Here is a 72,089-nt window from a genome sequence, read left to right on the forward strand (position 1 = left end):
GTAAGACAGGTTAGGTTTTATTTTACAGGTAAATTTGTATTTATTTTAGCTAGGTAGTAAAAAATAGTTAATAACTATTTAGTAACTTGGCTACACAGTTAAAATAAATACAAACTTGCCTGTAAAATAAAAATAAACCCTAAGCTAGCTACAATGTAAATATTAGTTATATTGTAGCTAGCTTAGGGTTTATTTTACAGGTAAGTATTTAGTTTTAAATAGGAATTATTTTGGTAATGATAGTAATTTTTATTTAGATTTATTTTAATTATATTTAATTTAGGGGGTGTTAGGGTTAGGGTTAGACTTAGGTTTAGGGGTTTATAACTTTAGTATAGTGGCGGCGACATTGGTAGCGGAAGATTAGGCGTTAATAAATGTAGGTAGGTGGCGGCAATGTTAGGGACGGCAGATAAGGGGTTAAAAATATTTAACAAGTGTTTGCGATGTGGGAGTTTAGGGGTTAATATGTTTATTCTTGTGGCGGTGATGTCCAGAGCGGCAGATTAGGGGTTAATAAATTTATTTTAGTGTTTGCGATGCGGGAGGGCCTCGGTTTAGGGGTTAATAGGTAGTTTATGGGTGTTAGTGTACTTTTTAACATTTAGTTATTAGTTTTATGCTACAGCTTTATAGCGTAAAACTCATAACTACTGACTTTAGATTGCACTACGAATCTTGCGGGATAGGCTGTACAGCTCACTTTTTGGCCTCCCAGAAAAAGCTTGTAATATTGGCGCTATGGAAGTCCCATAAAAAAAGACTTTACGCAAATTGTGTAAGTACATTTGCCTTAAGGCAAAAAAAATGTGCGGTGCCCCTAAACCTGCAAGACTCGTAATACCAGCGGTAGTGAAAAAGCAGCGTTATGAGCCTTAACGCTGCTTTTTCACTCATACCGCAAAACTCGTAATATAGCCGTTAGTGAGCAATAGTATAATGTGCACTACAATAATCATGTTGGATGGTGCAGGTGCCTTCTCTCACTCAGTTTTTTTCAAAAGCACTAAGGTATTGGGTGTGATAGAAATATTTCATTTAAATAAATCATATTCGTCTAGATTTAGAGTTCTGCGGCCATTTAGAGTTCACAGAAGGGCTGCGTTAGGCTCCAAAAAGGAAGCGTACAGGCATATTTACCGCCACTGCAACTCTAAATACCAGCGGTGCTTACGGACGCGGCCAGCTTCAAAAACGTGCTCGTGCACGATTCCCCCATAGGAAACAATAGGGCAGTTTGGGCTGAAAAAAACCCTAACGCCTGCAAAAAAGCAGCTTTCAGCTCCAAACGCAGCCCCATTGTTTCCTATGGGAAAACACTTCCTATGTCTGCACCTAACACCCTAACATGTACCCCGAGTCTAAACACCCCTAACCTTACACTTATTAACCCCTAATCTGCCGCCCCCGCTATTGCTGACCCCTGCATATTATTTTTAACCCCTAATCTGCCACTCCGTACACCGCCGCAATCTACATTATAGCTATGTTCCCCTAATCTGCTGCCCCTAACATCGCCGAGCCCTATATTATATTTATTAACCCCTAATCTGCCCCCCCCAACGTCGCCGCTACCTTACCTACACTTATTAACCCCTAATCTGCCGACCGGACCTCACCGCTACTCTAATAAATGTATTAACCCCTAAAGCTAAGTCTAACCCTAACACTAACACCCCCCTAAGTTCAATATAATTTTAATCTAACAAAATAAAGTAAATCTTATTAAATAAATTAATCCTATTTAAAGCTAAATACTTACCTGTAAAATAAACCCTAATATAGCTACAATATAAATAATAATTATATTGTAGCTATTTTAGGATTAATATTTATTTTACAGGCAAATTTGTATTTATTTTAACCAGGTACAATAGCTATTAAATAGTTAATAACTATTTAATAGCTACCTAGTTAAAATAATTACAAAATTACCTGTAAAATAAATCCTAACCTAAGTTACAATTAAACCTAACACTACACTATCAATAAATTAATTAAATAAACTATCTACAATTATCTACAATTAAATCAACTAAACTAAAATACAAAAAAACCCCACTAAATTACAAAAAAAAAAAAACACTAAATTACAAAAAATAAAAAAAGATTACAAGAATTTTAAACTAATTACACCTACTCTAAGCCCCCTAAAAAAATAACAAAGCCCCCCAAAATAAAAAAATGCCCTACCCTATTCTAAAATAAAAATTGTAAAGCTCTTTTACCTTACCAACCCTTAAAAGGGCCTTTTGTGGGGCATGCCCCAAAGAATTCTGCTCTTTTGCCTGTAAAAAAAAACATACAATACCACCCCAACATTACAACCCACCACCCACATACCTCTAATCTATCCGAAACCCCCCTTAAATAAACCTAACACTAAGCCCCTGAAGATCTCCCTACCTTGTCTTCACCACACCGGGTATCACCGATCCGTCCAGAAGAGGGTCCAAAGTCTTCTTCCTATCCGGCAAGAAGAGCTCCTCCAGAGGGTCCAAAGTCTTCATCCTATCCGGGCAGAAGAGGAGATCCAGACCGGCAGACATCTTCATCCAAGCGGCATCTTCTAACTTCTTCCATCCGGCGCGGAGCGAAACCATCTTCAAGCAGCCGACACGGAGCCATCCTTCTTCCCCGACGGACTAACGACGAATGAAGGTTCCTTTAAGGGACATCATCCAAGATGGCGTCCCTCGAATTCTAATTGGCTGATAGGATTCTATCAGCCAATCGGAATTAAGCTAGGAAAAATCTGATTGGCTGATTGAATCAGCCAATCAGATTCAAGTTCAATCGGATTGGCTGATTGGATCAGCCAATCAGATTGAGCTCGCATTCTATTGGCTGTTCCGATCAGCCAATAGAATGCGAGCTCAATCTGATTGAGCCAATCGGAATTCGAGGGACGCCATCTTGGATGACGTCCCTTAAAGGAACCTTCATTCGTTGTTAGTCCGTCGGTGAAGATGGATGGCTCCACGTCGGCTGCTTGAAGATGGTCCCGCTCCGCGCCGGATGGAAGAAGATAGAAGATGCCGCTTGGATGAAGATGTCTGCCGGTCCGGATCTCCTCTTATGCCCGGATAGGATGAAGACTTTGGACCCTCTGGAGGAGCTCTTCTTGCCGGATAGGAGGAAGACTTCGGACCCTCTTCTGGACGGATCGGTGATACCCGGCGTGGTGAAGAAAAGGTAGGGAGATCTTCAGGGGCTTAGTGTTAGGATTATTTAAGGGGGGTTTGGGTTAGATTAGGGGTATGTGGGTGGTGGGTTGTAATGTTGGGGTGGGGGTATTGTATGTTTTTTTTTTACAGGTAAAAGAGCAGAATTATTCGGGGCATGCCCCGCAAAAGGCCCTTTTAAGGGCTGGTAAGGTAAAAGAGCTTTACCATTTTTATTTTAGAATAGGGTAGGGCATTTTTTTATTTTGGGGGGCTTTGTTATTTTTTTAGGGGGCTTAGAGTAGGTGTAATTAGTTTAAAATTCTTGTAATCTTTTTTTATTTTTTGTAATTTAGTGGGGGTTTTTTTTGTAATTTAGTGGGGGGGTTTTTGTAATTTAGTTTAGTTGATTTAATTGTAGATAATTGTAGATAGTTTAGTTAATTAATTAATTTATTGATAGTGTAGTGTTAGGTTTAATTGTAACTTAGGTTAGGATTTATTTTACAGGTAATTTTGTAATTATTTTATCTAGGTAGCTATTAAATAGTTATTAACTATTTAATAGCTATTGTACCTGGTTAAAATAAATACAAATTTGCCAGTAAAATAAATATTAATCCTAAAATAGCTACAATATAATTATTATTTATATTGTAGCTATATTAGGGTTTATTTTACAGGTAAGTATTTAGCTTTAAATAGGAATAATTTATGTAATAAGAAATAATTTATTTCGTTAGATAAAAATTATATTTAACTTAGGGGTGTGTTAGTGTTAGGGTTAGACTTAGCTTTAGGGGTTAATAAATTTATTAGAGTAGCGGTGAGGTCCGGTCGGCAGATTAGGGGTTAATACTTGAAGTTAGGTGTTGGTGATGTTAGGGAGGGCAGATTAGGGGTTAATACTATTTATTATAGGGTTATTGAGGCGGGAGTGAGGCGGATTAGGGGTTAATAACTTTATTATAGTAGCGGTGAGGTCCGGTCGGCAGATTAGGGGTTAATAATTGTAGGTAGGTGGCGGCGATGTTGGAGGTGGCAGATTAGGGGTTAATAAATATAATATAGGGTTTGGCGGTTTTAGGGGCAGCAGATTAGGGGTTCATAGGGATAACGTAGGTTGCGGCAGATTTGGGGTTAATAATAAAATGCAGGGGTCAGCGATAGCGGGGTCGGCAGATTAGGGGTTAATAAGTGTAAGTTTAGGGGTGTTTAGACTCGGGGTACATGTTAGGGTGTTAGGTGCAGACTTAGGAAGTTAATACTATTTATTATAGGGTTTTTGAGGCAGGAGTGAGGCGGATTAGGGGTTAATAACTTTATTATAGTAGCGGTGAGGTCCGGACGGCAGATTAGGGGTTAAAAATTGTAGGTAGGTAGCGGCGACGTTGGGGGGGGGGGCAGATTAGGGGTTAATAAATATTATATAGCGGTCGGCAATGTTAGGGGCAGCAGATTAGGGGTACATAGAGATAATGTAGGTGGCGGCGGTGTGCGGTCAGCAGATTAGGGGGTTAAAAATATTTAATAGAGTGGCGGCGATGTGGGGGGGCCTCGGTTTAGGGGTACATAGGTAGTTTATGGGTGTTAGTGTACTTTAGAGCACAGTAGTTAAGAGCTTTATGAACCGGCGTTAGCCGAGAAAGCTCTTAACTCCTTGCTTTTCTCTGCGGCTGGAGTCTTGTCGTTAGATTTCTAATGCTCACTTCAGCCAAGACTCTAAATACCAGCATTAGAAAGATCCCATTGAAAAGATAGGATACGCAATTGGCGTAGGGGGATTTGCGGTATGGAAAAGTTGCGGCTGGAAAGTGAGCGTTAGACCCTTTCCTGACTGACTCTAAATACCAGCGCGCGGTAAAAACCAGCGTTAGGACCCCCTAACGCTGGTTTGGACAGCTAACGCAGAACTCTAAATCTAGGCGACAGGTTGATATATTTAACCAAAATATTTCTACCACACTCAATACCTTAGCGCATTTTATATATTTAACTGAAATATTTCTATCACACCCAATACCTTAGCGCTTTTGAAAAACAGCTATCAGATAGTATTTCTTGCTATTGTGCAGGAAAAACATGGAAGATGTAGAGCTGAGAATTTAATAAAAAACATTACTTAAGCAGAATTTTTGGGATTCATCTGCTTAGCACTCAGTCATAATCCAACATGAATTTTAGTGAATTCTGATCATGTGGTCTCCTACCTTCCTCTTCCTTCCTACCCTAGACAGAATCTTCCTCTCTCTCCCTTGTCTATATGTTCTTGTATATACAGGATCTCCACCCAACATCTCTCTATCGCTACGTTAGCACATACACTGTGAGGGAATACAAATTCTACCTCTAATCATTTCCTTTCCCCTTTCACCCCCTATTCCTCCCTCCCCACTAAGCCTATCACTTTCCTTACTTAAGCCCTTCCTAACCCCCTTTTGCCAAACCTAATCTATCATATTTTTAATTATCATCCCTACTCTTTAAATCTAAAATTTGCCAAAGTGATCAAGAAAAACAGCCTTAACTTCAGTCGCATTACTTAAATTAAACATTCCTTAGTAAAAATTAGACTTTCATGATTTAGATAGAGCAAGCAATTTTAAACTTTCCAATTTACTTCCATTAACAAAATGTGCACAATCTTTTTTATATTCACACTTTTTGAGTCACAAGTTCCTACTTGAGCAAGAATTCACAGAATATATACATATATGCATTTGTGATTGGCTGATGGCTGTCACAGATACAGGGAGACAGGAAATAGACATAATTTTGAAATATATCAGAAAAAATCTACTACTCATTTGAAGTTCAGACTAAGGGGGATATTTATCAAAGTGTCAATCTCAGTACATTCGCCGTCGTCAATACGCTCGCCAGACATCGCTGACGTGGATCAACATACGATGCCTTTATTTATTTAAAAAAACATCAAAAACATGCATGTTTCAAGTACGGCACGATGAGCAACGGACTGGTTGTTAACTAACAGTCATCAATGTCGCAGTTAGATAGAAAGTTCATTTTATATGTATATGTTAAGCAAAGAAAATCTGTTATTTGATACTTTCACATAAATGAATGTGTATTTGTATTTCTAGAAGTTATGATATGCTTTTATCTCATTTTTTTTAATTTTTTTATAAATGATTATTAATGCTATAATTTGTACATATATCATTGCACATACTTGTATATGTACACTTGTTTTTTCACAGGAGTCTGAGGACGGGGGTTGTTCCCCGAAAATGTTAACTCCATAATTAAACACTTTAAATATATATATATATATATATATATATATATATATATATACACACAGTATGTGTGTGTGTGTTATGTCAGAAATCTTTTGCACATATTTACATGTCCTTAAGTTCCTTTTCTTTGTTCTAAACAATGTTGTCTGTCATATCTTTGTGTTTATTTATTCCACTATATGTATATAGTGTAAATTTATTATTATTCTGAGCAGGAATAATTGTGAATATAGCATGTAATCAGGTTATCATATGTATTTATTTGCAATCAATGAATATTTTAAGAGCTGGGCCAGTTTTCTCTCTGTACCTGTGTAACCCCTCCTGATTGCAATCTAGTTTTTAAAACCACTACTACACAAGTGTTATAAAATGGGCTGGCATATAAGATGACATTTCTTACTGAAATAGAAATTCAGGAGAAGGAAGAAAAACACTAAAAATATCATGACAGTAAAGAGGTGATTTTAATTTCTGCTGTATCTGAATCATGACAGTTTAATGTTAAGTGGGCTATCCCTTTGAGCTATCAGCTTAAAAGGATAGTCTAGTCAAAATGTAACTTTCATGATTCAGATAGAACATGCAATTTTAAGCAACTTTCTAATTTACTCTTATTATCAATTTTTCTTTGTTCTCTTTGTATCTTTGTTTTAAAAAGCAGGAATAAAACTTAGAAGCTGGCCCATTTTTGGTTCAGCACCTGGGTAGCACTTTCTGATTGGTGTCTAAATATAGCCATCCAATCAGCAAGCACTACCCAAGTGCTAAACCAAAAATGGGATGGCTCCTAAGCTTACTTTCCAACTTTTTTAAGTAAAGATACCAAGAGAACGAAGAAAATGTGATAATAGGAGTAAATTAGAAAGTTGCTTAAAATCGCATGCTCTATCTGAATCATGAAACTTTATTTTTGACTAGACTATCCCTTTAAGATTATATTAAATCAAACATCAATTCATATTTTAAAATAATTGTCTAAAATATTACACTGTGTGTCCTAATGTCAGCATCAATGTTTATCTTTAATACTAATTTCACATATACATACTTTCAAAGTATAATACACAATGTAACAAATGGCACTTACAAGTTCTGATGAGTGATCAATGACAAAAGTATAATTTGATTTGTTAGTGATAGTTTAAAATGTATATTTGAATCAGATTGGCTGTTGTCATAAATCATGTGATTATGTATATTCCAATCAAAAGTGGTTGAAAAATTTACTAGTGTGTGGGTTGTTTAGGAGTTGTCACTCGTGTGAAAAGTGTTACTTCAAACATGGTGCAAAGTGGAGAATGGGACTTCTATTACATGGCTTAAACAATGTGCAAATAGATTTTTTTTTAAATAAAATAAAAAGGAAGTTAGTTATATTATGTTGTGTATTTATTTCATTTTAATCTCTATATTTATTAGTGCGACAAGTTTGGGGCAAAACTTTGCAACAAATTTGGAGAAATAATATTGTGTCCTTACTTTGTACTGAGAGACAAAGTTGTAACACAATCCATAAGTAGTAATGTATTTTTCATTTTTATCCCTATATCTACTAGTGCACCAGATGTGGAGCAATAATATTGTTTGATTTAGAAAGGGTATACAATTTTAATAGAGTTTCTAATTTACTTTTATTATGTAATATACTTCATTCTCTTGCAGCATCGAACATAAGCTTTCTGCGTTTTTAGTCTCCCATTGATTTCTATGGCATCCCCAGCCTTAAGGGTGGCGGATTAAAAACTAGGTACGCTGCATCGGAATAGACGCGAGCGTACCTGTTAAATGTTTGATAAATTGGGAAAAGGGTCAAATAGAGTCGAATGTCAATTCGAAACATCTGTAATGATGCAAGCATTGATCTGGGTCGGATTGAGATCACGAGAACGTATATTTCGTCACACATTTCAAAATTTGACGATCTTGATGCTTTGATAACTACAGCGGATCAATCTCTTCTGTAAAAAGCACAATTGGGCTAAAAGAGGCCTAGTTGTTAACTTACCATAGAACAAGCTACTGAGCTGTTGATGTTTCGGGTGTTGACCCCTTCATCAGACCAACAATAGTGAATAAAATGACAAACAATATAAAGGCATTAGGCCCCTCCCGCTACCAGAAAAAACGCCAAGGGGTTACCCTGGCAACATACACCCCCAATAATAAAACACCTGTTAAAAATAAAATACATACCAAATAAGTACATTTATAGGTGAAACAATATACCCTATGTGTATCATATAAAAAATATATACAATATATACATAACCCATCCTTAGCGCTGAGTGAAATATGCTACAATCTGTCTTAGATATGGATACATAAAAAGCAGATCTGTGAAGCAAAATCTTACTTGTATTGCATTAGGCAAAAGGCAACACTGTTAGTGCTAAAAACCTTATATGTAGTTAACTCATGCTAATGCCTACTATAGAGTGGCTCACAAGTACTGAGAGACTAACAAGGATAATGAAGCAAATCACTTAATTAGATCATTGCAGTGTACTTACCCTGGTAAGCACTGGCTTTGTTATAGGGGCCATGCAGCCTGTCAGGTAAATAGAGGGAGAGTATCCGCCCCTAATGATGTCATCATGACATCATTGCCATGCCCCTAATGTGATCGTGGCTATTAAACTTGTTACAATATTCTTAAAGTGTAACAAGCGTTGGTAAATTACTGAAACACTTCCATACAGGTAAAAATATATGGCGTAGGAAATATACCTTAGTGATGCATACCATCTATCTATGCAAATGTCACTAAACAAGGGACAGGCTCAGAAGTAGAACTGCTCAGTACTATCAATAAACATATTTGTAAAGGCACAAGGTAACATCTACCGCCTACCCTCAGTGGCCCTATTTGGGGAACCTGAATAACAGATGTACGGTACTATATAAGCGACATGTGTGCAAAAAAAGTATAGCTATGCCCCCCAACCACAATTAGCAAGCCTAGAGGAAAGGGAATATGACTCACGTAGCTGTATTAAACAGCATACCTGGGGCCGCATAACACCTTCAGTGAGCCAGACCAATAGGTCCAGTGTGGAAAATACATATCAATGATTGCTGTGTCACATAGCTCAAGATACGCATCAACAGTACCTACAAGAAACCATGTAAGACATTAAAAAATACACTGTCATAGGCAGCAATGCCAGTCCACTCCTGCATTCAATCCTTTAGGATGTATTGTGTCCAATTTAAAGATCCATCATGCTTCCAATTGCAGCAACCGTTTATTTATTTTTACCTGACAGGCTGCATGGCCCCTTATAACAAAGCCAGTGCTTACCAGAGTAAGTACACTGCAATGATCTAATTAAGTGATTTGCTTCATTATCCTTGCTAGTCTCTCAGTACTTGTGAGCCACTCTATAGTAGGGATTAGCATGAGTTAACTACATATAAAGTTTTTAGCACTAACAGTGTTGCCTTTTGCCTAATGTAATACAAGTAAGATTTTGTTACACAGATCTGCTTTGTTTGTATCCATATCTAAGACAGATTGTAGCATATTTCACTCAGCGCTAAGGATGTGTTATGTATATATTGTATATATTTTTTGTATGATACACATAGGGTATATTGTTTCACCTATAAATGTACTTATTTGGTATGTATTTTATTTTTAACAGGTGTTTTATTATTGGTGGTGTATGTTGCCAGGGTAACCCCTTGTCGGTTTTTCTTGTAGTGGGAGGGGTCTAATGCCTTTATATTGTTTGTCACTTTATTCACTATTGTTGGTCTGATGAAGGGTGAACACCCCGAAAAGTCACTGCAAATAAAACTCAGGTTTGAATATATTTCAAGACCAGTGAGTGCTTTGTTCCACATCTACTATCTACCTGCCTCTTAGCACCCTGGCATCTGAATACAGTTAGTGTGAGTGCAGTTAACCTACCTCCTATATATATATATATATATATATATATATATATATATATTTATATATGATTCAAAACTTGAATCCACCCTCCTCGGGTCAACTATCCGGTTGTTCAGTGTGAATATAAATACTCCAACAAAAACAGAAACAAACCAGGATTTCTTCACATGCAAAAGTCAAGTTTATTGACGTTTCGGGGACTTGTGCTCCCCTTCTTCAGAACAACAGTGTACACACACAAACGTGCTTAAATACAGTGAACAAAACAAACAGTTACCTCCTTCTTCCTGTCAAAAAAGCGCCAAAAGATACATCATATCCAGTATAATATAGAGTGAACTCAGAAGTTAACAATCAGCACTTCTGGTATAAGTGTACATCAAACTAAAAATTTAATTATAAAAATAACAAATTAAATACATGTTGGATGTTCTAATTCCCTTGAGCGGGTTAACATCATGTTAATCAATGTACCAGTGTTGAATATCACATCATATAGTGCCCAAACTTATCGTGATACTACAGTGTTTACTGCACCTGTCCGTAAAACCGGAAGTTACATCATTTCCAGTTCTGGTTCAACCGGAAATACATCCTGTATGACGTCACTTCCGGTGTATTATCGCTTTAGTAGTGCATATATCTACTAATGTGAAAAATCACATAAACATCCAAAATATACCAGGACGGTGTATATCAAAAACAAGTGACTAAGCATAAAATAATCTGAAAAACAAACATACACCTAGATTACGAGTTTTGCGTTAACAGGGGTGCGGTGCCAACGAGCAGTTTAAGGTCACCGCTCACTTGCAGACAGCGCTGGTATTACAGGTTTTTAGAAACCCAGCGTTAACCGCAAAAAGTGAGTGAAGAGCAAAATTTAGCTCCACATCTCACCTCAATACCAGCGCTGCTTACGTTAGCGGTGAGCAGGTAAAACGTGCTCGTGCACGATTTCCCCATAGGAATCAATGGGGGAGAACCGGCTGAAAAAAAAACCTAACACCTGCAAAAAAGCAGCGTTCAGCTTCTAACGCAGCCCCATTGATTCCTATGGGGAAATACTTTTTATGTCTACACCTAACACCCTAACATGAACCCCGAGTCTAAACACCCCTAATATTACACTTATTAACCCCTAATCTGCTGCCCCCGACATCGCCGACACCTGCATTATATTATTAACTCCTAATCTGCCGCTCCGGACACCGCCGCCACCTACATTATACTTATGAACCCCTAATCTGCCGCCCCCAACATCGCCGAACCCTACATTATATTTATTAACCCGTAATCTGCCGCCCCAATGTCGCCGCAACCTAACTACATTTATTAACCCCTAATCTGCAGCCCACAACATCGCCACCACTATAATAAAGTTATTAACCCCTAAACCTAAGTCTAACCCTAACACGCCCTAACTTAAATATAATTACCTTAATTCCGATTGGCTGACAGAATTCTATCAGCCAATCGGAATTGAAGGGACGCCATCTTGGATAACATCACTTAAAGGAACCTTCATCCATCGGGTAGTCGTAGGCCGAGAAGAATGCTCCGCGTCTGATGTCTTGAAGATGGACCCGCTCCGCACCGGATGGATGAAGATAGAAGATGCCGTCTGGATGAAGACTTCTACCCGTCTGGAGGACCTCTTCTGCCCTGCTTGGATGAAGACTTCTGCCCATCTGGAGGACCACTTCTGCCTGGTTGGGTGAAGACGTCTCACGGTAGGGTGATCTTCAAGGGGTTAGTGTTAGGTTTTTTAAGGGGGGGATTGGGTGGGTTTTAGAGTAGGGTTTGTTGTGTGAGTGGTGGGTTTTAATGTTGGGGGGGTAGTTGTACTTTTTTTTTACAGGTAAAAGAGCTAATTACTTTGGGGCAATGCCCTGCAAAAGGCCCTTTTAAGGGCTATTTGTAATATAGTGTAGGGTAGGGCTTTTTTATTTTGGGGGGCTTTTTTATTTTGTTAGGGGGATTAGATTAGGTTTAATTAGTTTAAAAATCTTGTAATTATTTTATTATTTTCTGTAATTTAGTGGGGGGAGGGTTTCGTACTTTAGATATTTTTTTTAAATTGTAATTAATTGTATTTAGTTTAGGTAATTCATTTAATTATAGTGTAGTGTTAGGTGTTAGTGTAACTTAGGTTAGGTTTTATTTTACAGGTAAGTTTGTCTTTATTTTAACTAGGTAGTTATTAAATAGTTAATAACTATTTAATAACTATTCTATCTAGTTAAAATAAATACAAAGTTGTCTATAAAATAAACATAAACCCTAAGATAGCTACAATGTAACTATTAGTTATATTGTAGCTAGCTTATGGTTTATTTTCTAGGTAAGTATTTAGTTTTAAATAGGAATAATTTAGTGAATTGTAGTAATTTATTTAGATTTATTGTAATTATATTTGTTAGGGGGAGTTAGGGTTAGACTTATGTTTAGGGGTTAATACATTTAATATAGTGGCGGCGACGTTGGGGGAGGCAGATTATGGGTTAATAAATGTAGGTAGGTGTCCGCGATGTTAGGGCCGGCAGATTAGGGGTTAATAATATTTAAATAGCGTTTGCGATGCGGGAGTGCGGCGGTTTCGGGGTTAATATGTTTATTATAGTGGCGGTGATGTCCAGTTCGGCAGATTAGGGGTTAAAAAATTTATTTTAGTGTTTGCAATGTGGGAGGGCCTTGGTTTAGGGGTTAATAGGTAGTTTATGGGTGTTGGTGTACTTTTTAGCACTTTAGTTAAGAGTTTTATGATACGGCGTTGTAGTGTAAAACTCTTAACTACTGACTTTTAAATGTGATACCAGTCTTGACAGGAGAGGGTGTACCGCTCACTTTTTGGAAGACTCATAATACCAGCGCTATGCAAGTCCCATTAAAAAAATAGGGTACGCAATTGACGTGAGTGGATTTGCAGTATTTCCGAGTCTGGCCAAAAAAGTGAGCGGCACACCTGTACCTGCAAGATTCATAATACCAGCGGGCGTTAAAAGGCGGCGTTGGGACTGGTCAACGCTGCTTATTGTCAAAAACAACAGAAAAGGGAAAATTTTTATTAAAATAGAGGATGGACAGCAGGATTCTATTTAAGAACTCGTACATTCAGAAATATACAGAGTAACAAAATCTACTAGACAAATATCTTACAGCAATATACTATTAGTAATACCTAGTTAGTTTGGTAAAGTTTACTACTTTTTTTTGCATAGTTACATATTGGCCACATAACTCATGTAAATACCATAACAAAGGATATATTGGAGGCAATTATCACAGCTGTAAGCCAGTATCGCATAGTGGGAACCACCTATCAAGATCTAGGGGGTAATCGAGGAGATAGCGTGAACTTCAAGTAATCCACGTCCTCCCTTGATGTCACCAACGACCGTGGTGAAATGTAGAATCCCGTCGACAGGCAGAAGACCACCCACACCCAGTCCCCATCCACAACCCGCTGGTTGCCCATATAGCGAAAACACTTGGCCACATTAAGATAATGCTCCAAAGTCAGGTAATGATTTAAGTCCCTTGGGGTGTATGGTGTCCAATCGGAACATCCATTCTGCTTCCCTCTTTAGCAGCAGCTTGTTCCTGTCTCCACCTCGAGGTGATTTGGGAATATGGTTGATGAGAATAATTTTGATGGCAGCAGCTGGATGTTTTGCCACTAGCCAGTGCCGGCCCACTGGCTGGTCAGATTCCCTTTTCTTTACGGCCAATCTGATTGATGGTTAGCCATTCTTTCATGAATAGTTCTTTGCATCTTCCCAACATAATGTAAGCCACATGGACAAATAATCATGTATATAAAATGTGTCGTGGTACACGTAATTGAGTAGTTGATGGTATACTTTTGATTACCATGCGGGTGGTTGAATCTCTTGATGGCTATCATGGCATTACATGTTGTACAATTGGGGCACCGAAAGCATCCTTTGCGTATGGTTCTTTGATCCTAATTTGTGTAACATCTAGTGGGATCTGAGATAACCAACAGATCTCTTAGATTGGTATTACATCTGTATCCAACAATAGGGCGTGTGTCCTTAGCAAATTTCAGTTTTGGATCAGAGAGTAGAATATGCCAATGTTCTCTAATGGATTGTCCAACTTGAGAGGTGTTAGGGGCATAGCTTGTTGTAAAGATAATGTTGTTGTTGTCTGAGTTTGGCTGCTTCTGCTTCTTGTGTAGTAATGCTTCTTGTGTGGCTTTCTTAGTTTGTTCATTTACCGCTTCCAGGACTATAGATGAGTATCCTCTTTGAGCAAATATGTCTTGCATCTCCCGTACCTGTGACTCCCCCTTCTCTCTGCTAGAGTTGTTTCTAATGGCTCTAATATATTGTGATTAAATAATGCCTTTAACAAGGGAAGGAGTGTGGCAACTGTTGGATATCAGTAGGGAGTTACGGTCTGTGGGTTTGGAGTACAAAGTTGTCTCCAAACCCATCTGTCCTTTCGTGATTAGTAGATCCAGAAATTCAATCTGACATGCACTGAACGACATTTTGAACCTAACAGTAGTGTCAGTACTATTGAATTCCTGGAACCACTTGTGTAAACTCTCAGGGCTCTCCCTCCAGATCAACAAAATATCATTGATGTACCTCTTGTAAATATTACCTGAGGTACATCTTTAGACCATAGATAGCGATTTTCAAAACCTGTCATAAATAGATTGGCATAGGATGGGGCCATGTTCGACCCCATCGCAGTGCCTGCTGTTTGGAAAAAAAAAGGATTTGTTGTGTACACTGTTGTTCTGAAGAAGGGGAGCACAAGTCCCCGAAACGTCAATAAACTTGAATTTTGCATGTGAAGAAATCCTGGTTTATTTCTGTTTTTGTTGGAGTATATATATATATATATATATATATATATATATATATATATATATATATATATATATATATATATATATACAGGGAGTGCAGAATTATTAGGCAAATGAGTATTTTGACCACATCATCCTCTTTATGCATGTTGTCTTACTCCAAGCTGTATAGGCTCGAAAGCCTACTACCAATTAAGCATATTAGGTGATGTGCATCTCTGTAATGAGAAGGGGTGTGGTCTAATGACATCAACACCCTATATCAGGTGTGCATAATTATTAGGCAACTTCCTTTCCTTTGGCAAAATGGGTCAAAAGAAGGACTTGACAGGCTCAGAAAAGTAAAAAATAGTGAGATATCTTGCAGAGGGATGCAGCACTCTTAAAATTGCAAAGCTTCTGAAGCGTGATCATCGAACAATCAAGCGTTTCATTCAAAATAGTCAACAGGGTCGCAAGAAGCGTGTGGAAAAACCAAGGTGCAAAATAACTGCCCATGAACTGAGAAAAGTCAAGCGTGCAGCTGCCAAGATGCCACTTGCCACCAGTTTGGCCATATTTCAGAGCTGCAACATCACTGGAGTGCCCAAAAGCACAAGTTTTTTTTACTCAGAGACAATCCTCAAAAATACAACTTATATACAGGGAGTGCAGAATTATTAGGCAAGTTGTATTTTTGAGGATTAATTTTAATATTGAACAACAACCATGTTCTCAATGAACCCAAAAAACTCATTAATATCAAAGCTGAATAGTTTTGGAAGTAGTTTTTAGTTTGTTTTTAGTTATAGCTATTTTAGGGGGATATCTGTGTGTGCAGGTGACTATTACTGTGCATAATTATTAGGCAACTTAACAAAAAACAAATATATACCCATTTTAATTATTTATTTTTACCAGTGAAACCAATATAACATCTCAACATTCACAAATATACATTTCTGACATTCAAAAACAAAACAAAAACAAATCAGTGACCAATATAGCCACCTTTCTTTGCAAGGACACTCAAAAGCCTGCCATCCATGGATTCTGTCAGTGTTTTGATCTGTTCACCAATCACATTGCGTGCAGCAGCAACCACAGCCTCCCAGACACTGTTAAGAGAGGTGTACTGTTTTCCCTCCTTGTAAATCTCACATTTGATGATGGACCACAGGTTCTCAATGGGGTTCAGATCAGGCCATGTCATTAGATTTTCTTCTTTTATACCCTTTCTTGCCAGCCACGCTGTGGAGTACTTGGACGCGTGTGATGGAGCATTGTCCTGCATGAAAATCATGTTTTTCTTGAAGGATGCAGACTTCTTCCTGTACCACTGCTTGAAGAAGGTGTCTTCCAGAAACTGGCAGTAGGACTGGGAGTTGAGCTTGACTCCATCCTCAAACCGAAAAGGCCCCACAAGCTCATCTTTGATGATACCAGCCCAAACCAGTACTCCACCTCCACCTTGCTGGCGTCTGAGTCGGACTGGAGCTCTCTGCCCTTTACCAATCCAGCCACGGGCCCATCCATCTGGCCCATCAAGACTCACTCTCATTTCATCAGTCCATAAAACCTTAGAAAAATCAGTCTTGAGATATTTCTTGGCCCAGTCTTGACGTTTCAGCTTGTGTGTCTTGTTCAGTGGTGGTCGTCTTTCAGCCTTTCTTACCTTGGCCATGTCTCTGAGTATTGCACACCTTGTGCTTTTGGGCACTCCAGTGATGTTGCAGCTCTGAAATATGGTCAAACTGGTGGCAAGTGGCATCTTGGCAGCTGCACGCTTGACTTTTCTCAGTTCATGGGCAGTTATTTTGCGCCTTGGTTTTTCCACACGCTTCTTGCGACCCTGTTGACTATTTTGAATGAAACGCTTGATTGTTCGATGATCACGCTTCAGAAGCTTTGCAATTTTAAGAGTGCTGCATCCCTCTGCAAGATATCTCACTATTTTTGACTTTTCTGAGCCTGTCAAGTCCTTCTTTTGACCCATTTTGCCAAAGGAAAGGAAGTTGCCTAATAATTATGCACACCTGATATAGGGTGTTGATGTCATTAGACCACACCCCTTCTCATTACAGAGATGCACATCACCTAATATGCTTAATTGGTAGTAGGCTTTCGAGCCTATACAGCTTGGAGTAAGACAACATGCATAAAGAGGATGATGTGGTCAAAATACTCATTTGCCTAATAATTCTGCACTCCCTGTATATGTATATATATATATATATATATATATACACACACATACATGTGATAGAATTTAAAAAATGACAGATTTCTTATTTACAAACCCAGCCAACCCATGTTGAACATTTAAGAAAATCAGTTCTTGCTCATGAGTACTACAAAATACATATTACATATGTCTGTCTTGTTTAATGACTAATGACCTGACAGTGACATATGATGTCATTAATTACAAGCCATATAGAATGTCTGTTTATATTGGCTGTCACACTGGAGCAGACTTGCCTCCATCATACATTTTATGTTGTCAGTAAAGGGTGAAACAACATGCAGCAGTGCAGAACTATTGTTATCAGTTACAACCAAAACATGCAAGTTATTTTCCAGAGCCATCAACACAACCACAATATATAATTAAGATAAACTTTTACCAGGAATAATGCAAAACAAACAAAATGAATCACTGTAATTCATGCTGGATAATTAAAGAGACATAACAATAGAAATAGAAAATGATCTAATGTGTTAGAGCATTTTATTATTGCACTGTTTCTGGCTTATAGCTGTGTCTAACCCATGCAAATCTTTATCCATGTGAAGTATAATCTTGCAGGGGTAGTCAGTATTTAAAGGCTGGCAAGGTGGTCTCCTTCCCCCCCTTTTTTTTTTTATAAAACTTTATTAAACTTTTTTTAGGCACATGTTAGGGTGGACTGGTTTAAAGTATATTAATATAACAGTGTTATAAAAGTTTTCTTTCATGATTCGGATAGAGAATACAACTTTAAACAACTTTCTAATTTACTTCTGTTATCTAATTTGCTCAGAAAAATAACTAATAAGCTAATAAAATGTTGGGTTATTTTCAGCGCAACAGCTGATACCTACGTCGCTCGTAAGTTCACCTTGCACATTGGGTGAATTACATAATTCATGCCGCCATATGATATACTGGAGTAAGTAGGCCAAACTGGCAAGGTTCAGAAATATGCGCAACTACACATTTCTGGTGTCACCAGTAATTTTCCCCAGTATATTGCACGCGTACGCTAAAAAAATGTGCACACCATTAAAAATCTACGTGCTTAACTTGTTTGCTGTGCCAGGTTTGTGATTGGGAGATTTGAGAAAAATGGCAATGCTGTTTTTTGCGCACATCGCCAAGTATGTGATCGAGGTCCAGATCTCTGGTTAATTTTCTAAAAGTGCCCCAAATGCCCCCAAATGAAAGGGTCTTTTAGTTTTTTTATGGAAAAAAAATGTAGCAATCAGCAGTGCTAGTTGCACATGTGAGTTGCACGACTAGCTCTGCTGATCCAATCAGCTCGGAACCAGCAGTGCACCGCGAGTGACCCATTGCAGGGGTTAGGCACACACAATTACATAATCTAATGGATTAGAGCATTCATTTTTTCATTATAATGTCCCTTAATAACTTCTTTCATGCAAAATATTAACGTTGAATTGTGTATTTTTTTTTTATTAAATCCTGCTCCTAATAATATTTACATATCAACCTGTTTGTGTACAGTAGTTATCTGCTGCCATGAAAATTGACTTTATAGACTTATGCCCTCTAGATATTATTCCATACAGGTTGCTGTTTTTGTTCATGGCTGAACCCTTAACTTGACCTCAGAAATAGTCATCAGTTTTCCGTTTAGGACCACTCATCCGCTTGTGTCAATGCCATTGTTGTCTCCTCTCTAGATAGTAACAGCGACAACAGTTTGTATACAAAGTTGTCATCATACCTAGCTGTTGCTGGATACATTTATCTTATCTGTAATTTGAGTGTGGGGAACTTGAAAGAAAGCCATAATATGTTTAGAATGAAAACACTTACAAACTATACACAGAGGTTCAAATTACATTTATAAAAAACATTGAGTGACAGCCTTTGGGCCTTAGATATATATTATTGTGCCCCTTAATTGCATATAAACATTTTTGTTAAAAAAATAATAATAACCTCTGTTGTTATAGAAATAATATCAACTCTTAACAGGTTTAGGTATAGATTACAAGTTGAGCCCACAATATCTCTTCTGCAAAAGCGATATTTGCGCTCAACTGAGTAATACCAGCGTACGCAAATGTGTGCTGGTATTACAAGTTAGGTGCAATGTGAACGCGACCTCACGTTTGCAATGCCCTGAAGAATTGCGCTCACAAGTGCGCACTTGGAAAGGGTCCAATGGGAGCCTTGTTCTCCTGCTTTCAGACACGGCATGAGAACTAGCGCAGTAAAGTGGGTAAGTCATGCAGCGATCAGCTGCAATTGTAAAAATATTTATGTGTTAATATCTGTATGTACATATATATTTATAGGGAACACACAGTTCCCATAGACCATAATGTAAAGGCACTTTTTAGTGCCATTTTTTTTTTCTAACACCCCACAGCCACTACTTTTAACCCTTAAAACAAAAAAAAAATATTTTGGGGGCATTTGGGGAACTTTTAGAAAATTAAACAGAGATCTGATCTCTGGTTAATTTTCTGAACGCTAATTGCTACTGCGAGCTCATGGTACCAGCCACTTGTAATGGTTAGTTATATCGCACACCTGTAAACTGGCAAATTTGCCTGTTCATGGGTGCGCAATAAATTAGCGCTCCACTTGTAATCTAGCCTTTAGTAATAAGTTGTGTAATGATTTAAATTTATTTAGATTTCTCTTACTAGATAATATTATTATTTTCAAAAATGTAATTGCATTTGTCAATACGAGCTGATCATAATCATTTAGAAAAACCTATCAAATAATGTATCTACAAAATTCCCCATAGACTACAATGGAGATTTTCTGTTAAAAAACATTAGATATATTTTTGTAAGATAATGTGATCGACCCCCTAATTTCTAATCAAAGGAGCATTCAAATATTTTTTCTTTGTTGCATCTAAATGAGAGTAATTTTAGTTGTGGGTATTTAGTAAAATTACTTTGTATTTGTAGCTTGTTTAATTGCCAATTTTCATATGAATAAGAATTTATTTATCATAATGATAAGAATAAATAGATTATAGAGATAGAAGTGATAAATCTGTCACTGCACTGTATTTTTGAAAGCATTTAAATCAGTAATTTTTCCTATCAAAATTTCCAATGCTTTGCATTCTAAGGACACACCTTTTGAAAAGCCTAGTGACAGCTGTTTACCTTATTTCCTCTGCTGCTGCCAATCAAGAACAGCTAAAAATTAGCCCCTACACATATTCATCTTATTATTGGCTCATCAGATTTGTTCAGCAGCTCCCAGTAGTGCATAGCTGCTTTGGATCTAACAAAACCTTTAACTCATTTTCAGGGAATTATCACATAAATATATAAGGGTACCATTTACCAAACTTTATTAAACATGTCTGATGTAAGGATCGGTGAATATTTTGCAACATTCAAAAAATGAAACAAATTTTAACACATTCGTTTGTTCGTTTCGAATTTCAAATGTTTGTACAACATTCTAACATTTGTTTAATGTAATAGTATTTCTAAAATGTCATATTCAATTCAAATTTTTCTAATAATTTGATTAAAATTATGCAATATTCAAATAAAAAAAAAAATCAAATTTATGTATTTGTAATAGTATTTCTAATGCTCTCTTTAAATGCAATATTCTATTTATTCAATATTTGAAATAGAAACATTCCAATTAAAATATTTATATCTAATTATGTATCAATTTACTAAATTCCCTACCACGTGAACTATTGGACTTCTGAATAGTATTTGTTAAATCGAATGTTACATTCAAAATTTCGAATGAGGATATTCGATCTAATTATGAACATTCGAAAAGGAAAGTAACATTTAAAAACCGGAAATGTAATGGATTTTCATTCTTATCAATAATCGATTGTCCAAAACGAATGTCCATAGGACTATTCGTTCTACCAAATTAATTACACTTTTAGCACATTCGCCCATCCTTAGTCTGATGTTCCACTGCCTATGATTAATGTCCCAAAGAAATATGACTTTAGCTTCCTCTCCCAAAACATCACATAAGAAAAATACTGCAGAGTGTGTTTATTCATTGATATTATCATTAACACTCAGTAGCCTGCAGTGCACACATTTGATTATATATTTATATTTACATTAGAAATACATATTACGCTAGAATATAGCTTTCATTAGGATATTTACTAAACTTCTTGTAAACCTCCGCCCATTGATGACATCACAATCTGAGCTTCATCTACGCAATCTGCTGAATAGCATTGACAGTCTGTTGATTGATCCTTTTGTGATTGGACGCCATATGCAGCCCAGATCGTTATGTCATCAGTGGACAAAGCTTGGCAGCCATTTCAAAGTGGCCAGGAACAATGTTCATCAGTTTATACAGCAAGATTTATTATGTTCTGTTAACCCCTTCGTGGCCAGACCACTTTTCCATTTGTTGATCTTCTGGGACCAGGCTTTTTTTGCATTTCTGCGGTGTTTGTGTTTAGCTGTATTTTTCCAGTAATCTGACTTTCAAAAGATACCATTATTTTCATCATATCTTATAATTTACTATAAAAAATTCTAAAATATGATGAAAAATAAAAAAAAACACCTTTTCTAACTTTGACCCCAAAAATCTGTTACACATCTACAAAGACCCATGCTAAATAGTTTCTAAATTTTGTCCTGAGTTTAGAAATACTAAACGTATAAAGTCCCTTCTTTTTTTAATCTGAGTTTAGAAATGCCCAATGTTCACATGTTCTTTGCTTTTTTCGAAAGTTATAGGGCAATAAATACAAGTAACACTTTGCTATTTCAAAACCATTTTTTCTTTTTCAAAATTAGCGATAGTTACATTGGAACACTTATATCTGTCAGGAATCCCTGAATATCTCTTGACATGTATATATTTTCTTTTAGTAGACAACCCAAAGTATTGATCTAGGCCCATTTTGGTATATTTCATGCCACCATTTCACCGCCAAATGTGATAAAATTAAAAAAAAACTTTTTTCACAAACTTTTTCACAAACTTTAGGTTTCTCACTGAAATTATTTACAAACAGCTTGTGCAATTATGGCACAAATGGTTGTATATGCTTCTCTGGGATCCCCTTTGTTCAGAAATAGCAGGCATATATGGCTTTGGCGTTGCTTTTTGGTAATTAGAAGGCCGCTAAATGCCACTGCGCACCACACGTGTATTATGCCCTGCAGTGGAGGGGTAAATTCGGGAACTTGTAGGGAGCTTATAGGGTTAAGTTTAGCTTCAGTGTAGTGTAGTAGACAACCCCAAGTATTGATCCTGGCCCATTTTGGTATATTTCATGCCACCATTTCACCGCCAAATGCGATCAAATAAAAAAAATAGTTTTTCACAAACTTTTTTTACAAACTTTAGGTTTCTCACTGAAATTATTTACAAACAGCTTGTGCAATTATGGCAAAAATGGCTGTAAATGCTTCTCAGGGATCCCCTTTGTTCAGAAATAGCAGACATATATGGCTTTGGCATTGTTTTTCGGTAATTAGAAGGCCGTGAAATGCCGCTGTGCACCACACTTGTATCATGCCCAGCAGTGAAGGGGTTTATTAGGTAGCTTATAGGGAGCTTGTAGGGTTAATTTTAGCTTTAGTGTAGAGATCAGCCTCCCACCTGACACATCCCACCCCTGATCCCTCCCAAACAGCTATCTTTCCTCCCCTACCTCACAACTGTCCCCGCCATCTTAAGTACTGGCAGAAAGTCTACCAGTATTAAAATAAAAGGCTTTTTTTTTTTTCTTTTTTTTAAATATCTATTCAACTGTGATGCCCCCCCCTTAGCCCCCAACCTCCCTGATCCCCCTTAAACAGCTCTCTAACCCCCCCCCCCGCTACCTATTTGCCACCATCTTGGGTACTGGCAGCTGTCTGCAAGTACCTAATTTGCCCCCCAAAATGTGTTTTTTTAAATTTTTAAATGTAAAATTTAATATTTTCTATAGTGTAGCTACCCCCCCCCTCAATACCCCTTTCCCCCTCCAAGATCCTTTGATGTTTATTTTTTCCCCCTCCCTCTCCCTCCTTCCCATTCAATTACATTGGCGGTAGTGGTTGCTGTGCGCCTGTGCGCCCCCCCTCAGGCCCCCCCGCATGCTCCCAGCAGCCGGCGTGCACACTGCACATACAGGAACCGGATGCCGGGTAGCTATGGGCCGCCCACCCGCATCGGCAACGTCCTTGGTCATGAAGGGTATTTTTTGTAGGACGTTCCTGGCACGTCCTCGGGCGTGAAGGGGTTAATAAAAGGCATCAAATTGAACTGATGGAGTCTGAGTTTATTGTACATGTAAAGCTTCATTGAAACATGGTGGCAGTGAATGGTTTTAAACAATACACCAAGAAGAAAATATGGAAGGTTTAAAACCACCAGGTTTATTGGATTTCCAAAGTATCTGTTTCAGGCATCGAAGAGATGGCAATAAGAACTAATCCTATACACAGACCTTACCATGGTTGACAAATCAGAGGAGATGAGGTAAAACTGTTTCTGTACTTACTTGAGGAAAAAGGCAGATAGGTGAAAAGACACCCTTCTCCGAGTAGTATCAGCTCCCTCACTAGCACAAATAGGGAAATTATTTGATGATTATTGTGACCCAAAGCAGAATAGAACTGTGGAAAGATAAAAATAATTCTCAAGAAGTCAGAGGGGAAGAGGAAGGGATAGATGCGTATGCCGCATAGCCGAGAACACTGGCAGCCACTTGCACCTTTGGAAATATTAAACCATCATTTATAATGACAGCTATTGATTTATGCTTAGTAGTGTGTGCATCGTTTACCATCACTTCAACCCTTTCATGAAAGGGTCATAATGTCTACATCGGAACAACGATGGGGCATCCCTATGATGCTTGGCATGCCCTCAGGATCTGCAATCACATCCTGGAAGTGCCGTTGTATTTTGTCCTAACAGCGCTAAAGCCCAACACTGTTTGGATGGAAATAAATTACAACCTCAGGTAGGGTCACAGCAGAATACCAGTGACCCCAGACTAATCAACCCAGTGCAGCGTCATGAGAAACTTAACCTTTTAGCACCGTTATTGCATTGTATTCCATCCAAACGGTGCTGGGCTTTAGCGCTGTTAGGACAAAATACAATGGCACTTCCAGGATGTGATCGCAGATCCTGAGGGCATGCCAAGCATCATAGGGATGCCCCATCGTTGTTCCGATGTAGACATTATGACCCTTTCATGAAAGGGTTGAAGTGATGGTAAACGATGCACACACTACTAAGCATAAATCAATAGCTGTCATTATAAATAAGCTAAACCTATATATATATATATATATATATATATATATATATTTACATCTGTTATCAAGGGAAAAACTGACTTTTAATCACCTGTTAGTCAAATGTAATCCCTCCGCTTTCTTTGAATTTCCCGTCTTCAACGATGTGACGTGCAGAGTAGGTTGCACTGCCCTGCACTTCATTAGAGGGTGGAGATAAAAAATTTGATAGACATCTTTCCCTAAACATTTGGTGTCTGTGCACGCTCACGATCACACACATATTACTGCGCAAGTTTCAAAATGTTAACTACATCAGACTAGTAAACACTGAATCATGAAATGAATTCAATATTTATTATTAATTCAATATTTAATAATAAATTCAATATTTATTCATTTTTATGTCAAAATTATAGTTTATTTACGTTATGCCTTTGTTATAACATACTTGCCTCCTGCATGACATTGAGGATCGTTCTGGATCAATGCCAAGTAAACAATGAATCATAGTAACAACGATTCAGTGTTTACTCTTACGTCACTGTGTGCTGCCTCCGCCCGCTACTGTGCATGTCTGTAAATCACAAAAATGCGCATATGGAAAGACTAATACTATTGGACATTTGAATTTCATGTAAATGATCGTTTAGCACATGCGTGTAAAGCAAAATATCTTTTTACATTAACTTAGCTGTTACTTGACATGCAATTTGATTGGATGAATATGACCAGCTGACGGAAAATAAAAAAAGGTACTATCAAGTGGGGCCGGAGGTAAAACGATGGAGAGAACCAACTACCGAGGAAAAGTGTGAAACATAGAAGCTACAAATCCCCCCCCCCCAAAAAAAAACAGTCCATATTTATTTGGGATATGCTTTCAAATGGAACTTTATACTATCTCATTGTTTACCATCACTTTAAAGAGAAATGCCCAGCTTTTGGACAGCCAATGTAAAGGATGTGGTAAAGCCAATCATTTAATTAGATTGTGCCATGCCAATCTAGGACCAAGAGAGCCAGCAGTACAAGCATTTTATAATGAGACAGAAGACTCAGAGCAATATGAAGATAGTCTGGGTCTGACTTTGGAACCAGCTTTTCATATTTATGCACTGAAAAAAAAAAAACAGTAAATAAATTTCCATCAGCTGTGTTTGCTACTATGTTAATTTACCAGGAGGCAGTTCAATTTCAGTTGGATTGTGGAGCAGACTGCAATGTCCTACCAGCAAGGATAGTGAGAGATTAAACAAAAATACAGCAACGTGATAAGATACTAAGGATATCACGCACAAGATAACCTATTCCCCCTTAGAAGTCAATGGAGCAAAAACAGTGGGGAAAAAACCCACTCATGCACAAACCCGATCCCATATTCTCATGTGCGCTAACCCCGCATACAAATATGAATATTTTATATTCCAATGTTCTTCATATAGCAGAATATGTTCTATTTATTTATAAATACATATTTCTACATATATATGATTGTATTTTGGTATATATATATATACTGTATATAGATATATAGGTATAGATATATATAGGAATATCTATTTATAAATACTTAGAACATATTCTGCTATATAGATAACATTGGAATGTGAAATATTTACAGTAAATACACAGTATAACACTTTATTAAATATGAATATTGCATAAATATGCTTTAACGTTGTTTTCAACTACTTAAAGGGACACTAAACCCACACATTTCCTTTCATGATTCAAATAGAGAATACAATTTTAAACAACATTCCAATATACTTCTATTGTCTGATTTGCTTCATTCTTTAGATATCCTTTGTTGATGAAATAGCAATGCACATGGGTGAGCCAATCACATGAGGCATCGATGTGCAGCAACCAATCAGCAGCTAATGGGCCTATCTAAATATGCTTTTCAGCAAATTATATCAAGAGAATGAAGGACATTGGATAATAGAAGTAAATTAGAAAGTTGTTTAAAATTGCATGCTCTTTCTAAATCATGAAAGAAAAATGTGGGGCTTCATGTCCCTTTAACTTTTCAATGCACAATATGTCTATATATGTGTTCATATGTATTTATATGATTATATGTGTATACATGTCTTTAAATATATACATATATACACATATAAATACATTTGTATATATATATATATATATATATATATATATATATATAGAGAGAGAGAGAGAGAAGCAAGTAAAATGTGTTCACTCAGTACACTGGGTAAACACAAGTGATACTCTATAGTTGGCGCTAGTCAGTATTGTGTAGGGTATAGTGGCAGCTATATAAGACAAATACTGGTTGAGATGTAAGGTCCCAGTCAGTAAGTGAAAAATGTGTATACAAGGATAGATACAGCGCCTATATATCCTTTAAAATATGGGTGGTATATGGGGATATGAGTGAGAGCTAAGGATAATTACCTCAATCTAATGAGGTAAGTATGCCGCACTGGGGGTATATACAGATGGTAGAATCTTCTCCTTGTATCCAGATGTGGTGCCTCTTGGGTTTTCGTTAGCCTCCTGGAGTATGCAGGGATGTGTTTCTGGTTGTAGATAGATCCCTTGTACTTCCTTTGTGTTGGTAGTTAGCCTCTTGGAGTACCTTTTCCTGGATTATCTTGGCTAGCAGTCAGACCATCAAGCATGTAGTTGCTGCCTTTCCCAGAGTCCAGTATGCAGACTACCATCTGTATATACCCCCAGTGCGGCATACTTACCTCATTAGATTGAGGTAATATCTGGTAAGGGTATTATATACCATCTATTTACTGATATCAACTTCATGTGAAGATTAACCACGGACTGTATATTGTCTAAAGACTCATATGAACACTGTTTCATAATCTATTCATCATTTTTCTAGCATCATTTATTTTAATATTTTTTTATATTCTTTTAATTGTTATTATTTCTTAACTAATTATCCTTAGCTCTCACTCATATCCCCATATACCACCCATATTTTAAAGGATATATAGGCGCTGTATCTATCCTTGTATACACATATATATATATATATATACTGTATATATCCAACTTTAGACATGTATATGTATGTCTGTCTATGTTAAAGCCCTTTCCTTGCCTTTTTTTTTACTTTTAACACCTGAGATCTCATATCTTTGTGCAATATTTTTTTTTAAATCATTTTTATTAGATAGTGTAATTATAAGTGTAACTGTATTGTGTAATGTATTTTTGATGTGTTTTGTGACACTTTTTTGTTTTTCAAAACAGTTAACCGCAGCTCTGAGGTCGTGTTAAACAGACAAGCGGTAAATTCAATTACGCTCAAGCAGTGACTTTTAATGTCAACTTGCACACAAAAGAACGCAAATACCCAATATCGCTCGCGAGGAAACGTTTTTTCTCCTTTTGTAATCTGGCCCTTAATAGGAAATTTAATAAAGTTATTTTTTATTTCTGCATTAAAAACATTCACTAAAATACAATTGACCTACTTAATAAATCTGCCACTGCCAGAGATCTCCCTGATACATGCATCATACATTTGAAGTCGTAACATCATACACTGAAGACGTCTCGGTGCTTTAATCAAGGGTTTCTTCATAATGCTTTCAAGTGGCTTATGGTTGGATTGTACAACTATTCTCTGCCCAAGCGTAAATTGGTGGAATTTTTCTATCCCAAATAGGACCGCTAATAGTTCCTTCTCTATCTATGCATAATCGGTCTCTGTTGTTACTCTGCTTGGAAAAGCTATTGGTTTTTTACCTTGCATAATCACTGCCCCCAGGCCTTTCTCCGATGCATCACATTATAGTTTCAACGATACAGCTGGGTTATAATACTTAAAGGGACATAATACTCATATGCTAAATCACTTGAAACTGATGCAGTATAACTGTAAAAAGCTGACAGGAAAATATCACCTGAGCATCTCTATGTATAAAAGGAAGATATTTTACCTCACAATTTCCTCAGCTCAGCAGAGTAAGTTCTGTGTAAAAAGTTATACTCAGTTACTGCCAAGAGCAGGTAAAAAAAAAATAATTAAGAAATGAACAGCAGCCAATCAGCATCAGCAGTGCTGAGGTCATGAACTCTTTTACTGTGATCTCATGAGATTTCACTTAACTCTCATGAGATTTCATTGTAAACTTCCTTACAGTGAATAGGGAAATAAGATGAGTGTGCACGAAAGCTCACTCCTTCCGCTGTCCCGGGACAGGCATACTGATTTGTTGCTTAGAAGTCCTTTACAATGGGATGTGGCTACTGAGAAACTTTTGAGGTAAAATATCTTTCTTTTTTACATAGAGATGTTCAGGTGATATTTTCTAGTCAGCTTTTTACAGCTATGCTGCATCACTTTCAAGTGTTTCAACATTTGGGTATTATGGCCCTTTAAGTACAGGTGCACTGCCTATGTTTTACTTAATTTGCTCAAATGCCTCATCATGCACTTCAGTCCACTCTCACACTGCATCTTTCTGGGTTACTTAGATCAGTGGTGCAGCAGCATCTGAAAGCTTCTCACAAAACCTTGCTAATAGTTAACCATTCCCAAACAGCTCTGGACTACTTTAACATCTGTGGGTCTGGGCATTTCTGTAATGGCTTTTACTTTGCTTGGGTCTGCCTGAAGTTCCTTGGCTGATAATAAGTAACCAATATACGGCACTTCTGTTTTCCTTAGCTGTAACTTATCTGGATTTAGTTTCATATGCGATCTAACAATTTTCTCAACTTTTGATCATGATCCTGAATGGCTTCCACCTCTGTATCTCCTTCTCCTACCATTAGAATATCATCTGCAATTATTCTGATACCTGGTGCCCTTGCCACTTCTGGGGCAGGACCATAGGCATTCAAACCCAGAAGTATTTGCCAAAAGGGGTAGCAAATGTGGTCAAATAACGGGATTCTTCCTCTAATTCAATGTGCCAAAACCCACTCTTTACATTACACATTGAAAATATCTTTGCTCTTGCAAGATCTGGTAGTGTGTCATCGATTGTTGGGAAAGGATAATGGCTCTGTTTCAGCGCCTGTTTTTCTGAACTACTAAGTTCCTTTCTAAGGGGTTTGAGCAGCCACACATGCACCTTTATTTTTGGAAGTCTAACAGGGTTTACTAGAGCATCCACTTGCAATTTCAGTTTTCCTGCTACATAGTCCACTCCTTGAAATATATCTGCATATTCTTTATTGATGGCTTGCCAGCCCCACACAGTTAGCGAGAGCGCTAACTTTTTACTTTTAAGGTTAGCGAGAGAGCGCTAACTTTTTACTTTTAACTTATAATACGAGCGCAACCTGACATGCGCAAAAAGTTTACTTCAAGCACAATTAGCGTTCCACATATAGGCCCCTACTTATCAAGCCGTCAACTTACTTGCATTCGATGGCACAAATACGCTCACCTAAGATCGCCTAACATCGCTGCTGCGGACCTGAATACGCTCTCCAAAGTTACCAAAAAAGCTGTCAAAAAGCTGCGCACCAAGTACGGGGCGATGAGCAGCGGACTGTTGTTAACTGACAGTCATTGATCTCGCTGCCCTTCAGCTTTTTCCCAGCTTTATTGGTATACTGTCACTTAACACCCACACTATACTATACTGTTTTACCCCTATCCCGCAACTAGATAAAGTTATTAACCCCTAAACCGCCGCTCCCGGAGCCCACTGCCACTCTAATAAATGTATTAACCCCTATCCTGCCGTTCCCGGAGCCCACCGCCACCTACATTATGTTATTAACCCATAATCTGCCCCCCTATACCTCCGCCACCTACATTATGTTATTAACCCCTAATCTGCCCCCCCCCCCTACACCGCCGCCACCTACATTATGTTATTAACCCCTAATCTGCCCCCCCTACACCGCCGCCACCTACATTATACTTATTAACCCCTAATCTGCTGTCCCCAACGTTGCCGCCACTATATTAAATGTATTAACCCCTAAACCGAAGTCTAACCCTAACACCCCTAACTTAAATCTAATTTAAATACATTTAAATAAAATCTACTATTAATAACTAAATAATTCCTATTTAAAACTAAATACTTACCTGTAAAATAAACCCTAAGCTAGCTACAATATAACTAATAATTACATTGTATCTAGCTTAGGTTTTATTTTTATTTTACAGGCAAGTTTGTATTTATATAACTAGGTAGAATAGTTACTAAATAGTTATTAACTATTTAATAAACTACCTAGCTAAAATAAATACAAAAGTAGTTGTAAAATAAAACCTAAGTTACACTAACACCTAACATTACACTATAATTAAATACAATTAAATACATTATATACAATTAGCTAAATTACAAAAAAAAAACATTAAATTACAGAAAATAAAAAATAAATTACAAGATCTTTAAACTAATTACACCTAATCCAATAGCCCTATCAAAATAAAAAAGCCCCCCAAAAATAAAAAAAAACCCTAGCCTAAACTAAACTAAAAAAACCTAACACTAACCCCCTGAAGATCGACTTACCGGGAGACGTCTTCATCCAAGCCGGCCGAAGTGGTCCTCCAGATGGGCAGAAGTCTTCATCCAAGCCGGGCAGAAGTGGTCCTCCAGATGGGCAGAAGTCTTCATCCAAGCGGGGCAGAAGTGGTCCTCCAGATGGGCAGAAGTCTTCATCCAGACGGCATCTTCTATCTTCATCCATCCGGCGCGGAGCGGGTCGATCTTCAAGACATCCAACGCGGAGCATCCTCTTCTGCTGACGACTACCCGACGAATGAAGATTCATTTAAGTGACGTCATCCAAGATGGCGTCCCTTAGATTCCGATTGGCTGATAGAATTCTATAGCCAATCGGAATTAAGGTAGAAAAAATCTTATTGACTGATGCAATCAGCCAAAAGGATTGAAGTTCAATCCTATTGGCTGATTGGAACAGCCAATAGAATGCAAGCTCAATCCTATTGGCTGTTCCAATCAGCCAATAGGATTGAACTTCAATCCTATTGGCTGATTGCATCAGCCAATAGGATTTTTTCTACCTTAATTCCGATTGGCTGATAGAATTCTATCAGCCAATCAGAATCTAAGGGATGCCATCTTGGATGACGTCACTTAAAGGAACCTTCATTTGTCGAGTAGTCATCGGCAGAAGAGGATGCGCCGCGTCGGATGTCTTGAAGATGGACCCGCTCCGTGCCGGATGGATGAAGATAGAAGATGCCGTCTGGATGAAGACTTCTGCCCGTCTGGAGGACCACTTCTGCCCGGCTTGGATGAAGACTTCTCCTGGTAAGTCGATTTTCAGGGGGTTAGTGTTAGGTTTTTTTAAGGGTGTATTGGGTGGGTTTTATTTTTAGGTTAGGGCTTTGGTGCCGCAAAAGAGCTAACTGCCCTTTTAAGGGCAATGCCCATCCAAATGCCCTTTTCAGGGCAATGGGGACCTTAGGTTTTTTTTGTTAGCTTTTTTTTGGGGGGGGTTGGTTGTGTGGGTGGTGGGTTTTACTGTTGGGGGGTTGTTTGTATTCTTTTTTACAGGTAAAAGAGCTGATTACTTTGGGGCAATGCCCCGCAAAAGGCCCTTTTAAGGGCTATTGGTAGTTTAGAGTAGGCTAGGGTTTTTTTTATTTTGGGGGGCTTTTTTATTTTGATAGGGCTATTAGATTAGGTGTAATTAGTTTAAAGATCTTGTAATTTGTTTTTTATTTTCTGTAATTTAGTGTTTGTTTTTTTTGTAATTTAGCTAATTGTATATAATTTATTTAATTGTATTTAATTATAGTGTAATGTTAGGTGTTAGTGTAACTTAGGTTAGGTTTTATTTTACAGGCACTTTTGTATTTATTTTAGCTAGGTAGTTTATTAAATAGTTAATAACTATTTAGTAACTATTCTACCTAGTTAAAATAAATACAAACTTGCCTGTAAAATAAAAATAAACCCTGAGATAGCTACAATGTAACTATTAGTTATATTGTAGCTAGCTTAGGGTTTATTTACAGGTAAGTATTTAGTTTTAAATATGAATTATTTAGTTAATGATAGTAATTTTATTTTGATTTATTTAAATTATATTTAAGTTAGGGGGTGTTAGGGTTAGGGTTAGACTTAGATTTAGGGGTTAATACATTTAGTATAGTGGCGGCGACGTTGGGGCAGCAGATTAGGGGTTAATAAAAGTAGATAGGTGGCGGCGATGTTAGGGATGGCAGATTAGGGGTTAATAAGTATAATGTAGGTGGCGGCGACGTTGGGGGGGCAGATTAGGGGTTAATAAGTATAATGTAGGTGGCGGCGGTGGTGGGTCGGCAGATTAGGGGTTAATAAGTATAATGTAGGTGGCGGAGGTGTTGGGGCAGCAGATTAGGGGTTAATAAGTATAATGTAGGCGGTGGCGGTGTAGGAGGCAGCAGATTAGGGGTGTTTAGACTCAGGGCTTATGTTAGGGTGTTAGGTGTAAACGTAACTTTTATTCTCCCATAGGAATCAATGGGATATCGGGCAGCAGCGAACATAAGCTTTTGCTGCTTTCAGACTCACATTGATTCCTATGGCATCCGCCTCCTCCAGGGCGGCAGATTGAAAACCAGGTACGCTGGGCCGGAATAGTGCCCAGCGTATCTGGTAGAAATTTGATAACTTGCAAAAGTAGTCAGATAGTGCCGAATTTGTATTTGGAACATCTGTAGTGACGTAAGCATCGATCTGTGTCGGACTGAGACCGGCGGATCGTATGTTACGTCACAAATTTTTACTTTTGCCGGTTTGTAGGGTTTGATAAATAAGGGGAATCAAGCTCGCCACAATTACGCTGCGGAATTCCAGCGTATTTGCGGTTGACGGCTTGATAAATAGAGGCCATAATCTGACCCTAGATGTTTACTTATACACAGTAAAACGATTGTAATATACTTCCATAATTTATTTTGCCTGATTTTATTATAATTTACTTTTTATAACTTGTAATTTCCTCCACTGTCCCTGAGAGGCTGGGATACATTTTGCTGACATCAGATTAGTAACCCTGCAACATGCTACACAGTTATTGCTTGATCAATACAGGAGCTTAATTATATCAATCCCTAATTGGCCACACAAGAGGAGTAATATATTAAATAAACTGATGAAGAGGCTTTCCAATGGGTATATCTATGGACTGCAAAACAGTGCAAATCTAAGTAGAACTCCCAGTAGTACATTGCTGCTTCTTCAACAAATGATACCAAGAGAATGACACAAAATTGGTAATAGACATACATTTCATTTGTCTAAAAAATAATATATATATATATATATATATATATATATATATATATACATACATACACATACAAATATATATTTAAACATTATTTTCCTCCAATAAAATATGTAACTTATTTGATTATTGCTGTTATTATGCATTATAGGAAAAAATGTGACTGTTGTGTTTTATTAAGGTCAAATTGTTAAATGAAATTGTTGCCAAGTTACTGACAGACAACAAACAAAAACAATTAGTAAACCCACTGAACAGACAACATTGATTTATGTTGGCAAACATCTCAGAACTTATACCTTTGTGGTTAAAGAAATGGTGATCCCTGTGCCCTGGCGAACATCAATTGTCTATGACCCTGTTCTTGTCAGTTACCTGATTGTCAGCCCCTCACAGACTTCATCTCTTGCACTCTAGATATTATGGGCAGCAAGAGTTCCTATACAATGCTGTCAGCACCCAGAGGAGTGAACTGATTTTTTAGCTCATCAGTAATCTGAGTGGCACTTGAATACCAAATTCTTTCCTCTTAGTGTCAACAACGTACTGCTTAGCAGTGTCCTGTTGCAGATTATCTTTGATCAACTTGATAAGGAAAAGGCTGGGGAAATCTGTGCCTGGAGTTACTGTGCTAGACTTGTGTTTTTACAAGCACAATAGCTAATAGGCTGCTTAATATAAAGGATTATCGTCCAGCAATGCCCTTATCTCTCCCATCCATGTGACTTGATATACAGACCCAAAGGGCTACGAGGGGAGTCCAGCTGCTGGAATTCAAGCGAGAGCGTTCACGTGAAGCGTTCTGATTCACAAACTGTAACAGTAAGATGCGCTGATGTTGTTTTTCCTTTGTTCTGCACCATGTTATAAACAGGTTACTTTTTACACTCTTTTTCTATCTCATCTGATTAAATGGACACTTTTTTATCATTCTTATGAAACAGTAGCATTCAATTGTATCTTAATACTGCAGTATCAGTTGTGTGCTTCATACTAAAGTTCATTGACTGATAAGAGGGGCTTCTGCCTAAGTCCTACAGCTCTTTTGGAGGGGAGAGATAGTTAGGGAAGGCTGGTGACGTCATGAGCTGTGTGGCATTTTTGTGGCGGTACAGTGGATATTCATCTGGGATTATAGGCCTAGACAGTGTGGTCACTCTCAGAGTAAAGTACCCCCAATACCATAACACAAATACAAACTCACCAACGTTCTGGTTACGTTTATTACAATTGCATATTACAGCTCACTAACTTTTTACATAGGATAGTGGCAAGTGAGCCCCTAACTACTCAGAACAGCCAGAGGTCAGAGGCTCTACTGGAGGCTGCTAGGCACACGCTCTGCCCAAACAAAGGCAACAAGTTTTCCCTGTTTCTCATGACCTACTGTAAAGGAGGGAAGGGCACTCCAGGCCCCCATCGGCAGTATCTGCCTCTTCCCAGCAGCCTAGCCATTATTCCCTTCAGTATTTCTGACATAAAAAAAGGCAGCGATCTTCCAATGCTAGAGTGTATTAGGTACTCCAACCCTTAGGGGTCCTAGAAATCAGCCCAAAAATGGGGGAGGGAAGGTAAGTAAATGCCTTGTAATTACAATGTTTTTCTGCAACAAATCAACAGACTATAAATGCTATAAGAACTGATTAGCATCTTGTTTGCTGCATTTGTTTTTAAGTGGCCATACTCCACCAACCACTTTCCTTACATGGAGTAGCCAATCCGGAGTGTGGAGAAGACAGAGTTTGCCACTGTCATTGCGCTAACCAAATTTTTATTATTTGGCTTCAGCAACAAAGTGCAGATTAAGGATATACACTGTGCAGCCACTTTATTAGGTACAGCTACCTAGTAGTGGGTTGAGCCTCCTTTAGCCTTGAAAACAGCCTGAATTCGTCTTGGCATGGATTTAACAAGATGCTGAAAATGTTGTGGAGTTATTGTATACCATGCAGACATAAGTGTGTCACGCAACTCCTGGAGATTGTACGGAGGTGTAGGCCTTCAGTGAATGGCCCTTTCCAGCTCATCACAAAGATGTTCAATAGGATTGAGATTCAGGAACTGAACGGGCCACTGCAGCAAAGAAAAGTCATTTTCATGTTCCAGGAACCATCCCATAGTGATGCGGGCTTTGTGCACCGGCGCATTATCCTGGAGAATAAACTGTCAACATGAAAGGATGCACTTGGTGAGCAACAATGTTTACGTACACTGTGGCATTAAGACGTGAATCTAGTGGTATCAATGGAACCAATGTGTGCCAGGAAAACGTTCCCTGATAATAATTGTACCTGACTTGGCCGTCAGCTGTTGTAGCCCATCTGCGACAAGGTGCGCCTAGTGGTGTGTTGTGATATGTTTTTCTCGACACCAAGGATGAATTCTGATGTGATTGCGAAATTGTGACCTGTCTTTTTGCTTGCACAAGTCTAGCCATCCTCTTCTGACCTCTTTCATCAACAAGCGTTTTTCTTCCACAGGACTGCCGCTGAGTGGATGTTTTTTGTTCATTGCACCATTCTCCATACACCATTGAAACTGTGGTACGTGAAAAGTTCAGGAGTGCTGCGGTTTCGGATATACTCCATCCAGCAAGTCTTGCTTCTACTATTATGCCACGTTCAAAGTTCATTAGACCACTGCTCATCCCCATTCTCGCTGTGGTTTGTACACATAAAACTGATAGTAGGAAGGTTGTTCTGCTGTATTTATACCAAAACTGTGGCCACGTGACCTGCAACGTAGTGGAACGAACCATTTGTTTGCACAGCAGGGCTGTACCTAATAAAGTGGCCGCAGAGTGTATATGTGGCAGGGATAGGCTTTTTTCAGGACTGGTAAATTCACAATTTTCAGAGTTATATTACAGAGAAAGGGGGCAAAATAAATAAAAGCATAATGCAAAGTTGTTTCACTATGTATAAGGCAGCATTTTATTTTACAATCTCATAGAGGCCAATTTAACAAAGGTCTTGTGGACCTGATCCGACAGTGCGGATCAGGTCCACAAGACCTCGCTGAATGCGGAGAGCAATACGCTCTCCGTATTCAGCATTGCATCAGTAGCTCACAAGAGCTGCTGGTGCAACGCCATCCCCTGCAGATTCGCGGCCAATGGGCCGCCAGCAGGGAGGTGTCAACCTGATCATACTCGATCGGGTTTAATTGCGGCGATTCCTGTCCGCCTGCTCTGAGCAGGCGGACAGGGTTATGGAGCAGCGGTCTAAAACGCTGATTCATAACTTGTGTTTCTGGCGAGTCTGAAGAATCGCCAGAAACACGGCCCTTCAAGCTTCATTCGGATCTTGATAGATAGGCCTCATAGTCTTTACCTTTAATGGCTCTGGCAGCATCACTACGCTGAGGCCGGCCACCCTGGTTCCCTTGCTGCAAGGGACAGGATTGGAAACTTTTGTCCCAGGTGTCAAGTAGAGCCCAGTGGCACAGCAACTCCTATTCCTTCAATTTTATATCTGACATTTAAAAATGAGATGCGCGTCACATAGGAAACCGTAAAACCAGGCTGTTTAAAGTGTAATTTTAAGTGTAATGCATAAATGACATTGTAATACAGACTACTATCAGCTACTATCTGTTTAAACCTTGCAAACAGGGTTAAATACTTCAGGAGCCACAAGTATTGCAATTTCCAAGCAGGACACAGCTGTTGAACCAATAAGGAGAGGCAGTTACATGTAGCTGCCAATTACCAGACGTTTTATGCATGTGAACAGTGAGCTGCAAGGCTTATAGCTCCATGGTGGCACTTTACCTATGTGTTTAACGGGACTCTGTACTGTAAAACCAGTTTCCCCTAAATATATAGAAAATAAGAAAAGGGTGAAAGAACCCCTCTAAAAAAGAATACACTTAATAGCACTCAGGAGTATACTGCAAGTATAAAAACAACTTTACTTAATATGTATTAGAAATCAGCTGAAAACCAAGGGGTATGGGCCCTGAGAAAAATGAAAACAACTTTTATTTGTTAATTGGAAATAAAATTAGGAAAGTCGGTTAATAAAAACACTCTGTGGCTAACTGGGTAGTAATGGTAAATGAGAACCTATACAGGGTGACAAAGTGAAAATCACAGGGGTTAATATAGAGATTGAATATGTCCCACTCTCTGCCGAGTGGTGAATACGTTAACCACAGTATCAGAACAGTTAGTACAGTATACAATAAATCTGATCAAACAGTATATCTAGCCTATTAAAATAGTCTCAAAAGAGAAAGTATATCCTTAATTAGGGGTATAGGTTATGACTTGATTTATGTACCATTGAGTATGTATAAAACAAGGTAGTAAGCATAACACTAGTTTGCTAGATAATCTGTTTGGTTATCAGCTTTAAATAACCCAATCAAGCTAGTGTGTTATCAATAATGTAACCAGGTTTGAGTACTGATAATCTGTAATTGTAACACATATCACTTAAATATATCAGCGGTAACTTTATGTATTGCTACAGTAGTGCACGTGTGGTTGAATAAAGCATTATGGTGCCAAACACATAAATTAACTGCTCAAGTGTAGTAAATAGTAGCAGCGCTGTGACCGGAATATAGAGCACCACTGTGGAGTGTAAGTAAAGCGGAGAACCCTGGATATGCTATTGATCAATCAGCAACCAGTATACATGTAACAATCTCAAAGATTGACCCAATATTCTATCAGTAATGCATCACAAAAGCCGGCAACGGCAAAACATGTCAGGGTTTTTGTTAGGGACTTGGTGAGGAGTCTAAGGAGCTCCTGTGTTTTAATTTGCCTTTGGCTAATCTTACTGTAGTCATGACTTACTTTAACTTAAAGGGACATAATACTCATATGCTAAATCACTTGAAACTCATGCAGTACAACTGTAAAAAGCTGACAGAAAAATATCACCTGAGCATCTCTATGTAAAAAAGGAAGATATCAGCTCAGCAGAGTAAGTTCTGTGTAAAAAGTTATACTCAGCTGCAGCCCAGCTGCAGGTAAAAAAAAATAAAAAATGAAGAAATGAACAGCAGCCAATCAGCATCATCAGTGCTGAGGTCATGAACTGTTTTACTGTGATCTCATGAGATTTCACTTAAAGGGACACTGAACCAAAATTATTTCTTTTGTAATTCAGAAAAAGCATGCAATTTTAAGCAACTTTCTAATTTACTCCTATTATCAATTTTTCTTCGTTCTCTTGCTATCATTATTTGAAAAAGAAGGCATCTAAGCTTTTTTTTGGTTTCAGTACTCTGGACAGCACTTTTTTATTGGTGGATGAATGTATCCCCCAGTCAGCAAGGACAACCCAGGTTGTTCACCAAAAATGGGCCAGCATCTAAACTTTCATTCTTGCATTTCAAATAAAGATACCAAGAGAATGAAGAAAATTTGATAATAGGAGTAAATTAGAAAGTTGCTTAAAATGTCATGCTCAATCTGAATCACGAAATAATTTTTTTGGGTACAGTGTCCCTTTAACTCTCATGAGATTTCATAGCACACTTCCTTTAAACTGAATAGGGAAATAAGATGAGAGTGCACGTAAGCTCGCCCCTTCCGCTGTCCCGGCACAGACATACTGATATGCTGCTTAGAAGTCCTTTACAATGGGATGTGGCTACTGAGAAACTGTTGAGGTAAAATATCTTTTTTACATAGAGATGTTCAGGTGAAATTTAATTTTCTAGTCAGCTTTTTACAGCTATGCTGCATCACTTTCAAGTGTTTAAACATTTGGGTATTATGGCCCTTTAAGTGTTTTCTGTTGAGCCATATTGTGATGCATTACTGATAGAATATTGGGTCAATCTTTGAGATTGTTACACGTATGCTGGTTGCTGCTTGATCAACAGCATATCCAGGGTTCTCCGCTTTACTTATACTCTACAGTGGTGCTCTGTATTCTGGTCACAGTGTTGCTACTATTTACTACACCGAGCAGTTAAAGGGCCATAATACTTAAATGTTGAAACACTTGAAAGTAGGGTTGCCACCCGTCCCTTAAAATACAGAACACTTATAAGTTACACATGCTGCAGGGTGGAATATGAATAGTGCTGTCCAGAAACACAATACATGTTCCTCCCTGCACACCCTGCAGCATGTGTAACTCATAAGTGTCCAGGAAAACATGGCTGAGGTGGCAACCCTACTTGAAAGTGATGCAGCATAGCTGTAAAAAGCTGACTAGAAAATATCACCTGAACATCTCTATGTAAAAAAGAAAGATATTTTACCTCAAAATGTCCTAAGTATTCAAACCTCATTGCAAAGGACTTTAAGCAGCAAATCAGTATGTCTGTCCCGGGACAGCCAAGGGAGTGAGCTTCGTGCAAACTCATATTATTTCCCTATTCAGTTTATGGAAGTTTACTATGAAATCTCATGAGAGTTAAAGGGACACTGAACCCAAAAATTTTCTTTCGTGATTCAGATAGAGCATGCAATTTTAAGCAACTTTCTAATTTACTCCTATTATCACATTTTCTTCATTCTCTTGCTATGTTTATTTGAAAAGCAAGAATGTAAGTTTAGATGCCGGCCTATTTTTGGTGAACAACCTGGGTTGTCCTTGCTTATTGGACAGCACCAATAAACAAGTGCTGTCCATGGTACTGAAACAACAATTTGCTGGCTCCTTAGCTGAGATGCCTTATTTTTCAAATAAAGATAGCAAGAGAACAAAAGACAACATGTTAATAGAAGTAAATTAGAAAGTTGCTTAAAATTGCATGCTCTATTTGAATCATGAAAGAAAAAAAATTGGGTTCAATATCCCTTTAAGTGAAATCTCATGAGATCACTTTAAAAGAGTTCATGACCTCAGCACTGCTGATGCTGATTGGCTGCTGTTCATTTCTTCATTTTTTTTTTACCTGCAGCTGAGCAGCAACTGAGGTGTAACCTTTTAGACAGAACTTATTGTGAGGTAAAATATCTTTATTTATGTGTTTGGCACCATAATGCTTTATTCAACCACACGTGCACTACTGTAGCAATACATAAAGTTACCGCTGATATATATAAGTGATATGTGTTACATTTACAGATTATTAGTACTCTAACCTGGTTACATTATTGATAACACACTAGCTTGATTGGGTTATTTAAAGCTGATAACCAAACAGATTATCTAGCAAACTAGTGTTATGCTTACTACCTTGTTTTATACATACTCAATGGTACATAAATAGGGTGACCATATTGTCGCTTTAAAAAGGGACACATATGAAAAATACATATGTCAGGGCTGTTTTCAGGGCTGTTTAAAGAAATGTTTTGCATAAGAACCCTCACATATGTATTTTTCATATGTGTCCCTTCTTAAAGCGGCAATATGGTCAGCCTATACATAAATCAAGTCATAACCTATACCCCTAATTAAGGATATACTTTCTCTTTTGAGACTATTTTAATAGGCTACATATACTGTTTGATTTATTGTATACTGTGCTAACTGTTCTGATACTGTGTTTAACATATTCACCACTTGGCAGAGAGTAGAACATATTCAATCTCTATATTAACCCCTGTGATTTCACTTTGTCATCCTATATAGGTTCTCATTTACCATTACTACCCAGTTAGCCATAGAGTGTTTTTATTAACCGACTTTCCAAATTTTATTTCCAATTAACTAATAAAAGTTGTTTTATTTTTTCTCAGGGCCCATACCCCTTGGTTTTCAGCTGATTTCTATTAAGTAAAGTTGTTTCTATACTTGAAGTATACTCCTGAGTGCTATTAAGTGTATTGTTTGTTTGAGGGGTTCTTTCACCCTTCTCTTCTTTTCTATATATTAAGTTATAATACACAGCACCTATACCCGTTAATCTTAATCTCTTATTGAGCTTTTTAATTTGGGTTAGGTGTTTATAAACCAGTAGTTCCATTGGTTCATGTTTCTTCAACCAGTTTCCCCTTAATGTATTTCTACTTGTAATACCAGCTACAGAGTATTTGCAGGTAAAATTAACTTCTTTAGATTTATGTTTGCATTTGAAATAGCCGTTTTCGCTAATTGAAACAACAAACTGTTGTTCTCCAAACCATATCCATTCAAATGGGTTGAGCCTTCAGTAATTGTAAACCTTTGCTATCTTTATATATATATATATATATATATATATATATATATACTGTATATACTGTATACACACAATAGTCTCTTTTTCTTATCTCTTTCTTTATACACAAAGACCAGAATTCAGAGAGAGTATGCCCCACCAGTGTAGAACTGGGGTGCAATTACCACCCTGCCCACCCTGAGCCCAATCTGCTGCTACTGCATGTTTACTTTCCAAAGCCATCCTTTTAAATTCAAGAAGACACTATGGGCCTGTACTTGGTCACTGACTTTCCTTTTACTAACATTCTCTATTATTGTTTCCCTGAACCCTGGCTTGCCTACTGAACTTTGTACCCTGCCATGGAACTTATTGGGTTATTTGTTTTGACTCCTGGCCTGCATATTGGACTTTGTACCTGCTGCCTGTCTTTATGCCTTGCTCTGATACTGATTAACATTATGGTGCCAATCCTTGGCCTGTCTTGCGACCTTTGTACATGCTGCCTGCCTTTTTATCTTGTTTTGATACTGATTAATATTATTGTACCAACCCTTGGTTTGTCTACTGGTCTTTGTACCTGCTGCCTGTGATTTTACCTTGTTCTGATACGGATTGACATTATGGTGTGCTTACTGGACTTTTTACCTGCTGTCTTCTTTTATTCCTTGTTCTGAAACTGATTGACATTATGGTGCCGACCCTTGGCCTGCCTACGGGACTTGGTAACTGCTGCCGTTGGCCTACTTTCTGGACTTTGTACCTGCTGACGGCCTTTTTTCCTCGTTTTGATACTGATTGACATTATGGTGCAGATCCTTGGCCTGCTTACGGGACTTGGTACCTGCTGCCTGCCTTTATGTCTGGCTCTGAAACTAATTGACATTATCGTGCCAACCCTTGGCCTGTCTAATTGTCTTTGTACATGCTGCCTGCCTTTTTACCTTGTTTTAATACTGATTGACATTATGGTGTTAGCCCTTGGCCTGATTTCTGGACTTTGTTCCTGCTGCCAGCCTTTATTCCTTGTGCTGATATTGATTGACCTTGGTGCAGATACTTGGCCTGCCTCCTGGACTTTATACCTGTTGTCTGCATTTATACCTTAATCTGATACTCAGTGACCTGAAGGTTCTGGCCCTTAGTTTGTCCACTGGGCTTTGTACCTACTGTCTGCCTTTATACCTTGCTCTGATACTAAGGGCCAGACTTATCAAAGTATGGCAGACAGGGGCATTCATATTTGCCCCTGTCTGCTTGGCTTCAAGTGCAGTGGCTAGTGTGCAAAGCTGCCCCCTGCCCACATGTCAACAATTGCGCACAAGCAGGGGTTGTCTATATTCCCAGTCAGAAAAGTATGGGGCAATTGAGATACGCCACGTAACAGGTGGCAAAGTGAAGCAGCGGACTGATTTAATACTCAGCTGCAGGTACGCTCATGCGAGTCTGCAGCCGAACCTTTTTTGCCCTTAATGACGCCTCAGTGCTGACCTTGTACTTTCTACATGATCTTGTACCTTACTCTCAGGGCCGCCATCAGGGGGTGACATGGGTGACTCCTGTCAGAGGCCCAATGGGCCAGGGGGGCCCCATGAGGCAAGAACTAAAAAAACTATGCACAGTGTGAGACAGACTTGGCACTTTGTTTGTACATTGTGTGCCTGAGTCAGACGGCAGATCACTTTCATTTGCAGAGGAGGTATGACTTACTTAGCAAATGTTTTTTATTTCTTTGTGCAATTTCGGATTGTAACTTTAGTGCCGTAGTAGTTGTATGGTGGGGCCAGTGGTCCATAAAAACACATTTTTTAGCGGCAATGTATTTATGATTATTTGACAATGCTGTAAAAATTCTATATTTAAAACTAAGCAGAAATGTTTCCTCCTCAATATGCAAATGGTAGGTGCCCTTTTGGCAGATATGCATTAATAAATAAATAAATAAATAAATAAATAAATATATATATATATATATATATATTACATTCCAGTTTACTGTCCCTTTATGAAAGGACTTTCCAGATGCAAGGAGGCATTTTATCTAAGATTTTTACATCTGCATAAAATGTTATACTCTCAGACTAAGATTGCTCAGTGTTTGAAATGAGACAGGTTAACTTAAAACTGTTCAGTTTACACTACAGCTGACTTAATTTTGAAATACATACCAACAGGCCTAAATCCTGAATTTAATAAGATCTTATGGTATGAGTACCACAGTTTATGGTTCCACCAAGACCATATAGAGTACAGCATTTTCAAAATCCATAAGTACAGCTGACAGATGGTAACATTTGTACAATATATTTGAAGTGGTGCTCTTGGTTGGGGAAAATGGGGAAAAAAACAAACAAACATATGTCAAAGTACTTTTCTTCATCTAGCCATCTACCCAGATCATTAATGTAAAATTTTGAATTCACAGAATTATTTTTGTTTACACATTTACAAATATGATTCTTTAAAAAGTGATCTCTTAATTTCTGCATTTTTTTTATCATGCATGTCACAACGTTGATTTAGGAGATGCAAGGTGCATAAATGTTTCCTCCTGTGAGTGTTTCTGTGGGTGTCTGTGTTTATGTCTTTGTGCTTTGGTTTGTGTCTCTATGGGTGTCTCTGTGAGGGTGTGTGTATGTTTGTCTTTGTGTATTTTCTATGGATGCCTCTGTGAGGGTGGGTGTGTATGTCTGTGTTTTCTGTGGATGTCTCTGTGTGGGTGTGTGTGTATGTATGTATGTCTGTGTTTTCTGTGGATGTCTCTGTGAGGGTGTGTATTTTCTGTGGGTGTCTCTGTGAGCGTGTGTGTATGTCTTTGTGTGTTTTCTATGGATGTCTCAGTGAGGGTGTGTGTATGTATGTCTTTCTGTGTTTTATGTGGTTGTCTCTCTCTGTGTGTGTATGTCTTTGTGTGTTTTCTGTGGATGTCTGTGTGTGTGTGTGTGTGTGTATGTCTTTGTGTGTTTTCTGAGGCTGTCTCTGTGTTTCCTTGGGTGTATGTGCAAGTTTTAGTTTGTGTGTGTGTCCATTGTCTGTTCCTTTTTAGGACATTTTGACCTTACTACTGATTATTCACATCTTTCTACAGACTTTGAGACTAATGACCTAATCCACCATTTAACCTTTAAATTATTGTTTAGGCAGTTCAGGGCCCTTCCTTTCAGCCACTGCATGCTGTTGTCATCATTTAGTTGGCATCTTCCTTTACAAAAAGATAATCAGAACTCCATATTTTGTTTTCTAAATCTCCTTTTTTTACAAAACTGTAGTCTACCTCATTACTTGTCAGGTCAATGTAAACAAGTGCTGAGTGTTTGGGTGTCTGTGTCTGAGTGTGTTTCTTTGCGTGTCTGCTAGAGTGTCTATATGTGAATCCTTATGTGTGAGTGTTTGTGTGTGTTTCAGTGTATGAGTGTGTCTGTATGTTACTACCTTAACAACATTTCCAAGTTTAAATAGACATTTAAGAATAAAGTGCATATACAATTTAGTCACTTGGTCAAAAATTGCACATGTCAAGGGGGGGGGGGGGGGCTGATCAACGGTTAAGTCAGGGGCCCCAAAATTTCTAGTGGCGGCCCTGCTTACTCTGATACTGATTTACCTCTTGCTGTTGATGTTGAGTCTATGAAATTACTTTGTACCTATTATTTGTCTATTTTCTTGTTCTGATACTGATTGACTTTCTGCTGTAGACTCCTGACCTGTCTACTGGACTTAGTTTACCTACTTCCTGACTTTGTTTCCTGCTTTCCTAAAGATTAACCCATTGATACGTACCCCTGGCCTGCCTACCTGACTTTATTCCCATTGCTCACCTGGTACCTTACTTTGATGCTGAATGACCTCCTAGCACTGACCTTTCGCTTCTCTACTGAATTTATTGTCTGTATGTGCATTGTACTTCTTGTGTCTGGGTTTCTATCAATGCTTCCTTACTGTTCTGTAAAACATTTTAAAGGAATAGTAAAGTCCAAATTAAACTTTCATAATTCAGATAGGGCATGTAATCTTTAACTACTTTCTAATTTACTTTTATCATCAAATTTGCTTTGTTCCCTCGTTATTCGTAGTTGAAAGCTAAACCTAGGTAGGCTCATATGCTAATTCCTAAGCCTTTGAAGGCCGCCTCTCATCTGAATGCATTTGACAGTTTTTCACAGCTAGAGGGCATTAGTTCATGTGTTTTATATAGATAACATTGTGCTCATGTACATGAAGTTATTTAGGAGTCAGCACTAATTACCTGAAATGCAAGTCAGTCAAAAGATCTGAGATAAAGAGGCAGTCTGCAGAGGCTTAGATACAAGGTAATTACAGAGGTAAAAAGTATATTTCTATAATGCTGTTGGTTATGCAAATATGGGGAATGGTAAATAAAGGGATTATCTATCTTTTTAAACAATAACATTTTTGGTGTACTATCCCTTTAAATGGCCCTGTTTTAAATACAAAAGAGACAAAATAAACACCAAAAGCCATTTAAAAAAAAAATAATAAAAAAAAGCATAACAATTTCTTATTGTCTTTCAAAAATGTTTTAGCACAAGATTTACAATCAACTGAAAACTCTCATTTTCTTGACTCATTCTTTATCTAGAATCTGATGCAGATTGTCACCTCACTCATTGAAACCATTTGTTATAAGGTCAAGAAAGGTCAGAGAATATTCTGCAATAAACCAGCTGTGAGTAAAGAAACAAAACACAAACAAGTGAAAAAGAAGCCGGCGTATTTTGTAGAAAATTGCATTTTGTTCCTGACTTTAAAAAAAACAAAAACAAAAAACAAACAGTGGTGTTTCCAGAAACCCCATATGAGGGGCACATAGTAGTCAAATGTAGGGGGCACTTCAGGAAACCTATAAACCTATAAAACCTATAAATAAATACCTCCCACAATGTCCTAACCCCCTCCAGTAATTTGTAGGGTGTGTCATGAGTGGGGACAGGGCCGGCCCTAGCCATTGCGGGGCCCAATGCAGGATGACAAAATGGGGCCCCCTTTCTCTCCGCCCCCAACCTTGCCCACTCTCCGCCCCCAACTCTGCCCAGTCTCCACCCCAACCCCACCAAGTCTCCGCCCCCAACCCCGCCCAGTTTCCGCCCCACAGCTTTTATAATGAAAAAAAAAATCATTTAAGGTAATGCACTATAATATTGTATATATTGCAATATACCATTTGTACTATTGGAACAACTGTTTATGTATATAATGAAGAATTATGCTGACAATTAGTAACATTTGAGTTGAACTGGGCCTTATTTTTATGTGTTTTCTTATGATAACAAGAACATTAGAGGCGCCAGGACCGGCCCTAGCAAGTGCAGGTCCCTAGGCAGACAGACAGCCCAGGGCCTCTACCCAGAACAAAAAATACTTAAAAGAAATGGGGCAATGCACTGTACCACACAAACCACACAGATATAATACACAGAGAGATATTTATATGCACATACATCCACAGCCCTCACAGCCCTCACACACACACACACACACACAGCAACACAGGTGTACACAGCCCACACACACACACACACACACAGCAACACAGGTGTACACAGCCCACACACACACACACACACACACACACACACACACACAGCAACACAGGTGTACACAGCCCTCACACACACACACACACACACACAGCAACACAGGTGTACACAGCCCTCACACACACACACACACACACACACACAGCAACACAGGTGTACACAGCCCTCACACACACACACAGCAACACAGGTGTACACAGCCCTCACACACACACACACACACACACACACAGCAACACAGGTGTACACAGCCCTCACACACACACACAGCAACACAGGTGTACACAGCCCTCACACACACACACACACACACCAACACAGGTGTACACAGCCCACACACACACACACAGCAACACAGGTGTACACAGCCCACACTCACACACACAGCAACACAGGTGTACACAGCCCTCTCTCACACACACACACACACACACACACAGCAACACAGGTGTTCACAGCCCTCACACACACACACACACACACACACAGCAACACAGGTGTACACAGCCCTCACACACACACACACACACACACACACACACACACACAGCAACACAGCCCACACACACACACACACACAGCCCACACACACACACACAGCCCCCACACACACACAGACCACAAACACACACAGCAATAAAATTAAACCCCCTGCAAAAAAAATTATGCCCAGTCCCCCTGCAATAAAATACCCCACTGCAATAAAATGATGCCCCCAGCAATAAAATGAAGCCCAGTTCCCCTGCAATAAAATGATGCCCCCTGCAATAAAAATATCCCCAGCCCCCTGCAAAAAAATGATGCCCCCAGCAATAAAATGATGCCCCCAGCAAAAATATGATGCCCCAGCACCCCTGCAATAAATGATGCACCCAGCAATAAAATGAAGCCCCCAGCCCCACTGCAATGATGCCCCCAGCAATAAAATGATGCCCAGTCCCCCTGCAATAAAATGAGGTCCCCAGCAATAAAATGAAACCCCCCTGCAATAAAATAATGCCCAGTCCCCCTGCAATAAAATAATGCCCCCTGCAAAAAAATGATGCCACAGCTCCCCTGCAATAAAATGATGCCCACAGCCCCACTGCAATAAAATGATGCCCCCAGTCCCCCTGCAAAAAATGATGCCCCCAGTCCCACTGCAATAAAATGATGCCCCTGCAATAAAATGGATGCCCCCAGCCCCCCTGCAAAAAAATGATGCCCCCAGCCCCACTGCAATAAAATGGTGCCCCCAGCCCCACTGCAATAAAATGATGCCCCAATCCCACTGCAATAAAATTATGCCCCCAGCCCCACTGCAATAAAATGATGCCCCTGCAATAAAATGATGCCACAGCCCCCCTGCAATAAATGATTACCCCAGCCCCACTGCAATGATGCCCCCAGCCATAAAATGATGCCCAGTCCCCCTGCAATAAAATGATGCCCCATCCCCACTGCAATAAAATGATGCCCCCAGCAATAAAATGAAGCCCCCAGCAATAAAATGAAGCCCCCTGCAATAAAATTGATGCCCCATCCCCACCGCAATAAAATGATGCCCCCAGCAAATAAAATGAAGCCCCAGCAATAAAATGAAACCCCCCTGCAATAAAATAATGCCCAGTCCCCCTGCAATAAAATGATGCCCCATACCCACTGCAATAAAATGATGCCCCCAGCAATAAAATGTATGCCCTATCCCCACTGCAATAAAATGATGCCCCCAGCAATAAAATGAAACCTCCCTGCAATAAAATAATGCCCAGTCCCCCTGCAATAAAATGATGCCCTATCGGATTTTGGTCAGCAGTAGGTGGGGCAGATTGAGTCTGGGTGTGTCCTGGCTAGAGTGGTGGTGGTAAAAAATGGGGGGGTAATAACAGTTGGGACACATAAGATTTATGCTGGGGGGCTTAGATTGTGTTGCTTTAATATATAGTTTAGCTTGTCATTTGATATATTAAATTGACATTGTGCACTAGATTTTTCTTTGCATAAATGTTTTGTAGATGATCCATTTATATAGCCCATCTGGGGTGTTTTTGTAACAATGTATAGATTTGGTTATTTTAAAATAACATTATGCTGATTTTCAGACTTCTAACCAAGCCCCAAGGTTTTAGATGTATACTGATTTCTACAAACTCCTGCTAGCTGCTGTTTGTGTAAAGTGTCTTTTCTTAATCAGGGGAGTAGGGAAGGGGAGAGGGTCTGCTCTTTCTGCTTTCTCAGCACATTTCAGTAGGTGTCCCAGACTAACCTCATCAACAGTGCTAAACTGGGAGCTTCTAAGTAATTTTTAGAAAGGTTTTATACTGGATTTGTATATAAGTATATGTGCATATTCTTCTTTATAGTAGTGTCTATTACATGCAGCTATATGAAAACTGGTGTATAATGTCCCTTTAAAGAAAAAAAATAAGTAATTTGCATATAAAAGTGCAGTTGTGCTCAGTAAAAAAAAAAAGAAAAAATTGTAATTTCATTGTAAATTTTAAAAGATGAAACTTCGGGTTGCAATAATTTTGAAGGTTTAAACATTAATTATAAAATGCACAAAATGCATTCCAGTCTCTCTAAGGCAGACATCCTCAAACTTGGCCCTCCAGAGGTTTTAAAACTAAATTTCCCATGATGCTCATGGGAGCATCATGGGAAATGTAGTTTCAAAACCTATAAGGGGCCAAGTTTGAGGATGTCTGCTCCAAGGGAATTGCTATGTATTATTTGCCTCCATTAAAGGGACAGTAAAGTCAAAATGAAATGATGATTCAAATATAGCATGCAATTTAACACAACTTGCTTAAAGGGACAGTACACTGTAAAATTGATACCACAGGCTAAATCAGCTATTTCAAATGCCAAAATAGGGGTAAAGGAGCTACTTGTGAACAATTTAAAACACTCCAGCAGGTAAAATGAATCATTGGGAACAATTTAAAGGGGAGTAAATGTTTGGGCGAATTGCCCCTTTAGTTTTTGCTTTGATCTATACTTATCAAGAATAAGTTTAAAAGCCACAGTGCACTACTGGGAGCTAGCTGAACACATTTGTTGAGCCAATGACAAGAGGCATATATGTGAAGCCACAAATCACAATCTAGATCCAAGCAGCACATTTTGGCTCCTAAGCATATCTAGGTATGCTCTTGCTCTTCAATAAAGGATATTAAGTGAATGAAGCAAATTTGATAAAAGAAGTAAAATTTGAAATGTGGGCCCCTGATTCTACAACATTCTTCACAGTGATTGCTTCATCAACTGCAGAGTTCACTAATTGGCCTAATTGGTTTTAAATAAACATTTATTTTATATATTGATGTTTTGTAATTATTATTTTATAGTGCATGTATAAAAATATATTTAATTCCCCTTTGAGTGGACACTTCTGCCCAATACAGAAGTACAATTTTTAATTCAATCATCTCTGATAATACTCAGGACCATTTCATTTGCTGCTAGGGTTGCTAGCCGTCCTCTACAAAAATACTGGCCAATCTGTACCTGAGGCATGAGGTGTAGGTGTGGTCACTAAATGGCCCCTCCTCTTTTCACAACAGATGATGTATCCCTTTAGCTACCACTAACACAGATATCAGTGATTTTTTTTTTACCATTTTGGCTGCAAGTAACATACACATAGCAGTGATATGACCTGATTTACAGTAGCACACAGAGCAGTATTTTTATACTCTCATCGTTACCCATAAAAAAAAAACAGAAAGCAGAGATTTTACTCCAGTGGCTACATGTAACTTCCACAGCAGTGTATAAATACCCTCCATTAATTGGTGGTAAAACGCAAGACAGTCATTATTTTTGCCATTCTTGGCAGCCATTAGCATGTGCAGTGCCTCTTTCTGGGCCATACCTGTAATGTATAGACAGATAAAAGGTATCTACTAGAGTTGCCAGCTGTCACTGACTAGGCACAATAGTAGGTGCCCCACACAATGCCCACCCAAAACTCTACCTTGGCACCCACTTGTAATCCCACATATATATATATATATATATATATATATATATATATATATATATATATATATATATATATATATATATATATTGTAACTGAGCAGTCATTTTACTCCTTGGCTTTAGCCAAACGTAAACAGAAATGATTTAATCCCCTTTATTGCCACCCACTTTTTTCTGCTCTATATATATGCTGTGTTGAAACATATAAGATCTTTTACATTAAGCTAACAAACAGGGAGTTTAAAATATTTTTATGGAGGTTTAACTGGACAGTTCAGTTGAATACTGGACACCTGGAAACTCTATTAGCTACCACTCAGAAAACTTTTACATTTAGCTAACAAACAGGGAGTTTAAAATATTTTTGTGGAGATTTAACTGGACAGTCCAGTTGAATACTGGACACCTGGAAACCCTATTAGCTACCACTCAGAAAACTAAAAAAAACCTTCATATTAAAAATGTCCAGTATTTTCTATAGATTTTACTGGATAGTCAACTAAAATACTGGACTGTCCTGTTGAATACTGGACACCTGGTAACCCTACTTGATGCAGGGTTCCACTAGGTGCAACATATACAGTGTATGTATTTTTCACGTCTCTTTATTGCATAATATCATGGTATACAGAGAAAGATAAAAACAGTAATCTATAAAAGTCAATAACACAGGATGTATATGAAACATAGGAAGCAGTCAGAATATTAGGGTGACAGACATGCCTTATGTATAGATATTTGTAGAAGGCTCTAAAATGATACAGCCACAACTATACCATAATGAGCTGGCTTATCCTTGACTCCTGGCGATTGCTGGGTAATACCAGAGGTATCACTAGAATTGCTGGAAAATTTGACTCACTTTCCACTTAAAACAATGGGTTTAATTCTCAAAACTTGACTGAGTTCAATAACACTTTTCTTTTTTTTCTGCCAATGATATAACACATTTAAAGAAACATGAAAGTAAAAAATAAACTTTCATTCTTCAGATAGAGTGTTGAAGTAGGTGAGGTAAGCTCATGACCACTATATGACAAGATTGTTTTCATTAATAAACACTGCTGCCATACATTTCTCAAGACAAGTTCATCTTTTGGTAATTATTGTCATGTTAACAGTTGCAGGTGAGCCATTTTCAGTGTCAACACAATCAAAATCAGCCATATTCATTTTTTTATGCAATGTTTTGATGTTTATACTTTACTGATCACAATCCAAATTTAAAAAGATATGAGGCTTCAGGTGTTAGAAAAAAAGGTATGTAAAGGGCTTTAACATAGAGATACATACAAATACAGGATATATATATATATATATATATATATATATATATATAGAGAGAGAGAGAGAGAGAGAGAGAGAGAGAGAGAGAGAGAGAGAGATACAGTAGATAGATAGATAGATAGATAGATAGATAGATAGATAGATGCAGGAAAATCCTGGGATATCCAAAAAAGCAGGCAGACACAGGATTTCCTCAATCGCCTTTATTCAGCAAGGAAAGGCTAAATATCAAATGTTTCGGCTCTCGCAGGAGCCTTTCTCAATGGAAGCCAAACAGACATACAGTGAACACCCAAGACCCTCCCCTATATACCAGCATGACCTAGTATGTACCAATCAGAAAGCAGCAACTATGCATCACAATCGTATAGGTAACACCTGTGCACCATGCTTTCAAACCGCATCAGCCTGAGCATACATAGAAGCTGCCGGTTGTCATAGAGACAGATGCAGCAAACACTAATAGCAAAAGGAACATGTAAACGTAGAGCCGCTGTCAGAGTGATATTATACCATAAATGCAAAAAAATCACCCAGATTAAGTGACTAAACATATATAAATATACACTACCAGAAACCTAAAGAGAATATCAGAAGCACAACATCGCACAACACTTAGTAGTAAATAAACCTACAGAATCTGGGTTACCCTCTATACCCACACGGTATCAGGATAACTCCAGAGGAACATGTAGTGAAAGCATTCATATGTGATTTAACCTAGACACTTTTATCAGGAGGAAGGGCGCAGAGCGCCCCAGGGTCATGCCAAATAGAATTAATGAAATGAAAGGGATGACTCCCAGACATGCCAGGTTAGGCCCTATAACAGCAGCCAAAGTCTATGTTAGTGTTTAGACCACGGGGGGTAACCGTGTCCAGATTGAATATCCACCGAGCTTCCGTTCGCATTAACGTCAGTGCCCTGTTGCCTCCACATCTTGGATGAGGTACATGATCTATAAGCATGGTTCGCAAGGAGGAGATAGGGTGGCCTGTAGTCAGAAAGTGACGGGCTACTGGCTGTTCTGAATGTACTTTATCCAAAGCCTGACATATGGCTGTCTTGTGATTGGCCAGCCATTCCCTGAATGTAGTCACAGTCTTACCTATGTAATGCAGGGAGCACGGGCAAATAATGCTATACACAACAAAGTCTGAGGTGCAGGTTAATCTGTGGTTAATAGAGAATATCCTGTTAGTGTTTGGGTGGCGAAAAGTATTGCCAGTAATAAGGCTATTACAAGTCACACAATTTCCACAGCGAAAGCACCCATATTTGCTTCTCAGCAGTGCGTGGAGTCATTTAAAACCAAAAGATCCCTCAAGTTGCTAGCCCTCTTGTATACCATTCATGGCGCCGGAGAGTCCATGAAAGGCAGTCTTGTATCCTTCAAGATCACCATCCAATTTTTCTGATACTGGGGTGTAGGTGGTCAGAAAGTTTAACTGATGTGACGTTTGTTCAGGTGTTTTCCTGGTTGTATGTGTTTCTTGTGTCCACTCTTTGGCCGTGAGGCATTGTTGTTCAATCAAATAAATTGGGTACCCCCTCTGTAGGAATCTTTGAGCCATTTCACTTAACTGCATGTTTTTACGGAAGTATTGTTGCGACCGACCCACAGGAGCTGTGAGGAGCTGACCCCATCTTTTTTAAATTTAGGATTAAAGCTAGTGTAATGAAGAGTAGAAATCTCATCAGTAGCTTTCTGAAATAGTGTGGTGTGTAGTCCATACCCCTGCTGGGTTTGAATCTTAAAAATGTCTAGATCTAGAAAATGGACTTTATCTGTGTTGTGTTCCATTTTAAATCAAATAGTAGATTCAAGGCTGTTGAGGACATCAGTCCATTCCACCAGGGCCTCAGAGGAGCAGTTCCAGATAAGGAAGACGTCGTCTATGTAGCTACGGTAGAATTTTATGGAATCCTGTCTGGATAGTATGTTTTATTGTTCATACATTGCCATGTAGATGTTGGGATATGATGGGGCCATATTCGACCCCCATGGATTGTAGAAAATAGTCATTTTCAAAACAAAAAAAATATATTTTCCAGACAGAATTCCATAAGTTGTAACAGAAATTCTGTAGGTGGTCCAGTATAGTGCACATTATCAAGTAGTATTTTTCTGACCATATCAATACCATGGACATGAGGTATGACAGTATACAAACTCTCCACATCCATTGTTACAAGGATGTCGTTAGCTTGTATATCAACAGTTTTTAACAAATTGAAGAGTTCAAATGAGTCTTTCAGATATGAATGGGTGTTTTGTACAACCGGCTGTAAAAATAAATCGATATATTCTGCTAGGGGCTGCAGGAGGGACCCCTTGGCAGACACAATGGGCCTACCAGGGGGATTCTCCAGCGATTTGTGGATTTTAGGTAAAAGGTACAAAATAGGGTAAACCACATGGTCCATTGTTAGGTACCCAAATACATCAACATCAATCACCCGAGTCAGATATGCTAAGTTCAGAAAGTCATCAATTAGTTTTTTTAAAAACCCTAGTAGGATTGGTAGTAAGTTTAACATAAGTGTTTTCATCATGCAATTGTCTTAAGGCCTCACTTTTATACTTGGAATAATCCATTATAACTATGGCTCCACCCTTGTCAGCGGGCCTGATCACTATATCCCTGTCAGTGGAAAGGGATTTGATAGCCAATCTTTCAGCCTTGCTCAAATTGTCTCTACTAGGGGTAGTGGTTCTGTATAGTTCGGTGAGGGATGAGGTACAGATTTGGTGGAAAGTTGTGATAGATGTGTGTGTATTGGGGGGTTCAAAGGCACTCAGAGACTTAAAGGGTTTAACAGCGTAATCCCCTTTATCTTTAAATAAATATTTCAATTTTAATTGTCTCTGGAATCTCCCCATGTCTACATGTAAATCAAATAAATCGCACCTCGGTTTAGGGACAAATGTGAGGCCCTATTGAGTATTTTCAATTCGTCAGTTCTGTAGGTTTATTTACTACTAAGTGTTGTGCGATGTTGTGCTTCTGATATTCTCTTTAGGTTTCTGGTAGTGTATATTTATATATGTTTAGTCACTTAATCTGGGTGATTTTTTTGCATTTATGGTATAATATCACTCTGACAGCGGCTCTACATTTACATGTTCCTTCTGCTGTTAGTGTAACAGGTGTGCGTATGTTTATTGTGTCTGTCTCTATGACAACCGGCAGCTTCTATGTATGCTTAGGCTGATGTGGTTTGATGATGTCATCCACAATCGCCCATACTGAAAGCATGGTGCACAGGTGTTACCTATAGGATTGAGATGCATAGTTGCTGTTTTCTGATTGGTACATACTAGGTCATGCTGGTATAAAGGGGAGGGTCTTGGGTGTTCACTGTATGTCTGTTTGGCTTCCATTGAGAAAGGCTCCTGCGAGAGCTGAAACGTTTGGTATTTAGCCTTTCCTTGCTGAATAAAGGAGATTGAGGAAATCCTGTGTCTGCCTGCTTTTTTGGATATCCCAGGATTTACGGCCACCAGCCGTGGGCAACATCCCGTGATCGTGTGTATATATATATATATATATATATATATATATATATATATATATACATATATATATACTGTATGTGTGTGTACAAATGTATTTATATATTTACAGACATATACTGTATACACATATAAATACATAAATACATACCGTATGTATACATATATAGACATATATAAGTGCATTGCAGCCCTTTGCAGTCAAGTAACTAAAAACATGAAAAATCATATCAATGCAATTCCTATATATATCTGTATATATCTATACCTATATATAATTATATATATATATATATATATATATATATCACCAAAAAAACATATATATATATATATATATATATATATATATATATATATATGTAAATAGAACATATTCTGCTACGTGCGAAAACTTTTTACTTTCAACTTGTAATAAGCTCGCTAACTGACGCGCACAAAAAGCTTACTTCTGAGTTAAAGCGCAAGCAGGAGCGATAGACAGTGCTCCACTCCTAATCTAGCCCGAAATAGGTTGTGCCAGTGAATTTTGGAAGTAAGCCAGGGTTGTCTCAAATCCCCCAAAATGTTGCAAATTAGCTAGCCTATAACAATGCTTTTCCTTTATTACGCCAGCAGTTGTTTCTACCAGACAGCCAGCACATACTTTCTCTTCACACATACACACATCTGACAGATGTCTTCTTCTTGCGATAAAGACACCAGTTCCTCATCTGCAAATATGAATGGAAAGTACAACTGAAGTGCATGTTGTTTAGATATCTTCTTTGCTTGATGAGAACGTATCCCTTGGGAAGTGGAACACTCCAGCCTCGCTAATTAGAAGACTTAGCCGCGCAGGGACACATCCACTGTCAGGCTGATAACACAATCCAGTGCAGCTGTGTTTGCAGAAGTAAAATAACATTTTTTTTATATCCATCTCAAATATCAACAAACAGAAGTTATTAACATGTACTCAGAAACAAAGGGAATATTATCTTTTAAGGGACCTTAAAAATATTATTAATTAAAGGGACATTTTAGTGGGAGAAAATATCCAAATTACTTTATATTTAAAAGTTCCATTAGAAAACATAAAACAATTCCTAGTTACCCAAAGATCACAAAACTCTGTAAAAATAATTAAATGTTAAATATTATTAATGTAAAAATAAAAGTATTACAATGTAACATTATAATTTTATAAATGTAGTTTACTATCCAAGGCACAGATTATTTGCATTATGTAACATAAATTAATTTAATAATAATTTGTTTCACACACACACACACACACTGAATATGTTTAATAATAGCTAATTTCAGCGTAATATTGGCTTAAAGGGATATTCCAGTCAAAATTGAATTGCACATAGATAAACTACCGGCTAGATTACGAGTTGTGCGTTAGGGTAAAAAAGCAACGTTAAGAGGTCCTACACTATATTTAAATAAATTAACTAAATTAAATACAATTACCTAAATTAAATTAGCCAATAGAATGCAAGCTCAATCCTATTGGCTGATTAAATCAGCCAATAGGATTGAACTCCAATCCTATTGGCTGATTGCATCAGCCAATAGGATTTTTTTCTACCGTAATTCCGATTGACTGATAGAATTCTATCAGCCAATCGGAATCTAAGGGACGCCATCTTGGATGATGTCACTTAAAGGTACATTTATTCTGTTTTAGTCGTCGCCAGAAGAGGATGCTACGCGTCGGATGTCTTGAAGATGGACCAGCTCCACACCGGATGGATGAAGATAGAAGATCCAGTTTGGATGAAGACTTCTGCTCATCTGGAGGACCACTTCTGCCCGGCTTGGATGAAGACTTCTGCCCGTCTGGAGGACCACTCCTGCCCGGCTTGGATGAAAACTTCTGCCTGTCTGGAGGACCACTTCACCCGGCTTGGATGAAGACGTCTCCCGGTAAGTCGATCTTCAGGGGGTTAGTGTTTTTTAAGGGTGTATTGGGTGGGTTTTATTTTTTAGATTAGGGTTTGGGTGGCCATAGAGCTAACTGCCCTTTAAGGGCAATGCCCATCCAAATGCCCTTTTCAGGGCAATGGGGAGCTTAGGTTTATTTAGATAGTATTATATTTGGGGGGTTGGTTGTGTGGGTAGTGGGTTTTACTGTTGGGGGGGTTGTTTGTATTTTTTTTTACAGGTAAAAGAGCTGATTACTTTGGGGCAATGCCCCGCAAAAGGCCCTTTGAAGGGCTATTGGTAGTTTAGTTTAGGCTAGGGGTTTTTTTTATTTTGGGGGGGGCTTTTTATTTTAATAGGGCTATTAGATTAGGTGTAATTAGTTTAAATTTCTGTAATTTGTTTATTGTTTTCTGTAATTTAGTGTTTGTTTGTTTTTGTACTTTAGCTAATTTAATTTAATTTAATTTAATTTAGGTAATTGTATTTAATTTAGTTAATTAATTTAATTATAGTGTTGTGTTAGGTGCTAGTGTAACTTAGGTTAGGTTTTATTTTACAGGTAAATTTGTATTTATTTTAGCTAGGTAGTTATTAAATAGTTAATAACTATTTAATAACTATTCTACCTAGTTAAAATAAATACAAACTTGCCTGTAAAATAAAAATAAAGCCTAAACTAAATACAATGTAACTATTAGTTATATTGTAACTAGCTTAGGTTTTATTTTACAGGTAAGTATTTAGTTTTAAATAGGAATAATTTAGTTAATGATAGGAATATTTATTTAGATTTATTTAAATTATATTTAAATTATGGGGTGTTAGGGTTAGGGTTAGACTTAGGTTTAGGGGTTAATACATTTAGTATAGTGGCTGCGACGTTGGGGGCGGCAGATTAGGGGTTAATAAATGTAGGTAGGTGGCGGTGATATTAGGGACGGCAGATTAGGGGTTAATAATATTAAACTAATGTCTGCGAGGCGGGAGTGCGGCGGTTTAGGGGTTAATATGTTTATTATAGTGGCGGCGACGTTGGGGGCGGCAGATTAGGGGTTAATAAATATAATGCAGGTATTGCCGATGTCGGGGACGGCAGATTAGGGGTTAATAAGTGTACAATTAGGGGTGTTTAGACTCGGGTTCATGTTAGGATGTTAGGTGTAGACATAACTTTTATTTCCCCATAGGAATCAATGGGGCTGCGTTAAGGAGTTTTACACTGCTTTTTTGCAGGTGTTAGACTTTTTTTCATCCGGCTCTCCCCGTTGATTCCTATGGGGAAATCGTGCACAAGCACGTTAATCCAGCTCACCGCTGACTTAAGCAGCGCTGGTATTGGAGTGCGGTAATGAGCAAAATTTTGCTCAACGCTCACTTCTTGTCTTTTAACGACGGGTTTCTGAAAACTCGTAATACCAGCGCTGCAGGTAAGTGAGCGGTGAGGGAAAACTGCTCTTTAGCACCGCACAGCCTCTAACGCAAAACTCGTAATCTAGGTGTACATCTTTGGACTGAAACATATTTACAATATACCGTACATATATTAGCAAAAATGGTCCTAGTATATGTTATCTCTATTTTAGTGTTAACATTTTTCTCTGCATGTGCATGTGAAGCATAGCTAGATATTCTCATTGCACCAGCGTTTTAAATACCGCAGCTGCTCCAATCTCCAGTCTAGCTTGTATCTTGTCAGCAATTACCAATTGAAGCACTTTAGGCTGTCTGAGCAAGTGCTGTATTTAAAATGCAGGTGCACGGTGCATACTTAAATACACTCTTGAAACAGTAATAACTTTTATTACAAGCATTTTTGTTAATACATGTATATTGCAAAAATGATTCTATTCAAAAGTGGAATGTTCCAGTTTTGATTGTTTGATGGTGAGTAAAATCAGCCGAGTGGGGCACCCACTAAGGACAAGATTACAAGTGGAGTGCTATTTATTGCTCCCACTCAAGAGTTAACTCCACTAAAATTAAGCTTTTTGCGTACGTCAGGTAGCGATCGTTCCACAAATGGAAAGTAAAAAGTTTTTGCTTGCGCACTTACCCGACATGTGCAAAAAAACGAATACGTTTTCTCAAGTGCGCTAACCTGACATGAAATTATTAACATGTTCCATTCCAATGTTCTTCCTATAGAAGAATATTTTATATTTATTCATAAATACATAATTCTATATATATCTGGTGGGTTGATTGTGGTAAAATATATATCTATACCTACTGTATATCTCACTATCTATCTACAGTATATAATTGTATATTGGTATAGCTATATACAGATATATGAATATCTATTTAAAAATACTTACAAAATATTTCTGATATGTGCAGAACATACATACTTTTTAATACAAAGTTAACACTTTATTAAATATGAATATTGCATAAATATGCTGTTACCTGTTTCTTCTTGACTGTAAAGGGCTCCCATGCACTTATATATATGCATATGTGTGTTTTGAGTTATTTTGAGGGGGCAGCAAATTTACACTGTTATACAGGCTGTACACTCACTACTTTACATTGTAGCAAAGTGTCATTTCTGCAGTGTTGTCACATGAAAAGATATAATAAAATATTTTCAAAAATGTGAGGGGTGTACTCACTTTTGTGAGATACTGTATATATGTATGTGTTTATATGTATGTGTATATATATATATATATATATATATATATATATATATATACACACACATATAAATACATATGCACACACATATACATGTTTAGACATTAATGTGTATGTATCTCTATGTTAAAGCCCTTTCCATGCCTTTTTTTCCTAACACCTGAAAACTCATTTCTTTGAGCACTTTTAACTTTTTTATGCATTTTTTAAATACTTTTTATAAGATGGTGTTATTATGAGTGTAACTGTAGTTTAAATTAATTGTTTATATGTTTTGTGCCACTTCTTAATCGAGCATCAGAGTTAACCAGAGCTCTGAGGACGGTCTATCCCGATATGTATTAAATTAAATTTCGCTCAAGGGATCGCGTCTATTTTCAACTTGTAATACACAATACTTTTGACGCGTGCAAACAGTCACTATAAACCAAATATCACTTGCGCGCATCTGTTAGAGATAATAAATAAAGCTTTAACAAGTCGCCAAAACATCCAAAATAATGTACTGGCAGTAAAAAGCAAAATGCTTTGGCAGGGATTATGTATACTTAGGCCTCGATTGTCGCCACCTGTGTGATTATTTATTTTTTAATTGCAGTTCCCAATGCTGGTTAATAAATATGATCCACGGGTCTTTCATCCACCTCTCGTGTTATGTGTTTATTTTTATGTTAAGTTATTGTTATTATGCAGAGTCAGCTACTCAGGATAATAAGGAATTTACCCACATATACATACACAGACTGCACTGGCTGGATTTCATAAAGTGTTCATCAATACTTTATTTAAGGTGATGTTTCGGAGACAATCTACAAATACAGATGTACACACAATAGAATAATTTCCCGTACACAGTAATCATTTTAGTTACACCGTCATGTTTTGGTCCATAATCCGGACCTTTGTCAAGGGTACAAATTTATTACATACTAATATTGAGCATGGTGGTCTACATAATTAAATGTCCGTGTGGTCTGACTTATGCCGCTTACAAACTTTATTCCCATGGGGTCTGAACAAGCAGGTGCCTCTGTCATGTTTTTTGTCTGAGAGATGAACATAACCACAAAAGGAGGGTGACTGTAGAATCGCTGAAGGCTTCCTACCTCAACGAAAGCTGCTGCTGATATAATAATTCTTAATATGTTTCTTCCACTGTAATTCCATCTTTCATGTTAATAAGGCATCTTTATAACTCAAATGGGATGATTGCCCGTATCGGCCCCAATGCATCTGTTTCCACGCAAGCCTTCAGATGCATTTCAGCCAATAGGAATGAAAGGTACCCCAAATTGAATGCGGTACCTTCAATCTTCAGTGTACGACGGACATCGGATGAATAGGAGCCTTCATGCGGCCGAGGAATTCCACCGCCAAGGACCGCCGCCATTGAGGAGTGCCGTGCATAGTGGAAGCCAGCTCTGCACCTCCGTTCCGCGCCACCTCCGTTCCGTGCCGCCTTCGCTCCGGATGAAGATAGAAGATGATGGAACCGCCGCCTGGAAGAAGACCTTCTCCACTGGACTTCAGGAACGGTGAGTACCTATTTGGGGCTTAGTTTTAGGGTTTGTTTTTTTTATTTTATTTTTTATTTTTATTTTTTAAGATTAGGGACTAAATGGGCTGTAAAAGAGCTGATTGCCCTTTTAAGAGCAGTAAAAGTGCTTAATGCCCTTTTAAGGGCAATGCCCATACAAATGCCCCTTTAGGGGCAATGGGTAGTTTACGTTTTTTTTAGTGTTAGTTTTTTATTTTGGGGGGCTTTGGTGGGTGGGGGTTTTTTACTGTTAGGGAGGACTTAGTATTTTTTAAATGTAGAAGAGCTGTTTAACTTAGGGCAATGCCCTACAAAAAAACTTTTTTTTTATTTTGGGAGGGCTTTTTAATCCCTATTTTCATAGGGATTGGGTTTATTTTTTATTTTTTTTTGTGATAATTTTGTTTATTTTTTCTGTAATTTTAGAGTTTTTTTATTTTTTGTAATTTTAGATTGTTAGGTTTTATTATTTTAAGTGTAACTTAGTATTGGGGTTAATTTAGGGGGTGTAAGGTTAGGGGACTTAGTAATTAAATTACACCTAGATTACGAGTTTTGCGTTGCTGCTTTTAACGCTGAAAAAATTGCAATTTCATCATAAAAGCAGGAACGCACTATTGGGAGTTGTGTCGGTAAAGCTATACCGCAAGCATTTTAGCCTGTAACGCAACATCAATTCCGCACTCAAAAAAATTAGGTTTTTGTGTGGGATTTCCATAGCGCTGGTATTACAGGTTGTGCGGTGAGGCTAAAAAGCTTGCGTTGCAGCCCTATACCGACACAATCCATACCGCTATCTGAAAGCAGTAGTTATGGATTTTGTGTAATAAAAATGTTTCACAAAACTCATAACTAAAGTGTTACTAAGTACACTAACACCCATAAACTACATATTAACCCCTAAACCGCTGCCCTCCCGCATCACAAACACTATATTAAACTTAGTAAACCCTAATCTGCCCCCATCCACAATGCTGCTATTCAATAAATTTATTAACCCCTAATATGCCGCTCCCGACATCGCAGACACTAATAAAAATTATTAACACGTATTCTGCCACTCCCCGACATTTCCGCCACTATAATACATTTATTAACCCCTATTCTGCCACTCCCCGAGATTAGGTGAAATTGTTTTTATTTTTATAATTTCGTTTATTTTTTTTGTAATCTTAGTGTTTTTTATTTTTCGTGATTTTAGTGTTTATTATTTTTGGTAAACTTAGATTTTTTTAATTTTTCATAGGATTTGTTTGTTTTTTTGTTGTAATTTAGATTTTTACATTTATTTTGTAGTGTTAGGCTTTTTAAATTTGTATTTTAGATATTTTAATGGTAGTAATTTTTATTTTATTAGAATAGTAAGGCTAGGTTAATTTATAGTTTAATGTTAGGTTTATTTTTATTTCACTAGTAAGTTTTTTTTTATTTAAATATAGTTATACTAGTCCTAAAGCCTGTTCACACGGGCCATTTTTGCAGTACATCGGTCCCACCCCTTGCTCTCTCTCCCTTCCCCTCTCTTTTGCTCTCTCTCTCCCCCTCTCTTTTGCTCTCTCTCCCCCTCTCTTTTGCGCTCTCTTGCTCCTCCTCTCTTTTGCTCTCTCTCCCCCCTTTCTTTTGCTCTCTCTTTTGCTCTCTCTCTCCCCCCTCTCTTTTGCTCACTCCCCCCCTCTCTTTTGCTCTCTCTCCCCTCTCTTTTGCTCCCTCTCCCCCCCTCTCTTTTGCTCTCTCTCCCCTCCCCTTTGCACTCTCTCTCTCCCCCTCTCTTTTGCGCTCTCTCTCCCCCTCTCTTTTGTGCTCTCTCTCCCCCCTCTCTCTTGTGCTCGCTCCCCCTCTCTTTTGCGCTCTCTCGCTCCACTTCTCTTTTGTGCTCTCTCACTCCACCTCTCTTTTGCTCTCTCTACCCCCACTCTTTTGCTCTCTCCTACCTCTTTTTTTCTTTCTCCCCCCACTCTTTTGATCTATCCCCCCTCTCTTTTGCTCTATCCCCCTCTCTTTTGCGCTCTCTCCCCCTCTCTTTTTGTGCTCTCTCTCCCCCCCACTCTTTTGCTCTCTCTCTCCCCCCTCTCTTTTGCTCTCTCCCCCCTCTCTTTTGCTCTTTTCCCTCTCTTTTGCTCCCTCTCCCGCCCCCTTCTCTTTTGCTCTCTCTCACCCCTCTCTTTTGTGCTCTAACTCCCCTCGCCTTTGCGCTCTCTCTCTCCCCCTCTCTTTTGCGCTCTCTCTCCCCCCTCTCTCTTGTGCTCTCTTTCCCTCTCTTTTGTGCTCTCTCGCTCCACTTCTCTTTTGCGCTCTCTCACTCCACCTCTCTTTTGCTCTCTCTACCCCCTCTCTTTTGCTCTCTCCCCCTCTCTTTTGCTTTCTCCTCCCTCTCTTTTGCTCTCTCCCCCCTCTCTTTTGCTCTCTCTCTCCCCCCTCTCTTTTGCACTCTCTCTCCCTCTCTTTTTGTGCTCTCTCTCTACCCTCTCTCTTTTGCGCTCTCCCCCCCCCCTCTCTTTGGCTCTCTCCCCCTCTCTTTTGCACACTCTCTCTCCCCCCCTCTCTTTTGCACTCTCTCCCCTTCTCTTTTGCGCTCTCTCTCCCCTCTCTCTTTTGCATTCTCTCCCCCCTCTTTTGCACTCTCTCCCCCTCTCTTTTGCGCTCTCTCTCTCCCCTCTCTTTTGCGCTCTCTCTCCCCCCTCTCTTTGGTGCTCTCTCTCCCCCCTCTCTTTTGCGCTCTCTCTCCCCCCCTTTCTTTTGCGCTCTCTCTCCCCCTCTCTTTTGCGCTCTCTCTCCCCCCTCTCTTTTGCGCTCTCTCTCTCACCCTCTCTTTTGCGCTCTCTCCCCCCTCTCTTTTGCTCTATCTCTCTCCCCTCTCTTTTGCTCTCTCTCTCCATCCCTCTTTTTTGCTCTCTCTCCCCCCCTCTCCCTCTCCCCCACTCTTTTGCTCTCTCTCCCCCTCTCTACTGCTCTCTCTCCCCCTCTCCCCTTCTCTTCTTTTGCTCTCTCACTCTTCCCCTCTCTTTTTTCTCTCTCTCTTTCCCCCTCTTATTTTCTCTCTCCCCCTCTCTTTTGCTCTCTCTTCCCTCTCTTTTGCTCTTTCCCCTCTCTTTTGCTCTCTCTTACCCTCTCTTTAGCTCTTTCCCATCTCTTTTGCTCTCTCCCCATCTCTTTCTATCTCCTTCCCCTCTCTCTCTCGCGCGCGACCGCGTCTGGCCATGCCACGTCCGGCCATGCCCCAGCTCACATCCCAACCATGCCCACTTCCGCCCACCGTCACTGTGCCGCAGCAGATCAGGTAGACTAAGGCCAGGTGTGTTTGTCCTGTGCTGTCTCTACTGCACATGACTGCTTTGGACAAACACACTTGACCTTTTATATTATAGGATTGTAATTTTAATTTAAAGTTAGGGGGGTGTTAGGTTTAGGGGTTAATAGTTTAATTTAGTGTTTTGCGATGTGGGGGGCCAGAGGTTTAGGGGTTAATAGGTTTATTTAGTGGTGGAGATGTGGGAGGCCGGAGGTTTAGGGGTTAATAACTATATTTAGTGGTGGCGATGTCGAGGAGCGGCGGATTCGGTGTTAATAGCTTTATTATAGTGGCGGTGATGTCGGGGTGTGGGAAATAGGAGTTAATAGCTTTATTATAGTGGCGGCGATGTCGGGGAGTGGCGGAATAGGGGTTAATAACTTTTATTAGTGTTGGCGATGTCGGGGACGGCAGATTAGGGGTTAATAACTTTATTTTGGTGTCGGCGATGTCGGGGGCGGTGGATTAGGGGTGTTTAGACTTGGGATTTATGTTAGGGTGTTAAGTTTAAATGTAACTTTTTTTCCCCATAGACATCAATAGGGTTGTGTTACATAGATTTTTTATTCCGCACTTCAGGTGTTAGTTTTTTTTCTAACACTCTCTCCCCATTGATGTCTATGGGGGAAAGCGTGCACAAGCACGTATTCTCAGCCCTTGGCTTTTGTGCGGTACGGAGCTTAACGCCACCATATCGCAGGCACAAGGAGGCTTTTCAGAAACTCGTAATGGCAGCTATATGGGGGTTAATATCATGCAACTTTGTTGTGTTCGTTTCGCACCCAGTTTAGCGCAAATCTCGTAATCTAGGTGTTAGTTTTATGCATTGTGGGGGGGCTGGTGGTTTAGGAGTTAATAGGTTAAAGTGAATGTAAATTTTGATGCTAAAGTGCACGGTTTTTAAAAATTCAATTAAAAACAGGGGCACTCTAATTCATCAACATTTACATTTCACTCGTGCTGTGAAAAAAAACTTACCTTTTAATCTTGACAGCAGCTCCAGCTTTCTCCACCCGGCGCAAAGCCTCTTCCTGGGTCTAAAATGATGAATCCGGCTTCCTCCAATCACGGCATTGAATCAGACACTGATTCCCCCGGGGGGGAAGCCGTGATTGGAGGATGACCTATCCATCATTTCTGACATCAGAAATGGCTTGTGATGACCGGAGGAAGCTGGAGCTGCTGTCAAGTTTAAAAGGTCACAACAGGAGTGAAATGTAAATTTTGATGAATTAAAGTGCCCCTGTTTTTAATCGAATTTTTAAAAACCGGGCACTTTAGCATCAAAATTTACATTCACTTTAATTAGGTTTATTGCGATGTGAGGGTTTGGCGGTTTAGAGGTTAATAGGTAGTTTATGGGTGTTAGTGTACATTGTAGCACTTTAGTTAAAAGTTTTATGTTACGGCGTTAGCCCATAAAACTCTTAACTACTGACTTTTAAATGCCGTAGAAGTCTTGCCAGGAGAGGGTCTACTGCTCACTTCTTCCAAGACTTGTAATACCAGCGTTAGGCAAATCCCATTAAAAAGATAGGATACGCAATTGACGTAAGGGGATTTGCGCTGAAGAAAAGTGAGCAGTGAGCCTCTACCTGTCAGACTCGTAATATCAGCGTTAGGTAAAAAGCAGCGTTGGGACCTCTCAATGCTGCTTTTTACAGCTAACGCCAAACTCGTAATCTAGCAATAGGTTTTTTATTTCTTGTAAATGTAAGTTTTTTATTTTTTATAATCTTAGTAGTTTTTTATTTTAAGGTAAGCTTCAGTTTTAATTTAATTTTACAGGTATTTTTTTTTTCAAGGTAGTTAGGATTTTTTTTTAGTAAATTTAGGGGTATTTTTTTTTATAAGTTAGGGGGGGTTTGGTTAGGCGGTTTAGATGTTAGTTTATTCCTTTGCGGTGTGGCAGGATGGCGGTTTAGGGGTTAATAATTTATTTAGGTACTTTGCGAAGTGGGGGGTGGCGGTTTAGGGGTTAATAATTTATTTAGGTACTTTGAGATGTGGGGGGGGGTGACGGTTTAGGCGTTAATCGTTTTATTTAGTGTTTGCGATGTGGGGGGATGGCGGATTAGGGGTTATTAGGCTAGGAGCTTATGGTAGGGTGTTTTTCCACTTTTTTTTTATTTCGCAAGTAGGGTGTTGATTTCTATGATTGATTTCTATGAGGAGCACATGCATGCGCATGCAAAAACTCTGCTAGCGATTTTTGGGCTTCTCAGTGCAAAAAGCATTATATTAGCAATCACAGAGATTACGAGTTTTTTGGTAACAGGGGTGTATTGCTAACGCTTAGTTTCAGCTCACCGCTCACCTAAAGTAACGCTGGTATTACGTTTTTTTTTAACCCCGACGTTAGCCGCAAAAAGGTGAGCTTACGGTAGCGGTAATCTGGCTAAACGTGCTCATGCACAATTTCACCATAGGAATCGATGAGGCTGATTCGGCTGAAAAAAAACCTAACACCTGCAAAAAAGCAGCGTTCAGCTTCTAATGCAGCCCCATTGATTCCTATGGGGAAATAAAATTTATGTCTACACCTAAAACCCTAACATTAGTAATGTCGCGAATTGTTCGCCAGCGAATAGTTCCCGGCTAACATAACATGTTCGCTTTCGCCACGGCTGGCGAACATATGCGATGTTCGATCCGCCCCCTATTCATCATCATTGAGTAATACTTTGACCCTGTACCTCACAGTCAGCAGGCACATTCCAGCCAATCAGCAGCAGACCCTCCCTCCCAGACCCTCCTACCTCCTGGACAGCATCCATTTTAGATTCATTCGGAAGCTGCATTGTTAGTGAGAGGAGGGACAGTGTAGCTGCTGCTGATTTAATAGGGAAATTGATAGCTAGGCTAGTGTATTCAGTGTCCACTACAGTCCTGAAGGACTCATCTGATCTCTGCTGTAAGGACAGCACCCCAAAAAGCCCTTTTTAGGGCTGCTTTTTTTTTCCTGTGTAATCTAATTGCAGTTGCCTGTCTGCCAGCGTGTGTGTCAGGCTCACAGCGTATACTGTGCCCACTTGCCCAGTGCCACCACTCATATCTGGTGTAACAGTAGTGTAGATTTAAAAAAAACAACACTTTTTTGACTGTGTTAAATAATAGCAGTCAGTTTCCTTCACACATGTGCGTTTAAGTGCCTGCCTGCCAGGGCACAGTGTCACCCCAGTGCAACTCATATCTGGTGTAACAGTAGTGTACATTTAGAAAAACAACACTTTTTTGACTGTGTTAAATAATAGCAGTCAGTTTCCTTCACACGTGTGCGTTTCAGTGCCTGCCTGCCAGGGCACAGTGTCACCCCAGTGCAACTCATATCTGGTGTAACAGTAGCGTAGATTTAAAAAAAAAAACACTTTTTTGACTGTGTTAAATAATAGCAGTCAGTTTCCTACACACGTGTGCGTTTAAGTGCCTGCCTGCCAGGGCACAGTGTCACCCCAGTGCAACTCATATCTGGTGTAACAGTAGTGTAGATTTAAAAAAAAAAAAAACACTTTTTTGACTGTGTTAAATAATAGCAGTCAGTTTCCTTCACACGTGTGCGTTTCAGTGCCTGCCTGCCAGGGCACAGTGTCACCCCAGTGCAACTCATATCTGGTGTAACAGTAGTGTAGATTTAAAAAAAAACAACACTTTTTTGACTGTGTTAAATAATAGCAGTCAGTTTCCTTCACACTAATAATAATAAAGGGATTATCTACAGTGGATATAAAAAGTCTACACACCCCTGTTAAAATGTCAGGTTTCTGTGATGTAAAAAAATGAGACAAAGATAAATCATTTGAGAACTTTTTCAACCTTTAATGTGACCTATAAACTGTACAACTCAATTGAAAAACAAACTGAAATCTTTTAGGTAAAGGAAAATAAAAATAAAAAACTAAAATAATATGGTTGCATAAGTGTGAACACCCTTAAACTAATATTTTATTGAAGCGCCTTTTGATTTTATTACAGCACTCAGTCTTTTTGGGTATGAGTTTTTCAGCACTCACACATCTTGACTTGGCAAGATTTGCCCACTCTTCTTTGCAAAAATACTCTAAATCTGTCAGAATGCGAGGGCGTCTCCTGTGCACAGCCCTCTTCAGATCACCCCACAGATTTTGAATTGGATTCAGGTCTGGGCTCTGGCTGGGCCATCCCAAAACTTTAATCTCCTTCTGGTGAAGCCATTCCTTTGTTGATTTGGATGTATGCTTTGGGTCGTTGTCATGCTGAAAGATGAAGTTCCTCTTCATGTTCAGCTTTCTAGCAGAAGCCTAAAGGTTTTGTGCCAATATTGTCTGGTATTTGGAACTGTTCATTATTCCCTCTACCTTGAATAAGGCCCCAGTTCCAGCTGAAGAAAAACAGCCCCAAAGCATGATGCTGACACCACCATGCTTCGCTGTGGGTATGGTGTTCTTTTGGTGATATGCAGTGTTGTTTTTGCGCCAAACATATCTTTTGGAATTATTGCCAAAAAGTTAAACTTTGATTTCATCAGACCAGAACACCTTTTGCAACATGCTTTTGGGAGATTTCAGATGTGTTTTTGCTAAATTTAGCTGGGCTTGGATGTTTTTCTTCGTAAGAAAAGGCTTCCGTCTTGCCATCTACCCCAAAGCCCAAACATATGAAGAATACAGGTGATTGTTGTCACATGTACCACACAGCCAGTACTTGCCAGATATTCCTGCAGCTCCTTTAATGTTGCTGTAGGCATCTTGGCAGCCTCCCAGACCAGTTTTCTTCTCGTCTCAATTTTGGAGGAACATCCAGTTCTTGGTAATGTCACTGTTGCACCATATTTTCTTCACTTGATGATGACTGTCTTCACTGTGTTCCATGGTATATCTAATGCCTTGGAAATTATTTTGTACCCTTCTCCTGACTGATACCTTTTAACAATGAGATCCCTCTGATGCTTTAGAAGCTCTCTGCGGACCATGGCTTTTGCTGTAGGATGCGACTAACAAAATGTCAGGAAAGACCAACTAGAACAGCTGAACTTTATTTGGGGTTAATCAGAGGCGCTATAAATGATGACAGGTGTGTACTGATTCCTATTTAACATGATTTTGAATGTGATTGCTTAATTCTGAACACAGCTACATCCCCAGTTATAAAAGGGTGTTCACACTTATGCAACCATATTATTTTAGTTTTTTTATTTTTATTTCCCTTTATCTAAAAGATTTCAGTTTGTTTTTCAATTGAGTTGTACAGTTTATAGGTCACATTAAAGGTGGAAAAAGTTCTGAAATTATTAATCTTTGTCTCATTTTTTTACATCACAGAAACCTGACATTTTTACAGGGGTGTGTAGACTTTTTAGATCCACTGTATCTTTTAAAACAATAAAAATTCTGGTGTAGACTGTCCCTTTAAACGGGGAGTTTGGTCTTTCACTGTGAAGCGGGCGTAACCCTTACACTACCTGATGGATACAACATCATACCTGATGTTTTAAAGCACGATGTTCCAAACAATTTAGCAATGTTAGGTGATTTATGTCCTTAATGGATTAAAACCAGACTCTGCATCAACTATGTAATTTTCCATGGGAGTTTTGCCATGGATCCCCCTCCAGCATGCCACAGTCCAGGTGTTAGTACCCTTGAAACAACTTTTCCATCACTATTGTGGCCAGAAAGAGTCCCTGTGGGTTTTAAAATTCGCCTGCCTATTGAAGTCTATGGCGGTTCGTCCGGTTCGCGATCAGTTGTGGAAGTTCGCGCCCGCCGTTCACGAACGCAAAATTTTAGGTTTGCGACATCACTACCTAACATGAACCCCGAATCTAAACACCCCTAATCTTTCACTTATTAACCCCTACTCTGCCGCCCCCGACATCGCCGACACCTACATTATATTATTAACCCCTAATCTGCCACTCCGGACAACGCCGCCACCTACATTATACTTATGAACCCCTAATCTGCTGCCCCCAACATCGCCGACACCTACATTATATTTATTAACCCCTAATCTGCAGCCCCCAATGTCGCCGCAAACTAACTACATTTATTAACCCCTAATCAGCCGCCCCCAACGTCGCCGACACTATAATAAATTTATTAACCCCTAAATCTAAGTCTAACCCTAAGTCTACCCCCCTAACTTAAATATAATTTAAATAAAACTAAATAAAATTACTACAATGAAATAAATTATTCCTATTAAAAACTAAATACTTACTTATAAAATAAACCCTAAGCTAGCTACAATATAACTAATAGTTACATTGTAGATAGCTTAGGGTTTATTTTTATTTCACAGGCAACTTTGTTTTTATTTTAACTAGGTACAATAGTTATTAAATAGTTATTAACTATTTAATAACTTCCTAGTTAAAATAAAGACAAATTTACCTGTAAAATAAAACCTAACCTAAGTTACAATTACACCTAACACTACGCTATCATTAAATTAATTACCTAAATTAAAATAAATTGCCTACAATTAACTACAATTAAATAAAATAAACTAAAGTACGGAAAAAA

The sequence above is a fragment of the Bombina bombina genome, chromosome 5, assembly GCF_027579735.1.
Source record: "Bombina bombina isolate aBomBom1 chromosome 5, aBomBom1.pri, whole genome shotgun sequence".
Classification (NCBI taxonomy): Eukaryota; Metazoa; Chordata; class Amphibia; order Anura; family Bombinatoridae; genus Bombina; species Bombina bombina.